General features: G+C 32.5%; 5 protein-coding genes across 8 annotated transcripts; 2 read left to right on the top strand and 3 right to left on the bottom strand.

Moving 5' to 3' along the window:
• Window positions 1-3,621: 3,621 nt before the first annotated feature.
• On the bottom strand, window positions 3,622-7,583 carry LOC108485956 (thioredoxin H-type-like). 2 transcript variants are annotated; one of them, XM_053029749.1, is made up of 6 exons: window positions 7,431-7,583; window positions 7,091-7,149; window positions 6,949-7,009; window positions 6,041-6,187; window positions 5,395-5,517; window positions 3,622-4,050 (listed from the first exon to the last, which is right to left on the bottom strand). In XM_053029749.1, exons 3-6 carry the CDS (start codon window positions 6,967-6,969, stop codon window positions 3,907-3,909), a joined length of 435 nt encoding a protein of 144 aa, XP_052885709.1. In that variant the 5' UTR covers window positions 6,970-7,009; window positions 7,091-7,149; window positions 7,431-7,583; the 3' UTR covers window positions 3,622-3,906. The 2 variants fall into 2 exon arrangements, with proteins under 2 accessions (XP_052885709.1, XP_017645282.1); XM_017789793.2 differs by lacking the exon at window positions 7,091-7,149.
• A 1,175-nt stretch (window positions 7,584-8,758) lies between these two features.
• Window positions 8,759-11,614, bottom strand: LOC108486578 (probable inactive receptor kinase At5g58300). The gene is made up of 3 exons (XM_017790701.2): window positions 11,284-11,614; window positions 9,579-10,835; window positions 8,759-9,482 (listed from the first exon to the last, which is right to left on the bottom strand). Exons 2-3 carry the CDS (start codon window positions 10,789-10,791, stop codon window positions 8,866-8,868), a joined length of 1,830 nt encoding a protein of 609 aa, XP_017646190.1. The 5' UTR covers window positions 10,792-10,835; window positions 11,284-11,614; the 3' UTR covers window positions 8,759-8,865.
• Window positions 11,615-19,155: 7,541 nt separating this feature from the next.
• LOC108486788 (chaperone protein dnaJ 10-like) lies at window positions 19,156-27,607 on the top strand. Of its 3 annotated transcripts, none has more exons than XM_017791024.2 (10): window positions 19,156-19,543; window positions 19,781-19,840; window positions 21,444-21,526; window positions 21,652-21,811; window positions 24,304-24,433; window positions 24,625-24,783; window positions 25,360-25,538; window positions 25,953-26,033; window positions 26,142-26,303; window positions 27,131-27,607. In XM_017791024.2, exons 1-10 carry the CDS (start codon window positions 19,457-19,459, stop codon window positions 27,212-27,214), a joined length of 1,185 nt encoding a protein of 394 aa, XP_017646513.1. In that variant the 5' UTR covers window positions 19,156-19,456; the 3' UTR covers window positions 27,215-27,607. The 3 variants fall into 3 exon arrangements, with proteins under 3 accessions (XP_017646513.1, XP_052885802.1, XP_052885803.1); XM_053029842.1 differs by having other exon boundaries at window positions 21,434-21,526; XM_053029843.1 differs by having other exon boundaries at window positions 19,187-19,203; window positions 21,434-21,526.
• Window positions 27,608-35,185: 7,578 nt separating this feature from the next.
• Window positions 35,186-41,808, bottom strand: LOC108486620 (acetyl-coenzyme A synthetase, chloroplastic/glyoxysomal-like). The gene is made up of 18 exons (XM_017790762.2): window positions 41,349-41,808; window positions 41,044-41,190; window positions 40,763-40,918; window positions 40,554-40,676; window positions 40,264-40,432; window positions 39,702-39,784; window positions 39,505-39,606; window positions 39,335-39,423; window positions 39,137-39,227; window positions 38,634-38,747; window positions 38,165-38,241; window positions 37,987-38,065; window positions 37,765-37,833; window positions 37,511-37,686; window positions 37,329-37,385; window positions 36,739-36,829; window positions 36,536-36,634; window positions 35,186-35,706 (listed from the first exon to the last, which is right to left on the bottom strand). The coding sequence occupies exons 1-18, from the start codon at window positions 41,691-41,693 to the stop codon at window positions 35,521-35,523; spliced, it is 2,253 nt and encodes a 750-aa protein (XP_017646251.1). The 5' UTR covers window positions 41,694-41,808; the 3' UTR covers window positions 35,186-35,520.
• An 11,026-nt stretch (window positions 41,809-52,834) lies between these two features.
• On the top strand, window positions 52,835-56,601 carry LOC108484420 (protein TRIGALACTOSYLDIACYLGLYCEROL 4, chloroplastic). Its single transcript, XM_017788194.2, has 4 exons — window positions 52,835-53,615; window positions 54,541-54,898; window positions 55,120-55,451; window positions 56,258-56,601. The coding sequence occupies exons 1-4, from the start codon at window positions 53,103-53,105 to the stop codon at window positions 56,453-56,455; spliced, it is 1,401 nt and encodes a 466-aa protein (XP_017643683.1). The 5' UTR covers window positions 52,835-53,102; the 3' UTR covers window positions 56,456-56,601.
• The last annotated feature ends 4,347 nt before the right edge of the window (window positions 56,602-60,948 follow it).

Genomic DNA, 60,948 nt, shown 5'->3' with positions numbered 1-60,948 from the left:
CTTGACAGACATTTGATAAGCATTGACGGTAATTTCTCATACTAATCTTTATGAGTCTCGATTATTTTTCCCACAATCTTTTTTTAGTTGCTTTTAATGTACTATTCGTTTTAAGGTGATATGGCGTTGAATCTTCAACAGACTGCAGACTTTTGATATCGTGCTATTGTCCAAATTTAGTGCATCGTCAAATATGATTCTTTGTGGCATTCCATACTGACATATGATTTCATCTTTTCAAGAACTTGCTGATTGTCGACTTTGTGACATTAGCATATGAAGCAGCTACCACCCGCTTGGTGAAGTAATCGACGACCACAAAGATGAATCAATACATGTTAGAAACTTTTAGCGAAATCGGCCCAGTGGCATCCATGCCCCACATAGAGAAAAGCCACGAATTCCACCGATTCCCTGTAAGGTAAGATCTATTTCTCAACTTGTTCTACCATCCTTAATAAATCAGGAGATAAACTACAGTCTTGATCATCTTTAAAGTCCTAAGGTTCCTCTGGCCACATAACTTGCTCAAAAGGAGGTTCTGAGTTAATAACAGTGTCGTTCATAACATTGATATCTGGAGACCTGTTGCAGAGATGAAGGAAAGATCCAAAGAATAAAAGAATCTAAGAATAATTATTTGTATGGTATGATCACGAATGAAATGAAAGAGTAAAAGAACATTTGTTCAGAATGAGGTAAAAAAATGCACTTTATTTGAGATAAAGACGTTGGACATAAGTTTATTTCACAAAAGGCTTCTTATCGCTCCTAGGCTTAGAGCAATAAACGCGTTTTGAACATTACTCCGAATTAGCTCTAAAAATATAGGGATCTCTTCCACGGTCCCATTGTTCAAAACACTCTCAAGTATGCAAGGGTTTGGAAATTTTTATTCCCCGGTTCCCTCTTCGGATATGTCATTCAGATTCCTCGATATTCCTTCCAGGCTTTTGACTTGTTCGAGGCATCGCAACTCTTTTTCTCCCACTTTCAAATATCGCATTTACTGTATTGTCAAAGCTATTAGGTTATGAGGAATCGTCGAACTTCACAATTCTTATTTCAATGAACCTTTCAACCAACTTTTTAAATGTAGTGCAGTTTTCGATTGAGTGTCTCATTATTCTTGCATGGTACTCGCATTGAGCATTCGCATCATACCATTTCGGGAATGGAGGTTGCACGGGTTCTGAATAGAACGGGGATACCACATGTGCGTTAAACAGATTCTGATACAACTCTCTATATGTTATTGGGATGAGTGTGAACTGGAGCCTTTCTGTATTTGGCCTCGAGTTGGATTCTTGCCTTGAAAGGCCTTGATGGTTACAGCCCTCGGCTGGCCTACGTTTACCAATTTGGAGGGCATGCTCACAATGTTCACTTCATTTTCCTTATTTTCAAGGTTGACCTTTTAGCGCTTTCTCCTGCATCTATCTTCTCACTTCTTACCGCATTTTCAATTATCTCACCGGACATTACCATATCTGAAAAGCTCAGGGTTGTACTTCCCAACATATGGTTAATGAATGGGGCTTCCAGAGTATTGATGAAAAGCATCATGGTTTCCTTTTCCAGAAGAGGCCTTGATGGGTGTGATCGGCCTAACCAGAAGGCCCGCCCTAAATGTGAGAGGGTTTGGGCAAAAATATAGGCCCAAAAAATGGGCTTGGACAAAAAAAATGCCCGTTTAAAAAAAAGGGCTGGGCCTCGGGTAAGACATTTTTGGCCCGGCCCAAATTCATTAAATGACAAAAAAACTATTGTTTTAATATTATTTTCTTATTATTTTTTCCCTATTTTGCTACTATTTTACTATTATGTTGCTACTATTTTGTTGTTATTGTTTGGATATTGTATAAAACTTATTTTATTGTTAATTTTTTATTACTTTAAAGACATTTTCTAATTTTGTTATTATTTTAGAGGCATTTGCTTGTTAAGTTACATCTATTTTAGTGTTATTTAAGTGTACATTTTTTAAAATTTATTTTTAATTTGTTGAGAAATATATATTTTGATGTTTTTTAGTATTTTTGATGGTTTATACATATTTTAAAATAATATAAAAATTAATATGGACGGGTCGGGTTAGGCTCGGGTTTTAACATTTTTATTCGGGTCGGGCTTGGGCAAAATTTTAAGCCCATTTTTTAGGTCAGGCAGGGCCTGGGCCTAGCAAATAGGCCTAAATTTTTAGTTGGGCCCTGCCCGAACCCGACCCATGCACACCTCCAATGGTTAGTGGTTTTCAAAAATTCATGGAAGCATTTTCCTAAAAAGTAATAGACATGGTTTTTCTTTTTTCGTGTTTTTAAGAAAAGCTCGTGTTAGTATTTTAATCGCTGTTAATTATTTGAGTTAATTAATAATACAATAAAATTAAATTATGCTAAATTGAAATATTTGTTAACATCAAATTTCCGATTTAAATTTGGATAATCTCTTCCATTGATAAAAAAAATAAAGATCAAATTTCAATTTGAGCATAGAGGGACCAAAACCATAAATTTCCTATATATACATCGTTAAAATATGTCATAAATTCTTGTGTTCTTCATAAATTTGAGATTTAATCTTTATGCTTTTATTTTAGAAATTTAATCCTCTACTTTCAAATTTTAAAATTCAGTCCAAATATTAACAAGTTAAATTTATTTTGTTAAATAGGTTTAGTATTTTTTTGTAAATTACATGGCCACTAAATAAATATTTCTTTTATTTCAAAACATTACGCTAGCAAATTTAATAAAAGAATTTAACAGCGTTAACAATTGAATCTAAATTATAAAATCTAAAATGTTTTAATTAAATCCTTAAAACTAAAAATATGAAATTTAAATTCCAAATTTATATAATAATAAAAAATACATGGAGCTATGTCATGTTTTAACTATGCATACATATTTGCATGTGATTTATGTCCATGTTTTGAAGTTGAAATTGTAACAAAAAGACCCCACTTCAAAACATAAACATATATCCCTTTATTTAAAAAAGCTCAAAACAGTAAATATTATAGTAAAATTATCATAAAGGATTTTATATTAAGAGTTAGATTACATTTTATTTTTATTTAAAAATAGATAAATTAATTCTTGTACGTTAGATCAAAGAGTAAATTGGTTATTTGATTAAAAATTTCATACTACAAAAAAATGATCCCTATATGGCACTATGAGTTATACGTGGCATTTCACGTGTCATTGTTTACTTATTTTGTTAGCCTTACCAGTTTTTTAATAGTAGAAATGATGAAAATTTTAATAGAAAGAACCACTTTATTTTTTTATCTAAGTAAAGATTAAATTATTCGTTTGTTTAGTACAAGCAGGGAGCTGGCATAGGCCCTAGCCCCCCTAAAATGTAAAATTACATTTTAGGCCCTTAAATTTTTTAAAAAATTTAAATTAGTAAAGGTAAAATTTCACTTTGCCCCCTTAAAATTATAAAAATTCGATTTAATCCTTTACAAATTATAAAGATATAAACTATAAAAAAATTAAAATTTCATCCGGCCCCTCCTAAAAAATTTTCCTGACTTCACCCCCGAGTACAAGAAGTAAAATACAATCAGACAATTAATACAAAGACTTTCATGGTATTTATACCTAAGCATTATCTAAAAATTCAAACAAAATTTATAATATGAAAGTTCTTACTACTCTTGAACACACATATATAAAAGAACAAAGAAGTAATATAAATATTCAAGAGATATAGTTTCGTTTCATTTCCTTTTTCCTTTTTCCTTTTCTTTTCTACTAACAGAGCTATCCAAAGGGTTAAGAACTAGGGAAGAAAGGATTAGGCTGAGAGCTGGTCAAAAAATTAAAAAATAAAAAATAGAATAAAATAAAAAGAACTCCATGATTGTGGTTTACGGGAAAATGATGCCAACAGTCAAACCCTGGTGGCATTAACCACTGCTGCTATCTTCTTTGGGAGTTGTACCTTGTCAGCACCCACAAATTTGTCCACTTGCCTTCCCTCTTTTATGAAAAAGAATGTTGGTGTAGCACTTATCTCCCATGATGTACTGAACTCCTGCATTATGGCAACAAATAGCTAATCATAGTTATCAAGATTTGAGGAATAAAAATGGGGTTTCATCGTACAAAATTATGAAAGATTTTGAAAAGTTCTAATCATGTTTTAGCAGTGTTGAAATTTGAGATTTAATCTCATTATAAAATTTGGTGTAAATTGATAACACGGTTGATTGTTGTCATTAACATAATTTGGCATAATTCGATATGTTTACTTAATTATGTTATTAGTAGATCCAAGAAAGCTCTATGTCATTACTATCAGCAAGTCGTAGTTAACACCGTTAACAATTTGAATTTACTATATAAAAGCAGGGTCAATAAAAGCCAATAAAGTATATTATAGAGACCTTTATATTAAGAGTTGAATTATATTTTGCTTCCTCTACTCAAAAAATAAGTAAATTAGTCCTTATACGTTAGATTAAAAAGTAAATTAATTATTCTGTTAAAAAATTTATCCATTTCTACTCTTAAAAACTAATCTCTATATGTCAGCGTGAGGTACACATGACACATTAATGTCATTGTTTGGTTATTTTGTCAGCATACCAATTTTTAATAGTAAAAATGAATGAACTTTTTAACAAAAAAGATCATTTTGCTCTTTAATCTAATATACAAAATTAATTTACTCATTTTTTAAGAAGGAGGCAAAATGCAATTTGAGACTTATTGCAGGGACCTCCATGGTATTTTTTCCGAATAAAGCCTTAATTGTGCTAATAAGGTCGAAGTCTAAGGACATTGACTGTCTAAATTCAAGTTTCACCTTATAAAAAACAGTGTGTGAGTTTGTTATACTTAAACCTCATAGCCTATTTCACATGCCTATGACTCAAGATCTTGTGAGCCCAAACTATCGAGACCACACATTTGAAATGGATAGGACATTTGTCATTCACATTTATTCCCCAATCATGATAGGCCAAACATTAAGACCTACCTAAAACAATCTACGACGACAAAATATTAGTAGACCAATTAACTTACAAGGGGGTTTGGAATCAATACGTGAGCGACACATGGTACCTTGGGAACTATTAGAGAGAACCCAATAAAGGATTTCAAGCACCAAGAAAAGGGGTCAAGACTCCCTCTCACCTAACTAGACTCCAACTCTCTCCTTTCCTCTCGAATCTTCTCTTAACGTCCACATTCAGAGAATTAATCAATTTAATGCTTATAATGATTGATTCTAATTGTATAAATGTAGAGGATCAAATTATGTTAAATTAAAGTAAAATAATTATCTTATAAAATTAAACAGGATTAATAGTAGTGGGACTAAAACCATAATTAGACCTCTAAAGAAAGGGAAAAAAAAGTGATTTTCACTTACTGCAAGTGTATCGACATCCACAGTAAGGAACATGAGAGAAGGATATTTATCTGCAAGTTCACCGTAGGTTGGTGCTATCGATCTACAAGGACCTGACCATGGTGTACTGAAATTTGCAACTAGCTGTTGGAAAATTCAAGAGAAAAATTAGACCATGATAAAAGTGAGTAGAAATTCAAGTGGCTCTAAATGGTAAATCATTGCATTATCAATAGTACTTTCCAAGTTCACCATTAGCATGCACATATCAATGGATCCATCAATTCAAGTATGTATGCATTGCATAATTTTAGATATGGTGGATCAAATGACGTAAATGAAGGTAAAAGTATCATTGAGGCCCTTGTACTAAGAGATGGATTGCATTTTGCTTTCTCTACTCAAAAAATGGACAAATTAGATTCAAAGAGCAAGCTGATCATTCTGTTGAAAATTCCATCCATTTCTATTGTTAATAACGTATAAGGACCAATTTTTAACAGTAGAAATGAATGAAATTCTCAATAGAATGGTCAGTTTGCCCTTTGATCTAACGTACAGGGATTAAATTATCAATTTTTTTAGTAAAAGGGGCAAAATGTAATATGACTCTTAGTATAAAGGCCTCCATGATACTTTTGCTTGTAAATGGCATTATGGAACTTACTATCTTTCCATCTCTGGTTGCCTCTGTTAGTTTTTCCTCCCAGCTCTGTATGGTAGTTATAATGTGAACGTTTTTGCTGGTAAGCTCCGAATACAATTCCTCTTCGTCCTTCGAGTCTCCGTACAGACACTTGAAGATCCGCAAGAACTGCGTGCCACAATCAATTCAACAAGGATCATGGACCATATATATATATGCATATGTATGTATATACACACCATATTTACCATCAACAAGAACACCTAACAAATGAATAACATATAGGAGAAGAAACATATATAGGTTGGTACACTATTTGAAACAATGCCTATAAGAAATCAAAGGCATATGCTATCAACTGCAGGCCTATTTAGCCATGACTTTTCTTCTAACATATTTACCACCAGCATGTATATATATATATATATGTAGGTATGCATGTATGTATGTATACACACCATATTTTCCATCAGCAAGAACACCTAACAATGAGAGTACCGTATGGGAGAAGAAACATGTATAGGTTGGTACACTAATTAAAACAATGCCTCTAAGAAATCAAAGGCATTACTATGAACTGCAGGCCTATTTAGCAATGACTTTTGTCTTAACATCTTCATCGATATACCATTGCAGGGTGCACTCGATGGGATCGTTGCTGTTTCGGAACTCGGGATTGTTCAACTTACATGCACTTAATGAAGGTTTATCTTTGCTACATTATCCAGGTAAAAATTGATTGATTAAAATGAATGAAACAAATAAGAGGAGAGAAAAGCAACACTCTTTTTCAAAGGACATTTCATGTTTAGAAGCTTTTCAGAAGTGGCTGAAGCCTGTAAAAATGTGGGGAAAAAAAGGCACCAGAATTTTACACCAGAAGCATTCTCTATTTATTTGATTGTAGACTGTTTTTTTAAAGGACTCACCTTGCTCCAACAATGTCCCATTTGCCCAACTGAACCTTATTTATGAAGTTACAGCAGGCCCCTGCAAATACGATAAAGATTACTCGATTTTTCTTGAAATGTGATTATGGTAATGTAAAAATATATGAGTAAAAACTCATACAAAGGATGAGACGAGGCGGATGATGGATTTAGTAATATCCGTCCTGTTCCATCACCATCCTATGAACAAAAAAAAGGAACTCTGCTATGAACCCTGCAAATCTCTTGATATAGCCTATCATTTTTTTTTACTAGAGAACATTTGATTTAGAGTTCCCTCTCTTCATAGAAAATTGTCCAAAAAAACCCATTCTCATTCAATATGCCACCTAATGAAAATGGGAGCTGTTTTTTCCATTCTCCAATGGAGAATTTAAGGATGAAAAATCAACATGAACATGATTGAAATTGATTACATTTATGAATCAAAAAAAAAAAGAAAAAAGAAAGCGAGCATTTACCTTGGGATCCTTTCGGATTTGATGTTCTTTGTAATCAAAGCATTTTGAATAAAATCATGTGATTACAACCGGGAAAAGTGAGAAAAAAAGAAAAGAAAAAAAAGAAAGAAAATTGGAGCAAATAACGAGAAATAGAAATAAAAACAATGGATGTGAAGCGAGAATATAGGATTTTGAATTCATTTTAAGGAAATAACTAACACCTAAATTTAGCATTGTGTTAAATAATTATGTCTAATTTTCATCACTTAGTCCATTGAAATAAAATCTTTAGTTATATATAGATAGAGTTGCTATAGGCATTATTGCCAATGTAGAAAGACGCAAGTTCAGGTGCGTTGGAGTGCATTATCCTCTTATTTATAAGTTCAGGTGTGTTGGAGTGCATTATCCTCTTATTTATGGGTTAAGAAAGGACCATGGGTAGTTCTAAGTATTATGTAAAAAAATCCAGATGTAATCAAAATCTATAAGTAGATTGTTCAAAAAAAAATTGTAGCTATATATATAAATTATGAATATATTTTGAATTGGGTTAAATAGGCCATATATGCCAAAAAAATTTGTTAATTGTTTAATAAGTCGATTCTTTTGAAAATTTAGGAAAATAAATCATTTTTGGAGATAATGTGTGACAGCTCGTCAAGCTCGCTTAGTTGAAAGCATTTTCTGAAAATTCCAAAGAAAACGCATCCAACTGAACGCGCTTTCCCTGACATGTAAAAATAATCAAAAGACCAGAATATTCATATGTAGAAATAAAGAAATAAACTAAAAGGATGATTTTAACTTTATTCAAAATAATTTTAGCCATTCAATCAAAAAATATTTTTAAACCTTAGATTTTGTATTTTTTACCTTATTAAAATAAAACTAATAACACCCAATTATTTTCACTGTATAATTGAAGTCTTAGGGTGAAAATATTTTGGATAATCTTTACTTTCAATTTTTTTTTTGAGAAAAAAATTAAAATGAAAAGCAAGAGATTAAAGTTATTAAGATTAATCAATTTGGGAATCAGGTATTTGTTTGTCTTAAATCTGAAACCCTAATACTTTATTACACAGTGAAAGGAAAAAAATGTGCATTATTGGTTTTATTTTTATAAGGTAAGATGAATACAAAATCAAAGGCTTATAGCTACAATCATTTTAGTTGTCATGATTCTCATTTTAAAAGTTTTTACTATAGTTGCCGAGTGTATATTGTTATGTACTTAATTGCAATGAATATGAACTTTTTATACTTGATTGATAGCATTGATGAACAGCTTGTAAGTCAAAAGTTCATGAAATTTTCCCAGAAAATGAAGGGAAAAAAAAAACTTATTCTCCCAAAGATTTTTTTTTTCTTTTTAGACAAACAACATTAAAGACTAGAGAATTTGAACAATTTAATCCAAAAGAGAACATGTTTTTTGCTTTGTTGCAAATCATGGTGTTTGGATGTTTGATTCAGCCTCCGAGGACGTACGGTTTTTGGATTCGGATTGTCGAACGTCTTCTATCATTCTAATGGCTTCGTCCATCGTCGGACGCATGTCCGGTGTTTTCGCCACGCATGTTAGTGCAATCTGTAGCATTTGCACCATTTCCTCTTGGAAAGTTTGGAACCGTAACAACTCCACGTCGAATACTTCGGCGGTCCATTCTTCCCGCACGACGGAACGGACCCATCTCGGAAGATCAACCACGTCGTCTTGCCCCGAAGGTTGGAGGGGAGCTTTTGCAGTCAGCATTTCTAAAAGGAGGACACCGAAGCTGTACACGTCAGACTTTTGAGTTATTTTGCGTGTTTCAATCACCTCTGGAGCTCTGTATCCAACTATACGAGACGTGCTTAAAGGAGCATTCATTAGAGGGGTCAAGCCAACATCAGAAACACAAGCCTCGAGTTCATCGCTGAGGAGGACATTTGAGGACTTAATGTTACCATGGGTGAATTTACCGCCACCTTCCGTATGAATGTTCGCAATCCCTCTAGCAGTTCCGAGAGCAATCTTCATTCTCGTATCCCAATCCAATGGAGTTCTCTCCGAAGTCCTATTCCCTGCCATAGTTGGAAACACATAAATAAGCCTAAAAACATAAACAAATTCACAAACAACCAGTTTACTTGTACATAAAGGTAAATAAATTCACATACCATGCAAGAGTGCGAACAAGCTACCGGCCGGCATGTAATTGTAGACCAACAGCTTCTCGTCCTTTGAATAGTAATAAGCACGAAGCGGTACCACATTTGGGTGTCGACCGACCCTATTGACGACTTCCATTTGTTGTTCAAACTCCTTTTTACCGACAGCAACTTCCTTCAATCTTTTCACCACTACTTGTGTCCCTTCCTCTAAAGCAGCTTTATACGTTGTTCCATAACTTCCTTTACCGAGAACTTCGGCCGAAGCCTTCAACAAATCCTCGAGATCAAAGTTATACGAACACCCTTCGAAGAAGAACAGTTTATTCTTTTCGGCTTCTTGAACCCCACTTCCAAAATCATTTGGCTTGTCATTTTGAGAGATTTTACTCTTCAACATACCATTACTCCCACTATGTTTCCTCTTCAAACAACTTATAAAGATCACTGCTAACAATAAGAACACAAATGCTAACCCCCCTACTACAATAGCAATGATAGACCCAACACCTAGTTTGTTCTTTGATGTAGCATGTTGGTTTTGAGAACCCGTTTTCGGGCTCGGAAAATCAGTTAAAGGGGAAGGTGAAGGGGAGATCACGGACTCGGAACAAGGCTTTAAATGTTCCGAACCACATAACAACGGATTCCCAATGAATGAAGAAGGAAACCTTTTGAAAGAACTTGGAATAGAACCACTCAAGTTATTGAAACTAAAGTTCAAAACTTTAACACTAGGAAGATCAACATTTGGTATAGTACCAGATATGGAGTTGTAAGAAAAATCCACAATTCTCAACCTTGGAGAAAAAGTAACAGGGAACTTACTAGACAAGTTGTTATGTTGAAGGAACAAGCATTGTAAAGAAGGAATAGAAGGTATATCAGAAGGAAGACTACCGTTAATGTTATTAGACCTAAGGCTAAGTACCTTCAAAGCTTTAAGTTTACCAATGGTGTTGCTTGGAATTGTACCGTAAAGTCCGACACCGGGAAGCCGAACAGCGATCACATCGGTTCCATTAGTATTACAAGTTATCCCCACCCAAGATGTACAAACTGGTGTTGCTAAATTCCAATTCAGTTTCTTCACATGTGGGACTCCATTAGCAAACTCAAGTAAAGCTTGCTTATCAGAGTCCAAATCTGCCACAACTTGAACAAATTTTTGTTGAGGCAATAACACAAACACAAAGAAGGCAATGAAAGGATTGAACTTCATTGGAAGACTCGTCTAGTTTTTTTTTTTCTTCTTCAGCTTTTTTCCTGGTTTCAGAGAAAAAGATACAACATAATGTAGGCTAGCTCATAAACTACAACACATTAACATAAAAGATACAAAATTTAAAGCATTTTACAAGTTTTAAAAATAGGGTCTTTCATATTTTTAAAAAAAAAAGCAAAAAAAAAAAAGAATCCAATGGCCAAAAAAGAAAAAAAAAAGCATCATCATAAAGAAAAAGCAAAAGTTTTTCAAAGCATTATATTCTTTTGTTCACTAAAGAGAGAGGCTTTGTTACACTGTACTCAAAAAGTAAATCTCTTTAGCTCTTTGGCAATATAGGTGTCACCAACTTATGGTATACATATAATTAATTTCCTTGACTTTTGTATGTAAGCTGAGGGCTAGAACATTAAAGAGACAAACCATTGCTTTAGCTGTTAATACCCTTCTCTTGCAAAAGTAAATAGCTTGATCTGAATGTATATTTACCTGAGGAAATATAATGACCACCACTTGTGGAGGAGATCAGTTACCCCTAATAGTAATTTATATGTAAATATATGTGTATATATATTGTGAATGTATTTTTGGAGATGGATACTAATTTTGGTTCCAAAAAAAAGGTATTAATGGAAGAAAGATTAGGTGTTTAGCTAAGAGCTCAAGATCTAAGTTAGCTGTTGTGTCCATTACTAGCTTTTGAGATGATATCCAGGTTGGTACATGGAGTGGACTGCATAGCGAATTCATTAAAAAGAATTTTGAACAATAATAGGTTTTTGCCTTGAAAAATATGGTGGTCAAATATGAAATAACCTCTCTACATGCAATATATACATATATATATATATATCCCTTTCACTAAGCTAGTTTTGTTTTTTTTGTTGATACTGATAGGCAGAGTCCAAAGAAAAGGGATGGCAATGTTAACTCCAAAGTTGATTCATCCGAAATATTATATTAAAGGGATAATATGTATGGAGACACTTAAACTTGACAATTTGTACTTATTTGATAAGAATTTTTTTTTTTTTGGATGTAACCAATACTAAAACTTGGAAAGCAACTTATGTATCTTACTAACACTGATAAAAATGCTGATGTGGCACTAACAACTAATAGTATAGTGACATGTGGTAGTCTAATATTTTGACACAAAAATTTAAAAAAAAAATATTTTTAAAATTTTTTTTGTCACATATCAAAATATAAAGCTACCACATGTTATCATGCTATTGGTCGTCAATACAACACCAGTGTATTTTAACAGTGTTAGTTAGGTACCTAAAAAAGATACCAAGTTAACTTACCATTTTCAAGTTTAGACTTACGATTTTCAAGTTTAGGTACTAGTTAAGCCCAAAAAAAATATAAGTACTAAATAAGTACAAGTTGCCAAGTTCAAACACTTTTGTATATATTAAGCCAAAAATAATTTAATCAACTTTATAAATTTTTAATTTTTTAATTTATATAAATTTTAATAATTTATTTAATTAAAATAAAATAAAATTAAATTAAAATAATATTTTAATTGATTCAACTATCGATTCAATTTTAAAAATATTTTTCATACTCTAAGGAAAAGGGATGAAGAGTTTTAAGGGCATTACAAATGGACCACTATCCATAAAAATAAAAGTTATGCTTGCTTTCCTTATCACTACATCTTTTTTTTGCTTTTAAATGTATGAAAGCTAAAGTGATTTTCTTTTTCTTTTCTTTTCTTTTGATGGATTTAAAGTTAACCAATCATTCATGACATTTTGAATTATTATTATTAGGTACTATGACATTTGAATTTGAAATATAAATGTGTGGGGGGTATGCCCCATTTTCACTGTCTCTATGGGTAAACCATGTTTTCATTAATGTCCTTGAATTTAAATGTCATTTAAAAACATAATGATGGAATTAAAAATTTTACTATAATTAAAGCTTTAGACCTTGATTTAACTATATAACCGATCACAAATAGAATGAAATATTTATAATCTAAATTTGTTTGATTCAAACTTAAAATGATCCGAATTTGACTATCAAAACCTAGAATATCCCTATCCAAAAAAATATAAAATGATTCAAAAATTCCAAGACTTAAATTGAATTGGCTGAACCTGGAACAAACCCAACCTGCTAAATTTATTCAAACCGATATACCAAATTATCTTCTTCAATCTATTGATCTAATTCAGTTCAAAAAAACACTTGGCAAAGCTTAGGTAGGTTGCTTGGTTAAGGGGGCAGTTGGATGTGGTTAAGAGTCATTTTCCAATACAAATATATTTTGCGTGCATGATCCATTTGAGTGAGAGGCAGAGAGGGGGTAGTTAAGGGTTAACACCCAGTTTTTAATGTGCCATGTCCATCTTACTGTTAACATCAAATGTAAATTATTGGCATCCATAGCCATAGGCTGTGCTGGTTGTTCCTCACTTTATCTGCCTTAATTTATGGTTGATTGATTGCTTAGGTGTATGTGATACCAAAATATGGATTCCATATGTTTTTGTTGTTCATGGTTAGGTCAAATCACAACTCATTCAAATTTATTTATTTTTAGAGTAAATTATATTTAAAGTTATTAAATTATTAGTAAATTTATATTTAATTTTAAAAAAATTATAAAACAATCACTGAACTATTCAAAAGTATTTATTTAAATCACTGCATTGTTGAGTGTTTTTTTTAAATCTAACTAGCAAGTTTCAAGTGACAATTTGACAATTTGTACAGTGAATCAGTATCTATCGACGAGTAAAAAGACATATTTTAGATCCAAAGCGATTTGACAGTTAATGTCAAAGATCGAAGAAAAAATTATTTAAATTTTGGTTCGTAAATTCTAACATTCAAAACTTTTTCATTAAAAAAAACTGAACTATAAAAGAAAAAGGGGAGGAGAGATTTCAATACAACTAAGATTTTAAACAGTCCAGTGACTTAAATGAAAACTTAAATAATTCAGTGATTATTTTGTAACTTTTTAAAGTTGAATGATTAAAACATAAATTTCCTAATAATTTAATAACCTTAAATATAATTTATTTTTATTTTTATGTTAAAGCTCTAATTTTTCGAACATTAATCTTACTTAATTAGTCCCATAAACACCTCTAAACGAGATATTGAAAATGAATATAGAGTAGCATATGTTAAGTTATCCTTATGAACTAAGTAATGTATCTACTTGAGTTGACATTTGTTGAAACAAACTTATCCAATGACTGACTACGATAGCTCTATTTGATATTGTCGGTTAAATGTCTTTGCAAATGTTGTAATTGGCCAATCATGTAAAAGACTTGGCCCATGGACAATCGGCCCACGCTTCACAAATTAATTTTCTTGGCTATTATGTATCTATTCTAAAATTGTTCGTAAATTGTCAATTGAGTCTTAACTTGATTAGTATTAGTATTATTGTCAGTGCAAGAGGACGTGGATTTGAGTGCGCTGAAGCGCATTATTCTCCTATTTAAGAGTTGAGAAGTTGCTATGGGTAGTTCTAGGCATTTATCAAAAAGAACAGATATGATAATAACTTATAATATATGTTTCAATGAACATTCAATTCAATTTTTATAAAACCATAATCATTGTTTAATGTGCGTTTGAAATATATTTAAGATTAATAATAAAACATATACAATATATACAAAATTAAAATAAAATAATAGTTTAAATTATAAATAAAAAGAAATTTAAATAGGTAAATATATTATATTAAGATTATTAAATACATTCCAATTATTTCTAGCATTGTCAATAAAATTATGGCATACACACAATGTGGGTAAAAATAATTATATAATTAGGAATTGATATGAAAACCAAATGTTACTAAATAAAACGGTTAAGACAAAAATACCTTTAAATTAATATTTATTACTTTGTTAAAATAAGGGCTTTTTGGTAATTTAAAAATTGAGTTGGGACCCAGTTATGACCTAAAGGAAGAAAACAGTGGTTCTCTTTATTGTGGTGTGTTAAGAGACCCTTGACGTAGAGGTTGAATACAATGAATACATCAAGGGCAGAAGACAAGGAAAGGTTCTTCCGAGACAGATCCATTATTTTTTTCAGTTTAATTTATATGATTGAACCACCAAATCAATTGATCTTGGTTCAACCAATTGAATTGACTAGTTAGATCAGAGTTTTTACAACTATTATTTACAATTAGATTGAACAATAAACTAATTATACTGATATCTTACACTTAAACCCGAGTTTGAGTAACATAACTATATTAAATCTCTTCAACACTTAAACCCGAATTTGAGTAACATAACTGTATTAAATCTGTTCATGACTTTCTATAAACTTTGTCAAGATTTATACTTAATTTTGAAAGAATATATAATCTTTGAAGGAAATTAAACTAAGATGACATCATTTTTTTTTCTAAAACACCGAAATAGCTCAATTAACACAACAAAACACCCATATTCATGAATTAATCCAGCACTAAACATTTTAACTCATGCTATTATTGTTAAGTTGTGTTCCAACATCATGTTCATAATATGACAATATTATCCTACCAATAACTTAAGGCGACATTCGAAGCAATGAAAAGGGCAAGAAACCCATCAGAGAAGCCAAGAAAAGTGTTGGGAATGCCGAACATAAACCTCCACAGCAGAAACGATGCAAAACCAACAGCCTCGTTGTACCTCGACAAAGTGGACTTTGGGCTCTGAAAAATACTTTTGAAGGAAAACCCAATTGAGGAAAAGGGTTTGGGTTTAAGTTTAATAATGATTGATTTGATTAATACTCAAATCTAATAACAGTTAATTAAGTCAATTAAATCTTAGTTCAATTGACATTGGCAATAATACATGGGTTCGAGTATATTGAGGTATATTATTCTCTTATTTAAGTGTTGGGAGGGGTTATGAATAGTTTTAGATATTGTATAAAAAAAACAAAAATTAAGAATTGTAATGCTACACTCATATGAAAGGAAGTAAATAAAAAAAATTAATTGAATTAATTGAAATTAGGTTAATATATAAATTGGCCTCTAAATTTATCCAGTTTTACTTAATTGGTTTTTTATTTTTATTTACTTAGTTAATTCTTGAACTTGTATTCCATCAACCAAGATGGTACCTAGCATTACTAGCTAATCCGGTAGTGTCACATGGTAAACATAAATGAAAATAACATAAATATAAACTATGTTTACCACTAGATGTTTTGAGAGGCTGCCATATGACACCACTAAATTGGCTAAAAATGTCATGTTAACACCAACTAATAATGTTTGTGTGTAAAAACTAACTTGATTGACGGAATACAAGTTCAAGGACTAATTAAGTCCAAAAAAAAAATTTAGATACCAACTAGGTACAATGGATAAGTTCAATGACCAAATTATATATTATTCCTAATATATATTAGACTTATCTATAATATATTGTGATTATAGTCATAGTCTCGTAGATACATAATATATTATTATTAATTTCAGTTAACTATCCAATTTCGAACTAAATTAATCGATGATTGAAACTTAAAAAAAAAAACTCTAGTCAATTTCCGACCGAATTAAATTCGATGATCAATCAATTAACTAAACTAATTCAATTCGATCGGGTAATTCGATTTTAAGCGAAGTTTGCATACTCCTAAGTTTAACAAAGTAAAAGTTTCTCAAATGGGTAAGTAATGATGATAATTCATATTATGTTTTAAGAAATTAGATATCTCTTGAAGAATAGAGATTTCCTCGTGATTAAAGAATCTATATGTTTTTAAGATTCCATCTCCAAACTTTAGAAAGATCATAAAACCATTGAAAAGCGAAAATCATAACCACATGTGCTCCTCAGCTGTGCACTCTCGCTCATCGGCGGCCATGGTTTTGCTCCATAGTAGTTTTAACAGGCATCCTTAGAGTTGGAAGATAAAATCATAAAAATGTTTCGGTTCTTTAACCGCGTCCAAAGAGGACAATACCAATTTGTTATTGGTATTATACACCACCAAGTAGCGGCTCTAAATGCAGTGTGTATCTTATCAGCAGTTGTAAAACTCATTCTTTAAGTCATTTATTCAAACAGTTCGTGGATGCAAAATATATACAATGTGATCAGTACCAGTTCTTTCATGGTAAAGCATTTAAAAGCCAATGCAAAAAGGATACTTACAGTGAAAAGGACAAAGAAACCATACTTTGCCATTCCTTCAGAGAAGCCAAGCAATATGTTGGGAATGAAAATGTAAAACAGAATACAATTGCACCATGAAAAAGGACTTGGTTTAATTATGCTCTTGGTCCCTGTACGCTTCAGACTTCTAAAATTTAATCTTTTTATTTTTAGTTTAAAATGATTAATATATCATTTGATATCTGAGTTTAACACTTTTTTTTTGTAACATGGTACCTCTATTTTTTGTCCAATAAAGAATTTGTATTTGACAAAAGTTATACAAAAAAATAACAGTGTTAACTTTTAATGTTATCTTCAATACTAAAAATCCTATTATCTTTAATACATATATCATATTGGACAAAAAAAACAAATGCAGCCCGTTCTTAACATTTTTGGAGTCCTAGAAGAAATAATAAATTAGGGTACCTTTTGAAAAAAATTATAAAATATAATACAATAAAATAAAACATATACTAGTAATAAAAAAATTGGAGCTCCTTTTATTTTTTCTACCTACAATGAAGTATCGATCGGAAAACTTAAAAGATTGAAGAGTTTTTTTCCACATTAAAAATTGAAAAAAAAATTGGAACCCTATGCGGTAGCACTCCCAAACTACCCTCAGGGCCGGGCCAGCACAAGTATCACATTAAAAAAAATATATATCAAATTCAAGTATCAAATTATATATTAAACCTTTTAAAATTCTAACTCTTATTTGTTTTATTTAAAAATTTAATCGTTTTTCAAAAAAATAAAGATTTAATCATTGTTAATGAGCACTTGGTACTCTTGTGTTGGATAGGCAATTAAATGCGATGTGTTTAACTTATTTATTATCTCCCGTTATAGTATTTAATTTCATCGTCACCGTTATTTTTATACTAATCGCAGGTAAATGTATTGCTCATCCAAATCCACCTTAATTAAGGTGGATGTCCTAGAAGGCTCGAGATAAAGTGAATTAAATATATATATTTTTTTTACTTTTCTATCCTTTGATCTCTCCGATGAAAACACAACAAACACATTTCCGTATTGGTCTATTTGTCTTTATCTTTGTTGAATCAATGCCTGCACGCTGCGATTAAATTCCATTATTGTACTTTATTTTTTATTTCCTTGCAATAATTTCAACATTATTCTACTTTTTTTATTTAATCGAATTTTTTTATTATATTAATTCTATTATTATTATTTTTTTAAAAGAACTTGGACCAGTTTAAACTTAAATTTCTATTTTCTCATTGAAGATATCCCCAAGGCAGAGTCATGGCTGAGTCGGACCAGGCCTGTGGATCTAAGAAGGTCACCTGAATTTTATTTATTTTTATATTTTAATAGCAAAGGGTGATTTCAATAAATACCCTCAAACTATGGACTACTTTTAGATTAGCCCTAATTTTAAAATGCCAAAATTATACATGAACTATAGTTTAATGTGCAATTATATGCATGAAATTTTGATTTGATCCAATTCTCGTAAATTATTAATATCATTTTATGTTTATATATTACATACGTCAATAATTATATTTTTCAATATAAAAAATTGATGCATTTATCCCTTTAAATGTGTATGATTAAATTAAAATTAAAGTTTCAAGTATTCATTTGAACTATAATTAGAGTTCCAAGTGTATAATTACACATTAAATCAAAGTTAATGTATAATTTTGAGATTTATCCCTATTTTTGCCAATCTAGCCATCAACTTTGATGTTAAATACCAAATTGAATTTGACGTGTCAAGCACATATCGATTAATTTGTCAAAATATAAAAAAATTAAAAATTAATCTAGTTGGATAACATTGTTAAATCAATGACTTGAGAATAAACAATTCAACAACTTATATGCATTAAATTAGAAAAAAATCATGAGCGCAACACATTATATGAAATAAATTAACAATATCAAGAGCTGAAGTTCATGTGTCTGTAAACTACAAAGACTAAATTAAGACAAAATAAAATTAAATAAAAAGCTAATTTCTCAATTTTTTTTAAAAAAATCTGAAAATTAAACTGACTGAAGTGGTTAAATGAAAATAATCCTTTAGTTTGAGGGTTCAATTGTAACATTTAAAGTTCAGATACCAATTTGAAATTCAATTCGTAATTGGAGGGGCTCTGATGGAATTAAACCAAGAATAAAAGAAAAGGAAATAAAAATAAAATATAATAAAAATGAAAGTGACTAGGCTGCCGCGGGCAGAATCGGCAATAGTCAACGATGAGAGGTGTGAGCCTGCGCGTGGAGTTACGCCAAATACGCGATTTCATTTTATTTTGGAATATTTCTTCTCCAATTTTTCCCCTTTTCTTTTTCCAACGATTTCGCATTGTTTTTTCATTTTCATTTTTTATTTTTCTTTCTCCCATTTCAAATTTTTATTCCGATCGAACACCAAAATCCTTTTTTATTTCCTTTTCACTCTTTTGAAAATTTTAATTGATTGATTAACTGTTGCGAAGTTGAGTTCTTGATCGGCAATGGTGAAAGAAACTGATTTCTACGACATTTTAGGGGTCAGCCCTTCTGCGACAGAGTCTGAAATCAAGAAAGCTTATTATATGAAGGTTTTTTTTTTGTTTTTTGTATTTTATTAGATTGGATCATCTTTTTCAGGCTTTTTTTAAATGATTTTATGTTGGTAGATCCGTTTCGGGTTCTATCTGGTTGTAAATTCAGAGGTTCCCAAGTTTCCCTGTTCATGCTACATTTTTTATTCAGTTCTAGTATTTTCCCCTTTTTTTGGGATGAGACAGTATGACGCTCTTCAGATGATTACTCTTCACTTTCTTTTTTGTATGTAGGCACGGCAGGTCCATCCAGATAAAAATCCTAATGATCCTCAAGCAGCTCAGAATTTTCAGGCAAGTCCTTACATTTTTAAATGTTCAACACCTAAACAGGAAAGAAATGGAGAAAGAAAATGATAGTTTAAATAATGCTTTATTGTTTTCTTTGTTGTTTAACCTTGGCAAAGTTTAGTTTAAATAATGCTTTATTGTTTTCTTTGTTGTTTAACCTTGGCAAAGTTTACATCACTTGTTTAATACCTTTTCTTTTAGAGCATAACTAGTCAGGCCTCTGCTTGGAGAGTGAAATTGAATACTATACTCTTGTGTAAACTGTGGTTCCTTTTATCTGCTTTCTGCTTAAGTTGTGTGCTTGTGGCCTTCAAGATAGAAAATTCTGCTTTAAACATCAAAACGAAGTTCAATTTCTGCACAACTTCTTTTTTCGACTTTGACCTGTTACAGATTTTATTATCTTGATTGAACCTGAATTAACCATTTTCATCATCCTGCCGTGAAATTCTTAGTTGTGTGCGATTGTTATTAAATCACTTAGGTGGTGTTTGGTATGGGGTGATTACTCCAAAAACCATGGTGATCTACGCATAGGGATAGATCATCATGTTTGGTAAGTGCTCAATTATCTTACGTGGCAATGGTCTTAGATCACTGAGAGTGATCTGATTATTGTCTTGGAGGGTAATCTATTTCCCATCTAATAGGGTGGGAAAATTTTATCACCGAAGTGAAGTGTTATGTTAAATTTACTATAGCCAAAATTAACCATTTAATATTTAAATTGAAATTTTACTTTCTCTCAAAATTATATATATATTTAAATAATTATTGTATTTTCAAACCAATATCCATTTTACCTATTTCCAAACTGAATGTAGTGTTTTCTTTTAACTTTATTATTATTATATATAACATATTTTTTTGTTTTCTTTTGTATGATTTTAATAGATATAGTTTTATTTTCTAATGTTTTCTTACATTATATAATTATAAATATTAATTTACTTATCAATAAATATATTTGTTAACTTAATAATTTAATGGTACTTCATTATAATTTATAAAATAAATAAATTATTACTAATTTTATTTGAATAATATTAAAACCATTAACATGTGTAATTATTACGATATTCATTACTGGTTTGGTGCTTTCAACAATATAATATTTAATTATTATAAAACCAACCACAATGATCTTTAACTCCTAGTTGTTTAATTAATGATTGTTATCCAAACATGGTGATTTAAATCTCTAGGGACGAGATCACTCTTGTAATAGTGATTAGGTTACCATGGTAATATTGCAAATCATACCGGACACTACCTTAAAGCTGCTTGGCTAAAGAATAGTGATCATGTATCTTAATCCTAGTGTTCTTGTAGAAGAAGAACAACAGCAAGCATAAGCCATTTCTGATTATTTCTGATTATTTGAGGTTAACTTTAATTAAAACCATATCATCATATCCTAAAAAGGACCCAAAGAGGGAAGATGGAAACTGTTTAAATGTACAATTATATGGGCAGCCTTTTGAACATTATAAGTCTTAGGTGCTAACTGCTCTACTCTGTCTGTACTATTTTCATTGAGTCTAATAATGGCCTTGATATTTTTTATTTTTTTTTGAGAATTTTTATTTTCTTAAGTTCTATTCAGGTGTTGGGAGAGGCTTACCAAGTATTAAGTGATCTGGCACAACGACAAGCATATGATGCTCATGGGAAAGCAGGAATCTCAACGTCAGTTCCCTATTCTTATTCTATGAATATATGAATTTCAAGGCTCATACACATTTTTATCAGAAAATTGAAAGAAATATAATATTCTTCCATTCTATTTGTTTGATGGTTTTGTTTGCTTGCAGTGAAGCAATTATTGATCCTGCAGCAATATTTGCAATGCTCTTTGGTAGTGAGCTTTTTGAGGAATATATAGGACAACTTGCTATGGCATCAATGGCCTCACTAGACATTTTCACAGAGGGGGAGCAGTTTGATGCTAAAAAGGTGCAGGAGAAAATGAAGGTAAAAATACTAATCTAAGCATGTAGATTATAGACTTTTACTAAGAATTTCAATTGTGACAGGGTGAGTGATTGAAGGAAGTAATAGGCAAAGAGAGGTTTATGTCAATAAACAGTGAATTGTCTTTTGCATTAGTTGTAATTCCCCAATTGTTGAATATAGAATTGGAATAGGTTTTTCTAATGCAAGATAGTTTTCAGAATTGACTCATAGTACTTTCACCTAGGCTAGGCATGAAAATCTCGGGGGATCAAGTATTTTATCAAAGAGAAACTGGTTCAAACCTGATGCAGGACTACACTTGGCTGTGTCTGTGGAGGACAAATAAGTTGTTAGAAATAAGGTACAAGGTATATGAAATTTTAGGAGAGAAATTAAACTACAAACAGAAGCATTTACTGCAGTGAACTAAGCAGGACACTCATAGAGAGAGCACCGTAATAAATGCAAAGATGAAGCATCTTTTACCCAGTAGTGAAGGGCTTGAACTAAGATTTCTAGATGGATGGGATGATGTATTAGTGCCTCTAACACATAACTTAAATGTGAGAATTTGTCCTCTGAAAAGGAAATATTGAATGAATTGATCGTACATGATGAGATTTTGCGACTTCTGCCCCTTGTGAGTAAGATATTAATCATAAGGAAAATGGAATTTCCAGGATGACTGCAAATCCTACTGTTGAGAATACAAATTATTGTTGTGCCCAAAAACCGGATTTTGGTTGGAATCATTAGCAGAACTAATCAAACGATTCTGTTGATCCATTCGAAGAATTAAACGTTTCACAATTAGTGAGCTGAATTTATTACCATAACCCTGATTTTCAAAAAAAATCTTTGATTTATTTAAGCCATGCTTATGAGCAAGTGCATAAATATACTCCAGAAAAATTAGTGGGTATAGGGAATCGTGTCGGCGGGATCTATTTAGTTCTAAATATACTTGAAATTTCTCCATTCAAATTTGATTTGAACCAAAGATAGGGGATCTATTCGGTTATTAAATGATACATAGTGCGATACAGTCAAAACAAGGTATTATAGTAAGAAAAGAATAGATACCTCAGAGACAGGCGGATTCATCAATGGATTCTCTATCCCATCTTTTGCCATCTAATTGATTTATGTTCGTTATAGGATAAGAAGATGGTTAGATTGCCACTATTATTTTTAAGGGTGATAAATGGTTGAAATTCCTCCATTTCAAATTCGATTTGAACCAAAGATAGGAGATCTATTCGGTTATTAAATGATACATAGTGTGATACAGTCAAAACAAGGTGTTATAGTAAGAAAAGAATAGATACGTCAGAGACAGGCGGATTCATCAATGGATTCTCTATCCCATCTTTTGCCATCTAATTGATTTATGTTCGTTATAGGATAAGAAGATGGTTAGATTGCCACTATTATTTTTAAGGGTGATAAATGGTTCAAATTCCTCCATTTCAAATTCGATTTGAACCAAATATAGGGGATTTATTCGGTTATTAAATGATACATAGTGCGATACAGTCAAAACAAGGTATTATAGTAAGAAAAGAAAAGATACCTCGGAGACGGGCGGATTCATCAACGGATTCTCTATCCCATCATTTGCCATCTAATTGATTTATGTTCGTTATAGGATAAGAAGATGGTTAGATTGCCACTATTATTTTTAAGGGTGATAAATTGTTGTCTGCCTTGTATCTCACCTCTGTCAACTTATTTGTTGTAATTCATAGATACGGTAGAGTTGTAGATAGGGGAAAACTAATTTTGACTTGACAAGTTTTCCAAAACCACCTGATATTTTCTAGGTGACACATACATCCATTTCATGTTTTCTGTTTTATATATACATTGGATTGGGGTTGTGGTCCTACTTATTTTATGAAAAGGCTCAAGGGATCTAGGTCTTGGTCTGTTAGTGTTTTTCCCCCTTTACCAATTTTGGAAGAGAAAGGAAGCGGTAATTGTTACTTGTTCTTTATTCTTTATCAATTTTAAATGAAAAAGAAGTATTTTATTAAATAACTAGGCTAAATCATATGACCCTTCTAGACCTCGCATTGCAGGTGACTTCTTGTACATGGGCCTCCAACTTAGTACAATTGTCTAATAGTCAATGGTAAACAAAACCTTGTTCAATCCTAATTGGAGAGGTTTGAGTACATTTTTGTCTCACGTTTTTGTTCAATCCTAAACTGTGGGAGTAAGCATGATATATTTGTCTCTATTCTTTCTTTTTCAATGTGAAATTGATCAACTTAATGTAGATGATTATTCTCAGTGCAATGATGAAATTTTTTTTTGATGGCATTTTGTAAAGATAATTATTATTATCCCTTGGCCTCACCACTTCCTATTAAATTTATTCTGACTCTTCAGTATTGTAGCACCAGTGTGAAGTAAAACAAAATCTTTTAAGGGGTGGTACAAGTATTTACTGTTGCTTGCTCTCTTTCAATGTACCAATCACTTTCTATGCAAATGCTTGTCTACAGGTTGTTCAGAAGGAAAGAGAAGATAAGCTTGCACAATTATTGAAAGATCGACTAAATCAATATGTGCAAGGAAACAAAGCGGACTTTGTTAATCGTGCAGAAGCTGAAGTATCAAGACTCTCTAGTGCAGGTACTATGCCTTGTTCTCTTGGTGTGTATGTTGGTGTGTGTATTTTTTCTTGTATATCTATTTTCCAGCAATTCAGCAATTCTTAATTTAGGATAGACACATTTGCTTTGTATTTTTTGTTTTCTCAGTATCTTTTTCTTTTGTATAATTTATTCCGAGTTGTGATAGATTTTTCCATACATGTTTTACAGCATATGGTGTTGATATGTTGAATACAATTGGTTACATCTATGCAAGACAAGCAGCAAAGGAACTTGGAAAGAAAGCTATATACTTGGGTGTACCCTTCGTTGCTGAATGGTTTAGAAACAAAGGTCATTTTATTAAATCCCAAGTAACAGCAGCAACAGGTTAGTAAATGCTGCAAACTTCAATGGTTTGTGCACAATAATTTTGATTTATTAGTAGGTTAAAGTACTTGAAAGGCCCCTGTATTATAGGGACTGGATCAAATCAGTCCCTCTACAATTAAATGGATCAATTTAATCCCTATATTATGAAAAACAATCAACTAAGTCTAAATTGTAACATAGTTAACATTTACTGTATAAAAAATGTCCTGAAAATTATTCTTTTTAATTGCAGTTCAATTCCAAACAAAAGATTTCATTTATAGAAAGATAAAAATTTATAAATATCAACTTTGTTAAACAGTATATAATTTTTTTAAACAATAAATGTTAATTCTATTCCAATTTGGACTTATTTGATTCTTTTTAATAGTAAAAAGACTAAATTGATCCATTTAATAATATAGGAACTAATTTGATCAAACTAAAATACAGGGATCTCCCAGGTACATTCACCTCTATTAGTAATTCGATTGATTTTCTACTGCTAACTTCAATGGTGGGTCATCTTTTCAATCCATTTCAAGAATAAATCAGTTGTGCTGTTTAATTATTTTTCTTCCCTTGTGAGTGTAGGTGCAATTGCTTTGCTTCAGCTGCAGGAAGACATGAAGAAGCAGCTTAGTGCAGAAGGAAATTACAGTGAGGAAGAGCTTGAGGAGTACATGCAATCTCACAAGAAACTGATGATTGATTCATTATGGAAGCTTAATGTAGCTGACATAGAAGCTACTCTTTCTCGTGTTTGTCAAATGGTTGGTTCATCAGTCTCTTATGGCTCTTAATAACACTGGTTTGGATATTTGTTGGTAAAAGTACCATGGAGGCCCCTGTACTAGGAGTCAGATTGCATTTTGCCCCTTCTACTGAAAATATGGGCAAATTGGTTCTTGTACATTGGATTAAATAGCAAATTGGTTCTTTCTATTAAAAATTCACCCATTTGTGCTGTTAAAAACTGGTGCAGCTCATGGAATAAACAGATAATAACACATTACGGCATGCTGATATATAGGGATCAGTTTTTAATGGATAAAATTTTAACAGAAATTTGCTTTTTGATCTAACATACATGGACTAATATGCCTGTTTTTAGAATAGGGGCCTCCATGATACTTTTATCGATATTTGTTGTATTTTTGTTGTAATCTATCAAACCTTTGTTTTAGGTTCTCCAAGATCAAAAATGCAAAAAGGAAGAGCTTCGAGCACGAGCAAAAGGGTTGAAAACTCTTGGTAAAATCTTCCAGGTGTGCCTATGCATGTTGTTTTTCATGTTTTTTGACTTTTTCCCTCTTATCTTACCATTTTCTTCAATTATTCTGAGCTTTCTTGGAAATGCTATGCTATGAATATAGAGTGTCAAGTCAACAAATGGAAATGAGAGTGATCCTGTGCTAGGCAATAATGCAAGACATAAATTGGACGGAGTTGAGCCAAGTTATAACAGTGGTTCTCCAAATGTATCAACAAAGTCCTCAACCCGGGATGAATTATCTCCTTCTCCATTGGCACCACAGGTATGGTTATTATGCTGATTGATAAATTCTTTCCATATGATGGCCATAGCTCTTGCTTTGGGTTTGATATATTAGTTGTATTGTTGTTCAAGACTAGCTGTTACCTAACTGAGTTATAGTCATGCATTGAAAAATATTTTTCTTTCTATAATTTGGACAACTGGGGTTGCATTTAAAGGATCTGAGATAGATTTTAGGTTTTCACAAGGCTGTAACTAGTTCTACCATGTCATGTATAATGGTAAAAGTACCATGGATGCTTCTATACTAGGGGTCAGATTATATTTTGCCCCATTTACTAAAAAATTAGGTAAATTAGTCCTTGTACATTAAATCAAAAAGCAAATTGATTCTTTCTGTTAAAAAAATCATCATTTTCTACTGTCAAGAACTGATGTGGTTGATAGAATAACCAGACTACTACACGTGATGTGTCATGTGTACCTCATTCTAACATACAGGGAACAGTTTTTAACAGAAGAAATGAATAGTTTTTTTAACAAAAGGATCAATTTGCTCTTTGATCTAAAGTTCAAGGATTACTTGCCCTTTTTTTTAGTAGAGGGGGCAAAATACAATCCGACTCGTAGTATAAGGACCTCCATAGGACTTTTACCCCATCAATTGGAGAGGACTCTAAAATCTAATCTTAAAAGCATGCACAATGTAGAATTTGGGTTCTAATGTTGGAAGCAGGCAAATATTGATCTTAAGTTTTAATACTTTTCTTACTCATCCGTATTGCCGCTGCTCTTGCATGGTTTAGCTATATATGTATATGTATATGTATATGTATATTCTGAGTTTGAAACCATTTGACATTGTAGAGCCCATACGTGGAGGCCCCTCACTTTGTTAATGCTCAATTGCCGAGGCCAACAGCACCGCCTGGTGCACAAAGACATCCATGAATTACCTGAAGAGATGGAGAGGCTTTGATTTGTAAAGGTATACGCTTGTATTATACAGCTATATCATCTTGTATCAATATTGTGGGTGCAGCTACAACTGGCAAAAGGTTTTTTGTTTTTTTTTCAAATGTTACATCATTTAATCATGCATACTTTTTTTGTGTTTTGAGAGATTTCAAGAGCATATCCCACCCCCATAGTGAAGCATGCCTTTTATGATCTTTGTGACAGATTAGATCTCTATAATATCATATGGTAATATATATATAGTTTTTTCCATTGTCATACTGGTCTTTAATTGTAGTTTGTTTTTTTCATTTATGTTTTGGTTTAACATGTTAATGATTTGTATATATACCTAGTTTTGATATGGATATATTCAATTTTTTAAAAGGATTCTTTTTGTGTATTTTAAATGATATATCTTGGCATTCATGTCTAAATACGCATATAAGTTGAGTCACTACTTTTAAGTTGTTGATTAAGTTGGTGTTTTATTTGAGAAATATAGAAACTCTTAAAATATTTTAGCCGAGTAATAATTTATATTAGTGATATATATGTATATATATTGGATGAATCTTTTTTATCATAATAAACCCACCACTTATAATACCCTTAATCATGAAGTTAAAATAGAAAATGTTATTATTGTGGTGTTGATACTCTAAAAATACTACATAGCAATATTAGTGTAGTTGAAACTTGATGTCTTCATGAAAATGGAAACCATGGGTATTATTTAGATGTGTTCAAGTAAGAAATGAGAATGTTAATGAACAACGTTGCATATGAGCCTCTTTTTTACCATATTGACTACATGATCTATCAGCAAACTCCATCTGCAATTAAAAAAAAATCTATACTAATTGTCATAAGTTTGACTGATTTTAGTGCTTCGAGTTTAGAGATGTTAACTCAGTTCATGAAATTACAAATGAGGACAATGTAATTATAATCTAAAAATTAAACAATATATTTATGTCTTCAAATTTCATTTCATGTTAAAAAAAAAAAAAAAAAAAAGGAACATTATTTAGAAATTCACTATTTTTCTTGTCTTTCAAAACCTGAAAAAACTATTTCTACTTTCTTTTGAAAAATAACAAAGAGAACTACCTTTTCTTTTAAAGAAAGGCATCATTTTACTTCAAATATAACCTTCAATAATAATTTTTGGTTAAATGCAACTATTAATTTTTGTAATGTAACCAAGTCATACATTTTTTAAAATTTGAAAATTTAGTCCAACTTAAATGGTAGTAGTTAAATTATGCTATTAGTCTTGTACTATGTGTAAAGTTGTAAATTCAATCCATATTTTCAATCAAATCATTTTTTTTTTGGTGAATTAAGCTAAAGATTACATATTCATAAGTAAATTGTTTCTAGTATTTTCCTCTTTTAGGACCTCTTGAATCTCCATATGGGGAACTTCAAACATGTGCAAACCTTATCTTGCTAGTTTTCCTGGGCACATATGTCAAGCACCACTTTTCTTCAATTGCTAGAATTCGACGGATTCACTTAACCAGAGCAGAATTTGACCCTTCAGGCAACATTAGCCTTGAGGTTGTCAGATTGGATGATGACTTCATTGTATCCTTACTTTTGGAACAGGTTTAAACCATTTAATATGCCCCAAAACTCAACAACAAAGATTGAACACTTCCTCAAGTAATGATTATACCCCAAGATCCAATTTTCTTTTCCATCATGTATTACTCCACCTACAGCAGAAAGACCAAAACAAGAGTGAACAACACTATCAGTATTGAGTATTGAGGGAAAAACACATAACTGATCTCGGTTGAATAGGAGTCTATTGCGGTTCCATCACCAAATCTTTCTTGTGGACTGAATAAAATTGTTTCGCCCAGCTATAAGAGACATAAATAATTTCCTCTGGATTCATAGATTTTCCTTGGAAGGTGAACAAGTTTCGATTCTTCCATATGCAATAGAGAATTAGTCCGAAGAAGCAAGCCCATGTTGACTCTCTCATGCTGTTCTTCGACTGGACTTGCAGATTTGAAAGTAACCATTCCAAAAGATCGCCATTAAAAAACTATTTTTTTATTAGATGGAAAAACTTGATTCTAAATATCTTTCGCAAACAGACAATCTCTAGGAACATGTAAAGTATCCTCAGTACTATGACCGCAAAGGTGACATGAATCATCTTGTCCAATCCCTCTCTAGACTCTTTTAGACTTCATTAAGAGTTTTTTTTTTTAAGACCAACCAGATAAACTGTCTAGCTCTTTAAGGCCCTGGTATTTTCCAGACAATGTATCAATTGTCATCCCTTAAACTCCAACACACCTCCTTAAGCATCCCATAGGCACTTTTGACTGAAAAGACTTCATTTGTTCGAGTCTAAGATAAATAATCCAGCTCGGATGACTCTATGAGGGGAGGGACACTAATGATACGTTGCTATTTCTTCTAATAACCATACTTGGAACAAATCAAGGTTCCACATGTCATTTTCCATTCTTATATTGGACACTTTACAATCAGGAATAATATTCACATGTCCAAGGACATGATTCATTAAAGGACCCATGTTAGGAACCCAAGCATATTCCCAATAGTGAATAGTGTGTCCATCGCCCACTAACCAAATCATGTTATTACGTAACAAAGGCCAAACCTTAGCAACAGATTTCTACATGATGGAACATCTACTCCTCATGATGCAAGCAAGTATACTTTCAGTTAATCCATATTTTGCTCTGAAGGCCCGAACCTATAAGGCTTCAGTCTTAGTAACAATACTATACCCAATTTTCACCATAAAAGCTTTATTTTGATCGCATAGGCGACGAATCCTGAGACCTCCCTTTGATCTAGGTTGACAAATATTGTCCCATCCAACTAAAGCTATTTTCCTTTTTCCATAAGAAGTACCCCAAATAAATTTCCTTGCCATTTCTTCAATTGAATCATAAATACCTTTAAGGATAGATTGCATGATAGCTCGGAATAGAAAGCAAAACAGTTTGTGCTAAAGTGACCCTCCCCGTAAATGAGAGCTTTTTAGCATCCCAACTTAAAAGACAATTACGAACTCTTTCCACCAAAAAATCTAAAATACTCTTTGTAACTCTTTGGTGAAAAAAAGGAGTCCCCAGATAATGTCTTTGATTATTAACCTCTTAAAAACCAAGGGTATTATTAATCTTTCTCCTTAACTCCTCCTTAACACTAGCAGAATAAAAGACGTTGGTCTTCCTGGCATTAACCTTATGACCCGAGAGTTCACAGAAATTACCCAAGAAGCTTTTGAAAAGACCACTATGCTTCAACTCAACTTTACTGAAGATCACTAAGTCATCTGCAAAGAACAAATAAGAAAGATTTGGCCCTGTGCGTGATAATTGGATAGGACTCCATTCTTCAAACGAAATGGCCGATTGAAAATGATGTCTCAACCATTCCATACATAGAACGAAGAGATAAGACGATAAAGGACATCCTAGATGAATTCCCCTTACCGGCTTGAATTTAAAAGTTAGAACTTCATTTCATAGGGCCTACATGATAGAGGTCGAAATAGCATTCATAATAACATGTATTAAAGAAGAAGGGATACCTGCTGCTCTATGAAGTCCCAACGCACCTTATCATAAGCTTTCTCCAAATCAATCTTGACAACCATCCATTAGAGATTCTTTTTGGACCTCATGGAATGTAGGGCTTCCTGAACAATGACGATGTGATTGATAATACTTATGTAACAACTTAAATTTCAGTGGTGTCGGAACAGTGATTCGAGATCTCTAAATCAGACGAGTGAGATTAGGAAATTAAAAATAAAATAATACTTAGAAGTCAAGTGAGGTATTAGAAATATTTTTAAACAGGTGGAATTAAAATTTAAAGAGAAATTATTAAATAAATTGAGTTGAAAACGAGGTATCGAGACCTTGATTTTGTAAAACCGAGCCAAAATATTTTTATAAATATTTATGGAGTGTTAGTAATGTCGTATTAAAATATCGTTAGAAAATTTTAACGTTTGGGTAGTCAATTAAATAAAAAGAACTAAATTGAAAATTGTGTAAAAGTTGCTAGAAGGATTAAATAACTCAATTGTCAAACGAGGAAGGACTTAAAGAGCAAAATAGCCCAAGAGAGATATTTTGGGCGGCATAAGCAGCGAAAAATCATAAAAATTGATGAAATAAGGGCAAAATTGAAATATTGTAAAATTAACTAAATAAAGATAGGACTAAATAGGAAATATCTAGATTTCTCTTTATTTTTCTTCATTTTCATCAGCCAAAAAAGCCATAAGAGGGATTTCTAAGCTGGTTTTTCATAATTTTTGCATCAAATGAGTTAATTCTTGCATTTTTTAGTTGTAACAGCCTAAATTTCAGTGGTGTCGAAACAGTGATTCGAGATCACCAAACAGGTATTAGAAATATTTTTAAATAGGCGAAATTAAAATTTAAAGAGAAATTATTAAATAAATTGAGTTGAAAATGAGGTATCGAGACCTAGATTTTATAAAACTAAGCCAATTCTCACTCGTCGGATTTAATGATCTCGAATCACTGTTTCGACACTACTGAAATTTAGGCTGTTACAACTTATCCCCACTATGAACCCCACTTGCTCTTGGATTATAAGCTTTGAAAATGTACTCTTAAACCTGTTCGCAATGAGCTTCATAACCAATTTATATAACACTGAACAAAAGCTAATGGGTTTAAATTGCGTAAGGTTTTCAGGATTAGAAACTTTTGGAACTAAGATAATAAGGGTATTATTAAATTCTGAGTTTTCCTGACCCATTCACAAATAACTCCTCTTAAATTATCCCATTGATTCTGAAAGAACAAAGTGTAAAAACCATCACTGCCAGATGCATTCAGTAGAGCCATATTGAACAAGGTAGTCTTTATTTCTTCATTTGTGACAAATTTCGCAAGAAAGACGGTGTCTTTGTGATCAACTCCTGGAAATGTACTTGGAGGCATATTTCCCAATGGTCCTGGAACCTCTTTATAGAGGCTTTGAAAGAAACTAACTGCTTCAGTTTTGAGGGCCTCAAACCCACTCCCCATTTGAGTTATACAAAGCAACTAATTTATTGAAATTTCTTCTTTGTATTGTACGTCTGTGGAAATACTTGGTGTTGCGATCCCCTAACTTTAACCACTCACATCTCGATTTTTGTTTCCAAAGCATCTCCTAATAATGCAAGTTATTATCAATCTTCTCCCAAACCTCCAATTCCTGTTGAGCTAGAAAATTGGACCTAGTAGAGTCCATGACCCGTTGTATGTTGGAGAGCTTGTGAATTAGCTGCCTTTTACAATGATTAATGTGACCATAAACGCACTTATTCCAATTCCTGAGCTTATCGGTGAAATCAGCTAACGTTCTAGTCATGTCTCCATCAAATCTCCAATTGTCCCTTACACATTCTAAAAAATCCGGTGCTTCAACCATCTAGCTAAAAATCGAAAGGGATGACCTTTAGAAAAATTAGAGGTTGACTGTAAATTAAGTAAAAGCGGCGTATGATCCAATTTAATTCTTGGGAGGTGAGTAGAGGTGTTCATGGGACAGGCAGGGCTCAACTAAAAAATCATGCCCATTTATTAGACCCGAGCCTAGCTGGGCCTAAAATTTTGGAAGGTGAGTAGAGGTGTTCATGGGCCGGGCCGGGCTCAACTAAAAAATCATGTCAATTTATTGGATCCAAGCCTAGCCGGGCCTAAAATTTTGCCTAAACCCGAACTGAATAAAAATACTTAAACTCGGGCCCAGCCCGGCTTGCATTAATTTCTTATATTATTTTTATATTATTTTTAAATATATATAATACATCAAATACTACTAAAAACATTAAAATAAATATTTCCAAACAAATTAAAAATAAATTTTAAAAATATGTAGACTTAAATAACATTAAGATAAATACAACTTAACAAGTAAATGTCTCTAAAATAATAATAATAATTAACAAATGCCTTTTAAATAATAACAAAATTAACAATAAAATAAGTTTTATACAATATCTAAACAATAACAAAATAGTAGCAACATAATAGTAAAAGCGGTAGCAAAATAGGGAGAAAACAACAAGAAAATAACATTCAAAAATAATAAAAAAATGCAGATTTTTTTGTCCTTTAGTGAATTTAGGTCAGGCCAGGCCTGAGCTAAAAATACCTTACCCGAGAGCCGGCCCATTTTTTAAACGGGTCTTTTTTTTTATCCAAGCCCATTTTTCAGGCCTATATTTTTGCCCAAACCCTCTCACATTTCAAGCGAGCCTTCGGGCCGGTCCGGGTAGCCCGGCCCATGAACACCTCTAGAGGTTAGTTACCAAGCAATTTGAAAAGGACTCCATCCAAAGCCTAATCAAGTATCTCAAAAAGATTACATCAAGTAAAGGGAAGACCTTGAAATCCCAGATCATGTAGTTGAGCCTTATCCATAAATTCACCAAAAAAGGGGCAACTTCGACCTTTTTTATCTTCCGAAGAAAGAATGGCATTAAAATCACCAATGGCCAACCATGGACATTGCCCCACCGGAATAGAAAGGCTCAGATCCCTCCACAAAACTTTCCTTTTCTGCTTATCAAGACTACCATATACAAAGGCAAAAAAAATCAATTGAGAGTGGAGAAGCAAATGCGAACCAGAATGAATTGAGGATGATTACCCAACACCTTATCATCAATAGATTTTTTCTAGTCTAACTAAATACCACCAGAGAAGCCAATCGCTTCCACTCGATGTGATTTCTCCAGACCCAACTTAGCAATAATAATATCGACTTTAGACCCACTAACTCCAGGCTCAAGAAGACTGACTATATCCGACTTATATTGGTTGCTATACTCTTGAAATACTCTTGGAAGATTAACATTTGCGCACCATGCATATTCCAAGATAGAATAGAAAAATTCATAATAAAAATTAAAAAAGAAGGAAAGGAGAAACTCATCTTACTATCGATCATGGATAGAATTATCCAGTCGCTCTCCTTCTGCCATCGACAAATCATTATCAACATATCCATCCAATTCTGACGAAAGAAGATCCACTGCCATCTTCACAGATTCAACGAAAGAAACTCGCGAGTTTCCGGAAGTCCTGAATTTATTACCTGGACCCTTTAAAGGTTTTATTTATTTTCCACCCTCCTTTCTGGCCGGGCGCTTTAACTACACTCCCCCCATTGCTCTTCATATTTATACAATTTTCGAAAATATTTGGATTGCCTCCAACCTCTTCGCCTAAAGGTTTCGGTTGGGTGTTCTTTTTTAATACAACTGCTGTGTGATTTGTTGCATCCAGTACACCTTTTACCGCCACATCAATTACAATTGCTTCCTCAAAGGTGGGGATAAAATGAAATAAATGCTCCTCTTGAAACCCAGTAGAATTTGAAGGAATCATATTCAATCAAATCATTTTTAATCCTTAATATTTTTCGAATTTTGAAATTTGTCTTGACGCATATAACTAGTTAAACCTATTAACTAGCCTTTTAAGGAGTAATATATGAAAATAACAAGTTGACATAACATTATACATGATAATATATTTGCTGTTTTTAGAAAATAATAAAACTTAGTGAATTTAATTTTACCATTTGATTAAGACAGAAATTTTAAAATCCAAAAATGTAAAAATTTAAAATCATCAAATTAACACTTACCCATAGTAAATTTCTCCTACTTTTGTGGGTACCTTAAATCTTTAATTGTTGCTAAAGCTAAGATGAAGGCATTTTTGGCAACTAGAATAGAAGATTTTATATTAAGATTGTCTGGTAGATTCGTCATGTCAGTTAAATTTATGACAAAAACATGAAAAACTTATTGATTCAACTTCATGAATTAAGATGTAATATTAATGATCCACAACTGTTCACAAAGCTAGTTACATATAGGCCATAGGGACGAATAGCTGAAAAGGGCAGGAAATTTCAGCCTCATTTATTAATTTATTATTATCATATCACCATATTATTTTTGAAAGAGTACAAATGTACATTAGTTTACATACATACAAAGATTTGGTTGGCCGGGGCCCGGAGGGGGGGGTTAGAAAATAAAAATATCAATATGGATGAAGCAACCTCCAAAGATGAGTAAAAAAAAAAGAGACAAATTAAGTACTTAAAAATCAAACTAGATGAAGCTATATAAGCCATCAAGATAAAAAAGAAAGAGCCAGAAAGATACTGAACTCACTGTCGAAATGGGAATGATATCCAGCAACAAGTTGGTTCTTTGACCAGGTACTTTAGTGTGTTTTTCTGTTTCAGTTTCAGGTATCAGCAAGTTTAATAAGCTGGTCTACTACGCCTGGATCGGCTAGTGTGCTTGTGTCTCCGAGTTCATCCAACTGTCTGGCCGCGATTTTCCTCAGAATCCTCCGCATTATCTTCCCACTCCTTGTTTTTGGAAGGGCAGGTGCCCAATGTATTTTGTCAGGTGCCGCGAATGCTCCTATCTGCAAACCACCCACATACACCTTTTAACTAACCAATGTTTAACTATTCGGGATGTAAGGAAACCGGTAGCTATGGCTACAGTTTAAATTTTTGGTTCAACTGAATGGTAATGGTCAAAGCAACAAAATTTGAAAACTATTTGAGATCATAGCAAATATCTTTTCAAGGACCACACTTCCAAAAGTGCAAGGCTGACTAGGAACTAATATGGGTTTAAAGTACTTGGGAGGTCCATGTACTATAGGGACTGGATCAATTTAATCTTTATACTATTAAAAAGAATTAAATAAGTCCAAATAGTAACAAAGTTAACATTTAATATATAAAAATTATTTTTTTTGCAATTGTAGTTCAATTCTAAAAAAAAAGAATTCATTTACAGAACTATAAAAACTTTCAAAATATTAACTCTGTTAAACAGGAAATGATATTTTTTAAACAATAAATTTGACCTTATGCGATTCTTTTCAATAGTACAGTGGCTAAATTGATTTATTTAATAGTAAAGGGACTAATTTGATCAAGTCCATATAATAGAGGGACTTCTCATATACATTCACCAACTAATATGTCTATGGTGACGGTGTAGATCATCTCTTAAAAAGAAATAAGGATTAATCTATTACATGTTTCATATTTATATTCTACATATCATGTAGGTTAAATACGAGAGCTCCTAAGCATAAGCAAGCAACAATTTTTTTTTTCTTTTCCTTTTTTGCTAGTTTGTCAGCAGACAAAGATTATGCTAGTATCAACAATTTCATCAAGAAGGTGCGTTAGGTTAAGTTTGTCTTTTTGCAGCAACCCATAGGAATAAATTCAAACCTGAGTTCGCACGGTGAGTATAAGGCTCTTTCTGAGTTCTTCACTGTAAGAAATGCCTTCCACTGGAGTTACAAAGGCATATATGCCCTGCCCTTTAACCTAAGGGCAACGGAAAATGAAAGCTTAGGATTATGGACCACAAGCATGTCTCTTGGCTACTTGATATATAATTCTAAAATAAATGCATCAAGACCTTAGCATACCTGGTGCTCAACACCAACCACAGCAGCTTCTGCACACTGAGGATGAGAAACTAGAGCAGATTCCACCTCAGCTGTGCCAATACGATGCCCGCTGCAAACATTGAGATAATATCACTGACAGGCAATAGAAAAGAAGCAGATACGGAACATTCAACAGGCTGGCTAGTTTCCAGATAACTGAGGAACTTTATTAAAATGGAGGTGAAAGTACCATAGAGGCCCCTATGCTTAGAGTTGGATTGCATTTTAGCCCCTCTACTCAAAAAATGGGCAAATTAATCTTTGTATGTTAGATCAAAGAGCAAACTGGTCCTTCTGTTAAAAATTTAATCCATTGTTATTGTTAAAAACTGATCTCTGTACATCAATATAAGCTACATATGGAACACCATATGGCATCAGATCATTCTGTCAGCCACACTAGTTTTTAACAGTACAAAGGGATGAATTTTTTAACAGAAGGGACCAATTTGCTCTTTAATCTAACATACAGAGACTCATTATGACCATTTTTTGAGTAGAATGGGCAAAATGCAATCTAACTCCTAGTATAGGGGCCTCCATAGTACTTTTACCTTAGAATAGAATACCTGACATTGATAACATCATCAACTCTTCCAGTAAGCCAGTGGTACCCATCCTTGTCCCTGAAAGGAAAACCGCAACAAAGAATAAATGGATATAAGTATAGGTGTAGCTTAGAGTCAAATTCTCTATGCTAGTAAAAAATGCAAACCAATGAAACAGCAAATTCAGGGTTATACCAACATACCTGCTGCATCCATCACCAGTAAAATAATATCCAGGGAATGGCTTAAAGTATGTTGTCTCATATCTCTCATGGTCACCATACAGAGTTCGAAATGCCCCAGGCCATGAGCTTTTCACACACAGGTAACCACTGCACTCACCATCAAGCTCAACTCCTTTCTCATCCACTATGACAGGCTGCCGTTATACAATAAGAAGAGATTAACGAAAAGGAAAAGAAAAATACTAATTTTATATAACAGCAGGGTGTTAAACCTGAACTCCAAAGAAAGGAAAGGTTGCAGAACCAGGCTTCTGTGGCCAGGCCCCTGGTAGAGGAGTAATCTGCCAGTTAAGATAAGAAAAACATATCAAAAGTTGAAATATCATGTAAAGCAGAGAAAAATTAACTAAATTTCCAGGTGAAAAATACTTATGAGAATATTTCCAGAGGAGATGCTCCCAAAATATGTAACATGAAAAAAGAAAAGTACTTACCATAAAGCCACCTGTTTCTGTTTGCCACCAAGTGTCAGAAATTGGGCACCTTGACCCTCCAACTACATTAAAAAACCACCTATAGTAACCGGGACCCTTTTAGGTGAGAAACAGTTTGTTTATATATAAAAAGAGAAAAGAGGCAAAAAATACAAAGAAAACTTATAAAGTTGAGAACCTCCAAGCACTTGGATTAATAGGCTCGCCAACACTTCCAAGGACACGAAGGGACTTCCTTGAGTAGCGTGTAACATACTGCATAGTCAGCAATAGTGATTATCAATTTGGAAATACATCAAGAAGAACTCCAGCGATGGTTTTCTCCAAACACAACAAATGATCTTTGCAGGCCAAAGGATATTCTCGTAGATCATTCAAGTAAACTTTCATTCCAGAATCAAAGAAAATGACTGAATGCTTGCAAAACTCAAACAAGTTCCTTTCTTTATTACTCCTACTTAATTTTAGACAGCAATATTGAATGAAAATTGAAGACAAAAGTAGATTGGAGCTGTGGAAATTATGAAGGTGAGTATCAAATATAAAAAATAAATGAAGCAAAATAGAAACAAAGAGCTCTCTTTATTCAAAAAATCTCTGATAAACATCCCGAACCCAAGATAAACAAGATTAGAGAAATAGCTTGCCTCATCACCATCACGCATGAGAGAGCGCACCAAGGTAGGGGCAGTGTAGAAAATGGTCACCTTGTATTTGTCAACAATGTCCCAACATCGTCCAGGATCAGGGTAATTTGGGGCCTGCAAATTCCAATAGGACATGTTGCTATCTACTGACACATCTATAATATATTCTAACAAAAATATTTGGTTTAAATGCTATAACAATCTGGCAGTTAGTGCTTATTAATGGCTTGTCAAACCTAGTTGCTCTCTAGATAAACTTTCAGAAACACCATGACTTAGTCAAACCTTCCATACACCATTATGTTTCTTCCAACATGTTTTAACTAATCCAAATTAGTTGCCACTTCTTTTGCCTCCTTAGTCCTCAATGACAATCTCAGGGAACCAAAAATTACAACATAGACACTATCCGTGTGCCAGATGTATATAAAACTAGACTAGTTGCCAATACTGGAAGCTTATAATTTCTTTATCGGTGTCAAATAGGAATTGTGAACCCTTACCCCCTCATACAGAAGAATTGTAGCTCCATTAAGCATGGGTCCATAAGTAACATAACTGTGCCCTGTAATCCAACCACAGTCAGCTGTGCACCTAAAATCAAGCAAAAGATGTTAACAAAGACTTGGCAACAATAGAATTATAAACAGCAAGAATTTATAAAATTTTAAGAGCACCAGGGTGCAGAGTGTCCAAAGTACCAGTAAACATCAGAATCTTTGTAGTCAAATGCATATTTGAATGTTGTAGCTGTGTACACCATATATCCTCCAGTTGTATGAAGTACACCCTTTTGAAAGTTCATATTAGAGCATAAGAAAGGAAAATGAGAAACTATGTAAAATATTTCAACCAATCAAAATAATTATACCTTTGGCTTCCCGGTACTCCCACTAGTATACAGCAGAAAAAGGGGATCTTCTGCATCCACCCATTCAACGTCACAAGAAGTTGGATATTTTGGGACAACATCCTAGAAAAGGTATGAAAACGTCACTCCATTGTAAAACTACGGTTACTGAAACCAGGAACCATCAAACTTTAATAATTTTCTGTTTTTACACTAACCTCCCACCATATATCTCTTCCTTCCTTCCATTTAGTCTTTTCCCTCTTCAGTGCCAATTGGTTTTCATAGGTTAAGCACACATCTGCACAAAAGAAGATATCAATATAGATAGAGAGCATACGAGTCATAAAAATAATCACATTAGTGTCACTGGTGATAGTAATCAGCAGAGCAACATAGCTAAAAGTTAAAGACTCAGCGACCTGTTAAGCATAAATCATGCTCTACATGATGCTAAAGATCTGGATATGTTAATTTAGATCTGACAAACACATGGAACTCTCCATCAGTTATGTGAGGGCAGTTGGCAACCACCTCCCCTTTGGATATTAAAACATACTGAATGAATGCGAAGGAACAGTAGAGCAAAGAAATACTGTTGTACTAAAAGTTTCATTATATAGAAAATAAAACTTAGGTTAAAGATAAGTGGTCCATTGTATAGCACTAAGCAAAAGTTGATGAGATTAAATGAGTTCCATTTGCCCAGTCTAAATATGCATGAATTGCTATGGAGGAACCCATGCTCAAAAAATTAATGATTTCTTAAATTTTACCAACCTACAGAGATCCCCTTGTTGGCAGAGTCAATAAGGGCAGCATCAACAATGTCCTTGAGGAAGATGGTCTTAGGACCTCTTTTAACAGCATTACAAGTAATAACAACTTTGGGTTTGCAGTCCACAATTCGTTGGGCAAGAGATTCTGAAGAGAACCCAGCAAAGACAACCTGAAAGTGCAATGGGGGTGGGAATTCGTCTAATGATAAAGAAGAAATTAGCAAAGTAATCTCTTATTGTTTGTTTGACATTGTTCATCCTTTTTCATGTGCAAAAAAGGGAGTCATGTACCGAGTGAACTGCACCAATGCGCGTGCATGCAAGCATAGTAATAGGGAGTTCCATTAACATAGGCAAATAAACAACAACAGCATCGCCCTTTCTAACACCAACACTTTTCAAGTAGTTAGCAAGCTGCAAACAAGATGCAACAAATCAAAAGTGATTCCAATTAACAAAACCGAAAACATGCAGCGAATAGTACAAAAGCTGAAAGAGACCTGGCAAACTCGTTGGAGTAGTTGGGAATAAGTTAAAGTAGCATCAAAGCCAGGTTCATTGGATTCCCAATAAAGAGCAATTTTGTCTGCAAGTCCAGCATCAATGTTTCTATCTAAGCAATTGTAACACACATTGGTAATGCCGCCTTTGAACCACTGGTAAAGACCAGAAACAAAAGGAACAGATTACAGTTACATAGACCCAAACGTTAAACTAAACAAGAATACAAGACCAAAAAAAGAAGACATGCTAAAAGAGAATGAATGAATGAATGAAAGACCTCGATCTTGATATTCCCCCTCCTCACATCGAGATTCTCAGAGTAAACCTGATCTCCCCATCCTTGTTTCCAGTAAAACTCCGATGATGCAATGCCTGACCAAAACCCAGCCGGATTTTCTATCGATGCTTTATACATTTCCAGGTACTGATCTCATATCACCCACCAGAATTGCCAATTATACAACAATCACGTAACCAAATCATAAGCTAATTTACTCAGATCAAAGCTAAACCGTAAAAGCCATGATCATATAACAATTCAGTATTAAGCAATATTCAATTCAAGGAACAATGAGAAGAAACCTTTTGCTGAGAAGGAACAAGAGCCTGACGAGAAAATTCATGGCTAGGGAGAACGACGTCGTCCTCTTCAGAAGCAGGAGCGTCACCCAAAACAACGGCCTTCAAATGAGAGATCTTGGCTACGGCAGAGGAAGGCAGAGAAGCAGTGGAATCAGCGTGGCGGAAATGGTGGTTGTGGTTGTGGTTGTGGTTGTTGAGAGAGGCCATCAACAAGAGTGACCCGCCGGCACTGTCAAGGTGAAGAAGAGGCAAGCGATGGTTGAGGCGGGATATTTTATAGCGATGTTCAAGCTGTGGAAGTAAAAGAGGAATGATGGGGCGGGGGGAAATGCTGATGCTCTTCATTTTATCTTATAGTTCAAGCTTAAAGCTTTGCTATAAAGTTATAACTTTTCCATTATGTGTATGTATTTGTTTACTAGGAGACTTTTGCTCTACTTTCTATTCATATATATAAATGCCCATAGCATTGGAAATATCATTTATCAGATACATAAAATATATATAAAAGAATCACGAGAGTTTAGAAAAATAGTAATGATTTTTTCTTCCTTAATTAGATCGAGAGTTAAATTTTTGCTTCTAAATTTTTGCTTCAAGTATGGAGAAAATTCGTAACTAGTGATTAGTCTTTAATGAACTTACAGAAGATGGATGTACAATATAAAATTGATTTCTAATTTTAATATTTAAATGTTCAAAAAGTTTTTTAATATTTTCAAATGTTGTAGAATGTACTCGTGACTTGGTTTAAATTTGTTAATATTATTTTGTGAGTATTTAAAGAAAAATTTTGATTTTTGTATCATGTAAAAAAAAGGTGATACTTTTTAGAGAGTGAACTCTTTTACGTATTAAAATTTGAGTTTGAAGCTATTGAAATGCATGTATGGGTGATACAAATTTTGAGAAATTGCAGTGGCAGAATTAGGAGGCTAGTAGGGCCTTGGTTACCCTAAAATAGAAAATTTTTTATTTAGATCTCGTTATAATTTATAAAATTTTAAATTAGTAATAGTAAAATTATACTAACATCAAAAAGATAAAAATTTAATTTAATTTTAAAAAATATAAAACTATAAAATATTAAAAAATAAAATTACATTTGTAATATCATAAAATATATAATTTAATCCCGATGTTTAAAAATTTTATATCATATCAATACACTAAAATAATTGAAGTGGTAAATGAAAGAATCCTAATTGTCTTTGCTATAATGTTGACAAGTGGCATTTTCTTATTGGTGGTTAACACATTTAATATAAAAGAGTACTTTTAACATTAAATAGTAATAATTTCATAATAGCAATTAATGTTATATGATAATAAAAGGACTATTTTACAAAAAAAAAGCTCATTTCTAATTTTATTTATGGAAATGGGTCATTTAAAATTTTATTTATCAAAATGGGCCAAAAAACTCAAAACATGTCTACGTGGAAGCATTTTAAGGGGAAATTTCAGAAAAGCACATTGACAGGGACTCGCTTTAATCGGTGTCAGTAAAAATAGGCCTATGTGGGCACGCTTTTGTCTGTGCTCAAACTAAATTTTCAGAAAATATCATTTTTTTTAAATATTATAAAAATAGACTAATTTTTTGAAAATTTACGAGAATAAACTTTTATAAAAACTCAAAGTGGCAACACTATTTTTTTTTGTGCCACCAATTAATGTGTAAATAAAACTTATAAAACATATCTTTATATAGACCCAAAGTCTCATTATGTGAGATATGTTTATATATAAACTTATAAATAGGTTTTGATGTAAGCACGCCCCGAAGTTCTACAAGCTCGAGCAAGAAGCTCATTAAGCTGCCGAATGCCCAATCACCCAAGCTCGAGTTAAGCTCTTCCAAGAAGTTGTTTCAGCTTTATTCACCCGAATTTGGGATGGATTAAAGCTCCATGATAATGGCGAAGCTCGGACTAGCTCCCTAAAGAATCCTTGCACCTTTGTGCAAGTCGAACTCAGCTCCTCTTCAGCTGTCCGAGCTCCATTCAGCTCAAATCAGCTCACTTGAGCTCATTCCAGCTCATTTAAGCTTAATTCTGTTTATTCCCAGCTCGTTTCTTCTATCCTTCTAATAAATTCAACATTAGTTTTAATTTACTTAACTTGGTTCAGGTCAAATAATTATTGTCTACTTTGCGTTTAAAATCTGGACATCTTTAATTTGTTCTCATTTTGTTTAAATGTGTTTTACTTAGTGCAGGATTTTAATGTGTTAGGAATTTTAACAAATTTAATGGCTGCTGTTATTTAATTTGTCCAGACCAATTACATGTTTTAATTATGTCTTAGTTTGAGTTTGTTTTTAATGCGTCTTGAGCAGCCGATTTTTATGATGTCCTAAGGTGAATTAATGTTGCTATTTAATTGGTGCAAGTACACACCACATGGACGGCATTAAAGGAGTTTTAAAGCTGGAATTAAAATCAGCAGCTCATTTCTCTTCTCCAAAGTGGTTGTTCGTGTAATGCAAGAGACAAAGGAGTGTTTACACAAGCTGGACATTCCTTTCACATTAAAATGCCCATTCGGCCGTAGCATTCACACATACAGGCCATTTAAATTCGTCCTTTCACACTTGGGGGCTATTAGAGTTCAAGTGTTCACACCATTTGGGTTGTTCGTGCTCCAAAACTCCCATTAGGATGCTGTTGCACATTCAGTTTCTCAATGAAGGATTAAAGGAGCTCATTGAAGCATTATGAACGTTCCAAGAAGGCTAGTTAGCTTTCAAATCTTCCCAAATACGTTCAGCTTAATTTCTTTCATCTAGAAGTTGTTTAATGGCGTCCCAATGGCTGAATAAAGACATAGAATCCGTATGGTTTTATTCTAGAGTTTTCCAGCTCATTTAAAGTTGAATTACTTAGCCATTAAGCTATGAATGTGCCTATTCGGCTAACCTAGGTTTCTAGCTATAAATACTTGTTGCTTTTCATTTGAAAAGAACTTTTTGACATTTTTTATTAATGAAACATTGTTTCTGTGAGGTTTACTTCCTCTCATATCTCGTACAAGTTTCAAAGACTTATTTAGTTGCGCTAGTGGCGTCTATCGAGCTTGTTTTAGAACTTATCACCGTATTGGTGTGGCGTTCTCCTATCTAGCTATTCCATCCATCACCTTTAACAATATAGGAACCAGGGTGACACTCCATAGTGTTGAATCGCTCCTGAAGTTTAAGTTCGTTTTTCCATCTCTGTTAGAATTAAGTGACTCAAATTCTTATTTAAATAAAATACGATGGAAAATAAAATAAAAGTAAAATCCATATAGAACTAGACTTCTTTTATTTTATTTTAGAATAAGGTTTTTAAACCTTATTAAACTCCATCTATTTTATATTGATTAGGATAAAGTGTTTCAATTCTACTAGAATATGGCTTTGCAAGCCTATAAATAGACATAGTCTATTCCTCTTGTATTTGATTAAAATTTTTCGACATAGTGAATTTTCTTCTCCTCTGCTCATGGTTTTTTTCCCGAAAAGGTTTCCACGTAAAATTTGTGTGTTCTTTATTTTATTTTATTTTATTTTATTTTTCACAAATTGGTATCAGAGCTTTTGGGATATTCATCTTGATCAAGGTAATGGCGTCTTTGAAGTATGAAATTCCGCTGTTGGATCGCAACACCAGATTTGCGTTGTGGCAAATTAAGATGCAAGCAGTTCTTGCACAGATGGATCTAGAGGATGCCCTGCTAGGGATAAATAAAATGCCTTCGACATTAACAGATGAAGAGAAGAAGCGTAAGGATCGAAAGGCATTAACACAATTACATCTGCATTTGTCCAACGAAATTTTGCAATATGTGATGAAAGAGAAAACTGCCTCTGCATTATGGAAGAGGCTAGAATAAATATGTATGTCGAAAACTCTAACAAGCAAGTTGCATATAAGCGGCGTCTTTATGCTCATCGTTTGGAGGAAGGTGCGTCGTACACGAACACTTAACGGTGTTTAAAGAAATTCTCTCAAACTTGGAGGCCATGGAGGTTCAAGATGATAAAGAAGATCTAGGTTGATTCTACTTTGTTCGTTGCCCCGTCTTATTCAACCTTTAGAGACACGATTTTATATAGCCGCGAGTCTCTCACAGTTGATGAGGTTTATGATTCTTTAACCTCGTATGATAAGATGAAGCATCTTGTGGTTAAACCCGACTCTCAGGGAGAGGGTCTCATTGTTCATGAGAGACAAAATCGGAATGCTGATGATAATCGTGGTAAAACACAGGAACGGAATCCTCGTGGTAAATCTAAGGGTAGATCGAAGTCTTCAAATAGAGGTAAAACTTGCAACTTCTGCAAGAAGAAAGGGCACATTAAATCGAAAGTGCTATAAGCTACAAAATAAGATTAAAAGGGAGGCTGCGAATCAAAAGGAAAACAACCGGAAAATTTCGGTGAAGCTGATGTTGTAGAAGACTACAGCGATGGTGAACTTCTAGTCGCTTCTGTCAATGATTCTAAAGTAAGCGAGGAGTGGATTCTTGATTCAGGCTGTACTTTCCACATGAGTCCCAATCAGGATTGGTTTACAACTTACTAAACAAGATGTCTGAAGGTGTTGTTTTGATGGGAAATAATGCTTCATGTAAAATTACAGGTGTTGGAACAATTAAAGTTAAGATGTTTGATGGAGTTGTCGAACACTTAGTGACGTGCGGCATGTTCCGAATTGAAAAGAAATTTAATTTCGTTGAGTACTCTTGATTCAAAAGGGCAGATACACAATGAAAGTGGGGTTTAAAGATTTCCAAAAGGTCCTTGTTGTGATGAAAGGGCGAGAAAGATTGCCAAGTTATATATTTTCTGAGGTTCTACTATTATTGGTGATGCAATTGTCGCTTCCTCTTCCTTGTCAGATGATGATATTACTAAACTTTGGCATATGCGCTTAGGGCATATGAGTGAGAATGGCATGGCAGAATTAAGCAAAAGAGGACTTCTTAATGGGCAAGGGATTTGCAAACTGAATTTCTGTGAGCACTGTGTTTTTGGGAAGCAAAAGAGAGTTCGATTCACTAGAAGAATCCATAACATGAAGGGAACGTTGGAATATATTCATTCTAATCTGTGGGGGCCATCCAGAGTGCCTTCGAGAGGTGGAGCTAATTATATACTAACCTTTATTGATACTTTTTCCAGAAAAGTTTGGGCTTTTTTCCTGAAGCAGAAAAGCGATGTGTTTTCCGCACTTAAGTCTTGGAAAATTATGATTGAAAAACAGAAAGGAAAACAGATAAAATACCTCTGCACAGACAATGGCTTAGAGTTTTGTTCTGATGAGTTTAATAGATTGTGCAAGTCAGAAGGGATCATGAGACACTTGATAGTTCGTCATACTCCACAGCAAAACGGCGTTGCAGAACGAATGAACAGAATGATCATGGAGAAGGTTCGATGTATGTTGTCAAATGCCAACTTACCAAAGGCATTTTGGGCAGAAGCGGCCTCTACTGCATGTTTTTTGATCAACCGATCTCCATCCATTGCCATTGAGAAAAAGACTCCACAAGAGGTATGGTCTGGTAATCCTGCTAATTATTCTAATTTAAAGATTTTTGGGTGTCTTGTGTATGCTCATGTTGACAATGGAAAATTGGAATCGAGATATATTAAATGCATTTTTCTTGGTTATAAAGCTGGTGTAAAAGGGTATAAGTTATGGTGTCCTGAAAATAGAAAAGTTGTGATTAGCAGAGATGTTGTTTTTGATGAAACTGTTATGCTACCTAACTTATCTCTTAAAGGCTCTTCCAATAAAAAAAATCAAAAGCAGGTGGAGCATCAGATTAATACAGAGTCAATTCCTCAAGCCAGAACAAAAATTGAGAATAGAGTTGCTTTTTCACCACAATACTCTATCGCCAAAAACAGAACTAGAAGAGAAATTAAACCTCCAAAGAAGTATGCCGAGGTTAATCTAGTTGCTTATGCTTTAAATGTGGCTGAAGATATAGATGCGAATCAAGAGCCATCTAATTATTCTGAGGCGGTTAGCTGTGAAGACTCAGAAAAGTGGATGTTTGCTATGCAAGAAGAGATGGAATCACTCCACAAAAACAAAACATGGGACCTTGTGAAACTTCCTAAAGGTAAAAAGGTTATTCGTTGTAAATCAGTGTTTGAAAAGAAAGAAGGGACTCTAGGAGTTGAAGAACCCAGATATAAAGCAAGACTTGTTGCAAAGGGTTACAGTCAAATTCTAGGAGTGGACTTCACAGATGTGTTCTCTCCAGTTGTTAAGCATAGTTCGATTCGAGCTTTGCTTGGTATTGTGGTCATGCATGATTTAGAGCTTGAGCAGTTAGATGTAAAAACTGCATTTCTGCATGGAGAACTTGAGGAAGATATTTACATGCAACAACCAGAGGGTTTTATAGTCTCAGAAAAAGAGGATTATGTTTGTTTGCTGAGAAAGTCCCTTTACGGTTTGAAACAGTCACCAAGACAGTGGTACAAGAGGTTTGATTCCTTTATGACTTCTCATGATTTCAAAAGAAGTAGTTTAGACAGTTGTGTTTACTTTAAGAAAAACAGTGATGGTTCTTTTGTGTATCTACTTATTTATGTTGATGACATGTTGATAGCAGCAAAAGATAAAGGAGAGATAAGAAAGGTTAAAGCCCAACTAAGTGAAGAATTTGAGATGAAAGATTTAGGACCAGCAAAGAAGATACTTGGTATGGATATTCTCAGAGATAGAAAAGCAAGTAAATTGTACCTAAGTCAGAAGGGGTACATTGAGAAAGTTCTTTGCAGATTCAATATGCAGAATGCTAAGCCTGTTAGTACTCCTTTAGCAGCCCATTTCAGACTTTTATCGGCCTTGTCTCCTCAATCAGATGATGAGATTGAGTACATGTCACATGTTCTATACTCTAGTGCAATGGGATCTCTCATGTATGCTATGGTTTGTTCACGTCTAGATTTATCATATGCAGTCAGTGCAGTTAGCAGATATATGGCAAATCCCGGTAAAGAACATTGGAAAGTAGTTCAGTGGATTTTAAGATACTTATGAGGCACTCCTGATGTTTGCTTACAGTTTGGAAGAACTAAAGATAGAGTTATAGGGTATGTTGATGCTGATTTTGCTGGAGACCTTGATAGAAGAAGATCTCTCACAGGTTACGTCTTTACAATCGAAGGTTGTGCAATTAGTTGGAAAGCCACTTTGCAAACTACAGATCGCTTTGTCTACCAACGAAGCCGAGTACATGGCGATTCATGAGGCTTGTAAAGAAGCTATTTGGTTGAAGGGACTATTTAGTGAACTCAATGAAGACCTTCAAATCAAACACAGATTTTGTGACGATCAGTGCCATCTTTCTTACAAAAGATCAAATATTTCATGAAAGAACAAAACACATTGATATTCGGTATCATTTTGTTCGTGATATTATTGCTCGTGGTGATATTGTTGTGAGCAAAATTAGTACTCATGAAAATCCTGCAGATATGATGACTAAGTCACTTCCTATAACCAAGTTTGAGCATTGCTTAGACTTGGTTGGTGTTCATTGTTGAAGTTAAACCCTTAAGGGGTTTTATGGAAGAGGTAGAGAACTTGTTTATTGAAAGTTCGCGATGAAGAACTTGTTCATTGAGAATTTGTGTCAATGTGGAGATTGTTAGAATTAAGTGACCCAAATTCTTATTTAAATAAAATACGATGAAAAATAAAATAAAAGTAAAATCCATATAGAACTAGACTTCTTTTATTTTATTTTAGAATAAGGTTTTTAAACCTTATTAAACTCCATCTATTTTATATTGATTAGGATAAGGTGTTTCAATCCTACTAGAATATGGCTTTGCAAGCCTATAAATAGACATAGTCAATTCCTCTTGTATTTGATTAAAATTTTTCGACATAGTGAATTTTCTTCTCCTCTGCCCGTGGTTTTTTTCCCGAAAGAGTTTCCACGTAAAATTTGTGTGTTCTTTATTTTATTTATTTTATTTTATTTTATTTTATTTTTCACAATCTCATTTACTTGTTATCCCAAACTGAGCTATCCACATATCACCTATCTTTGTTTCTCCCTAGCCGAACCTACCATCATAAAATTAGCCCATTTTGAACCCCATTTTGTTATCATTAAGCCTACTAAGCCAATTCCAACAATTAGTCCATTCTTGAGAACGACTCTTCTCGAAGACGATCGGGCAATCTTTGTGAACTCAACTCGAACACCCGAGCCGGATCACATCAGGTTTGCAACTTGTTCCTAAACAATGTAGGATTCATTCCTCTTTAACTAACAACATAAAATTAAAGGCTACACTATATTTTATATTTTTTACTTAGAGTTTAAATTTTTTACAAAAGTTAACATGTGTTACATTATAAATAAAATTTTAAACTCTATAAGTAAAAAATATAAAATATAAAATGAGTATGGTAAAATATTAAAATAAATAAATATTTAAAAATTACTAATAATTGAGTGATCATTTTGCAAGTTTTATAATTCGATAGCCAAAAATCATAGTTAAGTGACTACTAATGTGATTTAATCTAGATATAAAAATATGAAAAATAATTATTATATTTTATGTATATTATATATTTCTATAAAAAAACTTATTTAACATAATTATATACTATGTTTAAATAGATTATCTATCTAGTCAAAATGCATCTGAAATAAATTTATTAGCATTCATTAGATGATTAAAATTAAATTAAAATTAGGATTAAAAATTAATGAGTATAGTAAAATATTTTAAAAATATATTTTAAAAATAGATATCAAATTTTACAATTACAAAAATATATATTATTTAAGTACCAAATACTCACCATTTGTTTATTAATCAAACATTCATAACATAAAATAAAATAAATAATAAAAAATTAAAAGTATAACTTCTAAATTGAAATAATGGAAAATTATTTTAAAAATTGGAAAGTTATTTTAAAATTAGAATTGCATGAATATTAGCTTCAAACATTTAAAATTGAATAGAATATTTTGCATGTACAAGTTTTATATGTGTAATTTGTTTTTTTAATAGTCCTTTTGTATATACTAACAATTCTAAAATGCAACAAGATTAAAGATCTCAAAAGATAATTTTATAATATGAAAAATGTTATAACTTTTCCATTATGTGTATGTATTTGTTACCTATAGTTTTCTTTTCATATATATATATATATATATATATATATATATATATATATATATATGGAATGATAGGAGTTTAGTGAAATGGTAATGATTTTTCTTACTTAATTAAATTGAGAGTTGAATTTTTGCTTCAAATACGAAGAAAATTTGTGATTAGTGACTAGTCTTTAATGAGCTTACAATAGATGGATGTACAATACAAATTGATTTCTAATTTTAATATTTAAATGTTTAAAGCTTTTCAATACTTTCAAATGTTGTAGAATGCACTCGTGACTTGATTTAAATTTGTTGGGATTATTTTGTGAGTGTTTAAAGAAAAATTTTGATTTTTGTATCGTGAATTTAATAAGTTTAAATCATGATATAAAAATTTAAATTATGTTCCCTTCTGCAATTACCACAAGTGTATTCAAAAATTTGAATCATAACGTAAAAAATAAAAAAAAAGAAGAAAAAAAGGTGATACTTTTTAGAGAGTGAACTCTTTTGCGCATCAAAATTTGAGTTTGAAGCTATTGAAATTCATGTATGGGCGATAAAAATTTTGAGAAATTGCAATGAGTTTGGGCATAGACTTATGTTTTAGGCCAGATCAGGTTTAGACAAGTATAAAGTGGGTTAATATTATACTTAAGCCCCATGTCTTGTCGTATTTATATACATCAAATTAAACTCTTTAAACACTTAAAAAGAGCTTATTATTGAGTATTTTGTATCATCTTTTAGTACTTTTCTTTAATTATTAGATTTCAAATTTTATTGTATTTTTATGCTTTTTGAAATAAAATGACAAGTTTAGGCCTGAAACTTAATCTTAAAGTTAAGTTTATTTCAGGCACTTGGTTAATGAGAAAAATGAGGAGAAGAGCCTAAGTTGGAGCCAATGTCGCAACATCAAGGTGTTGATGTCCCGACATTGATGCCTTTATTATCAATTGAGGAGTTGGACTTCATCACATCACACATCTGAGTGGACTATTTTTGAAGTCACGACACCTAGAGTGTGATGCTGCGACACCTGCCTATGTGATCACAACATTGAGCTATTGAGATTGCAAAACCGGCCACAGTCTCCAAAGTTGTAGAAGTCGAGTCACCTAAGGACGAGGCCGCGACAGTAAAAAGTTGTTATCGTGACACTAAATCCTAAAAGCACCCATTGAAGTAGTTTGTTGTTGATGTCGCGACACTGGCCCTAACGAGGCTAAATTTCTAAAGGGTATTTTTGAATCCACCAAACCTTAAGTCAAAAGTTAAAGTGAGGATAAAATTATTAATTGTAGGTCAATTTGTGCTAGACTATAAAAGATATCTTATGGCACATTTTTGAGGGACTTTTGGATAGCTTCTTAATACTAGCTATTTTAGGTTAGATTTTAGAGAACTATCTTTTTAGAATTTTTCGTATTTTGTCTTTCTTAGCAAAAAAAAAATACATGAATTTTCTTGTACCTTTTTGCAATTGTTTTATTATTTCAATAGATTTCTCATATTTTACTATTCTGATTTTGCGTTTTATCAATTGGGTTACAATATTCATGGATTCAACACTTCAAACCTTTCATCGATTCAAAGATTTTTCTCGGTTCTATTGAGCATTTCTAGACCTGATTTTGTTTTTGTCATTATTTTTTGTGTGATTTAGCATGAAAATGATTGGGTTTCTTGGATTGATTATGGGTATGAAATGATTTTATTTGTGGTTGATTAATTGAAGTGTTAATTAATTAATTTAAGATTTAGGCACTAGATCATAAAATTTACACTAAATCGAATGAAATTGAAAACTTAAATTGATAATTCTAGAGGACTATATAAATAGGTGAAACTGAGAAGAGATCCTTTTGAGTATTAATTCGATTAGCTCAATTTAATCTAATGAGGTCTTGAGATAAATTGGGTTATAATTTATACATATATGGTCTTATAGTTGTAATTGTACGGGTCTTTATACTAGTGAAACTTCCTAAACAAATTAAAAGATTAATCATTATTCGAGCCTAAACTTGGCAACTACTCTCACATTATGGCTTAAATTTTTTTCTAGGTTAATCCCTAAACTTCAGGGTTTTCAAGGAAATATTAAGATTAACTTGGATCAAAAAAAGTTTAGGCTAAATGTGGGAACAATTACCAAATTTCCAGGTTCCAATGTGTGAACAATTGACAAGTTTATAGATTAACTTTCACAAAAAAAAAAGGTTTAAATCCTAATTTGAGAACAACTTTTTCAGACCCCAAAAATCGTATTAACCCAAAATTAATATTGAATTTGTGAATAATACAGGGACTAAAACCAAATTAGACCTTTCTATAAGATTATGCTGTAAACCTGTAACCATTTCCTGAAGAGGGTTTAAACTTTAAACCGTAAAGGGCAGCTTCTGCACCGTTATTTTCAGAGCATTTGCCTCTGTTTTTTAGCCAATTAGGAAGAAGAACAAGAAGGGGAATTCAAAATTGAAAGGGCCAGGCAAAGTAGTTTACCATGAATTATTACTAGCATTAGCAGCCACCAAGCATTGACATTAGTATATCGATTCGATTCTGTTTTTCTGGGGTTGTGTGAGTGTGACTGAGGCGACAATGAAGAAGCTCCGATGGGCAATAGACGGTGAATTATGGGAATTGGACGCTTCCACCCCTCGTACCCTTGAAGGAGCGGCGCGTGCTGTTCCAGGGAAGGCATTACCTTTGGGTTTATCAAGAGGGACTAAACTTTTCAGGCCTAACCAAATCGATTTCATGCAACGGTTCATGGCTGCCCCTTTTCTTCCCTCTTATACCCATCACCTTGGGGTTACAATTCAGCGAGTATTGAGCATCCCTGTTAGTGAGAATTGGTCTGCTCTTTTGCTTGGTCAGTTCAACCTGCGTAAGTTTTTGTCGTCTTTAAAGGAAAATGGAGGTGGAGATGGTGTGCATAAGCGTGACCTTAAATCAATTGGGAAGCTTTTTCTTGATAAGTCATTGTATGCCCTTGGGTTCTCTTCCGAAGTGTTGTTAACCCCTGATGACACTCTGCTTCTAAGCTCTGATTCATATTATGATCATAATTCCTCTTCCATTCCTAGAAAGAAAGCTGTTTTCCATCATAAGGTTAGTGCTTTTCTCATTAATTATATCATATAGGGCGCAAGGCACACTCTAGGCACTAGAACCCTTATATTGCTTCAGGCACAAGGTGCGAAAAAAGGCTAGCATAAGTGAACTAAATGTGTGAGGTGTATATGTAATTATATACAAAACAGGCAATTGTTTCAATGTGCATGATTTACCTATGGTTCATGTCTGTTGAGGGGTCGATTCTTTGGGAGAAGTATTTGAAATGTCGTCCCCTAGGCAGCCGACGAGCCCCCAACCATTTTAGGTATTATCCTGGGTCATGCCAGATTTTGTCTCCCACCTTTGTTAAGAGCCGTGTCCAGTTCATGGAGGGGGAGTGTCTTGAGGCAATGAGCCATACATAGGCGCACGGTCACCCACAATGACCTATGTGCCATAGTTCAGGGATTCAAACCCCACCAAGAGTGAAGACACTCTCGTCCCCTTGGTGGGTGTTTTATCGTGTGCCCACAAATGGCCCATTGCCTTGAGGCTCTCTCCTTTCGTGAACCATACACAACACTTTGTGGAGGTGGGAGACAAAACCCCAGCACAACACAGGGACAATATCTTCTATTGTTGGGGGTCCAGCTGCCCGATGGACGACACTTCGAAGATTTTTCCTGAAGGAGTTGGCCCCCTCAACAATGTCTATAGTTGAATGCTCAAACAATGTCTAGTGAAAAATTAAAGCTAAATTTGATCGGTTGAGCTTCTTTTATGACTAAAGCTTTAAAAAAAGTGCACATTGGCACACTAGGCCTGAGTCTGATCAAATGGGCCTTGCTCGAAAGGATCTGAGGTGCTTTTGTTGTCTAGTGCTAAAGTGCAAGGTGTAGGCATGCCTAGGCTTAGGCCTTGGCAATGACAACATTAAATATTCTGATTTTTTTTCCTCATATTTTATGGTCATTGGCAGTTTCCACATCATAATTTGACAGTGGATGCAGCTTGGCCTGCTCTCTTTGTGGACAAAGAGACTGGTACTTACTGGGATGTGCCTTTCTCCATGGCAATTGATTTGGCTTCTCTTCCATTGGATTCTGGTCTCAGTTATCATTTGTGCCTACACCATAACCATGGGTCACCAAAGCAATTTCAAGGTGATCCCATTGCTCAAGTCCCTGCTTCTCTATTTGCTGGCGTTTCTGCTAAATGCGCCTTTTCTTACGAGAAGAATGTTGATATTTGGAGAAGCAAAGCTCAGAAACTGAAGATGGTTCAACCATATGACATATTCCTTTCAGATCCCCATGTTTCAGCATCTGGAACCATTGGTAAGATATACCCTATTGACTCCCTGAATTGACTGTATGTTAGATGTTTATAGTGGAGGGGGATTTTTTTTTCTTTCCATGTGCTGTACTTATTACTTCTTCGGATTTTACCATATAGTCAATCCATTTATTTGCAGGAATTGTTCATTTCATGAATGATTCTATGTCGATAACTACAGCTATTGTGAAATACTAAAAGTTTCCTTGTTTTATATGCATAGGTGCTGCTTTGAGTGCGAATTTTGGGGAGAGTTCAGTCAGATTAGTTGAAGATGCTGAAGATATTAAGCACTTATCATATCATAATCCAACTCTAAAATCTACCCTTCTAGGGGATATATTTGCATCCGTGTCATTTACGGCCCAGCACGGGAACTTCCAACGGCTAGTTTCTGATCTTACAAGATTTCACGTTCGCATGGATTTCCCTTCTGGTTCTAAATTCCTTTCAGGTGCCACACGATTAGCTCAAGATCTTTTGAACTCACACCAGCCTAGTCCAGAAGCAGTTAAAATGATCTGCCCAACTACCTCCCTTTCACTTCAGCAGCAGGTATGTCTTTTGAAATAATCTTGACCCTTTCGATTTAGGATGTTAAAAAATGATTGACAGCAAATTTTTTCTGATATTTGGTTAATAACACTTTATCTACTTTGCTTTGCTGTGAATGCCATTGGTTGTCCCGGGCATTTCTGGCTATTTTACTTTTCAATGTTAACTGGGGCTTTCCAATAACCAATTTGAATTCTTAGGCATTTTCTGGGTAGGGATAGTAATGAATCGGGTTCGAAGCTGATATTGTTAAATCCACCACCACTTCATTGTTAGTGTGCTCTGCCCCAACCCTGTCCCACTCTGCGTGGATGTTAGAACTTGAATACTACCACTACAACCATGGATGTTTGATACGTCCATAACTGCTCCACCTCGTCCTCTCCTCTTTGACATTTATTAGTTACTTTCAGTACTTTCAATGTGCATTAGACATATAGATACTGAGACATTGAAGATTAATCTAAGAATATCTCATCTAAATATTTCAGGGCTTATAATATATTGTTATATTCTTATCCTTTTAAAAGTGAAATATATATGTAATGATAAAATAGTAATTTAAACATTGGGGGCGGGTTGACACAAGTAGATATCACAGCTGCTCCATACCCACCTTTCAAACAGGGAAAAAAAAACAAACGCCTGCCTCACCCACCCTGCATTTACTGTTCAATCAAAGAAAGAAATTAAAAACCCCATTCGAGACAGATTGGTTTGAAATGTATGCGATAGTTCAAGTTTTGCCATCCCTATCTCTGGTTTCTAATTCATGCTGTAAAATTCTTTATATGCATTTTGCACAGATTGCAGGGCCTTTCAGTTTTAGAGTTGATTCAGGGGTTGTGATTGATTTCAAGGACAAAGGTTGGCACATACAAGCAGACCAACCAGTGTTTGCAATTGAATATGCATTGCAGGTCCTTTTTTCCGCAAAGGCTATTGCTTGGTATTCCCCAAAGCATCAAGAGTTCATGGTAGAGCTTCGTTTTTTCGAGAGTTAAACCCCCCTTTTTTCTTTTTGCCCTTTGTGTATGTTTTTGAAGTTTCCATTATTGTATCTTCTACTGCCTTCAATTATTTCAAGGATGTCCCTCACCTTTTCACATATCGACTCAGTTGGTTGAGTACTCATTAATATTCCGTCAAATACGTCAAATATTAGAGTTCGAGTCTGAGTTCAAGTCTCACCAGTTATTCCATTTGACTTATAAAATAAAATAAAATAACAAAGTTATTCAAGCACTAAAAGAAAAGATTGAATTTGATTTGAAAAACTTTTTTTTTTCTTTTCCTTAGCTATTTAATATGATATATTAAAGATTTATTAAATAAGATGTTATCATTAGAATTTTTTTTCAAGGAGTAAACCGAGAGTTTGGTCAATTTGAGGGCGGACAATGGTGGCAAGAGGTATTTTTGGAAAAATTTATTTTCCTTCGAATTTTAATTTTTGAAAATTTTATTTTTAATTAGGTTTTCAAATTTTGAAAATTCTCATTAATTTTATAAAATTTTAATTAGACCCTCAATTTTTTAAAAAATTCATTAAACTTTTAAATTTTTAAAAATTTTAATTAGGTACTTCAAAACTTAAACCCACTAATCAATTCGAAAACATATTTGTTAAACTCAATTCAAATTATAATATTATTTATAAAAATATTTTTTTATTTTAATAAACTCACTCGGAGGTCTAGTAGGAAAACAAAATTGCAAAAAAGAAAAAAAGTTTACCAAATATAGATTTTTGTTTTAGATTTTAGGGTTAAAATTTTAAATTTTATAAAAAATTTAAAATTAAAATTTGTAAATATTAAGGGTTAAATTTGTTAAATTTTTTATATTTAAGATCATATTGATAGAATATGTAAATATTAAAGAGTTACATTGGTTATTAGGATAATAAAAAAGTCCATATTAGCTTTTCATCATTATCTAATGACAACTAACAAAGAGTGATCAAAATATTTAATTTTGAAAATTTTAGTAATTAAATCAGAAACATTAATAATTGAGTAATCAAAATATTGATTTGATGAATATATTGAATTAAATATGATTTTAATTAATTTTTAAATTAATGAGGTAATGTCCCTAAGTTAATTGGATTGATGAATCCTTCGTTGTTTTAGGATGGAGTTTATTGATGGTACTAACAATAGGATACCCTTTTTCGAGCCAAGTGAATTCACGAGTTTTCAACATTTTCATGGACACTAGAAAATATTGAAAATCATTTTATTTCAAAATTTAATTCACTCGAAAAATAAATTATTTTATTACATGTGAATGCTTCGAAGGATCATAATTAAATATTAGATTTCACATTTCTAAATTTGAATTTTTTGGCAACGTGTGGTTAGCAATGTATTGATTTTGGGTGTTGTAGGAGTGCTGTAACTGATTCCCGAACTTAATTTCTCTTTGGATTTTAACGTGGAACTTAAAATTGTCATTTTTTTAAGGAATTTTAAATTTTCTTTACAAAATATGATTTTATAAGTGACCGATCATACCTCGCCAAAAAGATTGGTGGCGACTTTGATTCTAATTTAAAACACTCATGTTTTTTAAATCGAAAATTTTAAAAATGGCCGCAACAAGTCTTTTCATTTTTGTCTTCTAATCACAACGGTTACTTAATTTAAGGCACATATTTGGTAGTAAAAAATGATAACATCTAAGGTGAGGTCTAATTATAATGGGATGTCATGAGATTCTTTCTTAAATCAACGGTTGTGGTTAAAAGATAAAAATGAGGAGATTGTAGTTGTTTAATTAAACCACGTCAGAAATTAAGAAATTGTGCTAGAGACCTGGAACCTATTAAATCAATTATCGGATACATTGCTTTTATTTGGAAATTAATTTTTCTCTTTCTTTAGTATTGAAATCTGTTGAATTAATTAAAAGGTAAACTCACGTTTCTTAATGCAAATCCTACGTAACATGATCAACAATAAATTGATGTTTTTTTCTCTTTTTTTATTTCAACATTGATTTAAGAAAAATTACATAGAATTTCACTTACTGAAATCTTTAAATAAAGGCTGCACTAGAAAAATAGTCATTGAAAAGTGACAAAATAACCAATGTATTATTGCCATGTGACAAATGATATGATTTTTTTTATAATTTATATGTTCAATTATTTTTAGTTTTACTTATTTAATTAATTATTTTATTAACTGAAAATAATTAATTTCTTTTAATTTGGGGTTTAAAATTTTTTTAACATGAATTTCTTTTAATACTGACAATAGTTTTGTAGCATAATAAAAAATTAACACTGTTAGTGTTTTGCTTAATTTGTATAATATTTTATGATCAATATAATTTAAAATATAAAAGTAATATCTAAAATAAAATTGAATTAATTAATAATATACAAGAAAATATCAATTTTTAATTAAAAAAGATTATGTTGTGAATGTTTCATATCCTCGATTTCTATCTTGAAAAGTTGTTTTAATTATGAAAATATACTAAATAATTTTATATAATTGGTTTATCTATCTATAATATTATTATAAGATATTCCTATACCATTGCATATTTTATAAGATGTTCTTGTATACGTGTTTAAATTTCATCCATGTAATTAGCATTTTTTCCTTCAAATAAAAAATATTAATAAATTACAAAATATTAGACTGTTCATGGGTCGAGCTATCCGTCTAGGCTCGAAATTTGAGGAATTTGGGCAAAAATTAGGCTTGTTTAAAATATGGGCTAAGCTCAAGCTTGAACATTCATGGCCCGACCTAACCCCGTTTTTAAGTTTATAATACTTTATATTACGTAATTTATAACACATTAAAAAAATAAACCTATACAAAATAAATAATACTACTCTAATGTAAACATTTCAATAAATAAATAAAATTACTAATGTTAAAATTAAATAATATAAACATTTTTAAAAATATTTAAAATATAATATAAATGGACCTAATATGAAATTGGGTTAATCTTTTACAAATATGAGCTAGTTTAAAAAATTTTAAACTTATTTTCAGATCAAACCGAATTTAAAAAATATAAAATATATTAATATTATGCTTAAATCTTATAAAATACTTTATATTAGTCAAATTTCATGCATTCCATGCATTCAATTCAAAGAAGGAGCAAGCATTCAAGTCAACGATTACACAACTTTCACATTTTATTGAAATTAAATATGGTTGAATGTATATTTTAAATAAATTTTTACTTGGAATATATTAGTTATACTATTTTAATATTCTGATTTATTTTTTCCAAAAATAATATAGTTTATTTTTCGTTTTATTATAACGTTGATTTCTCATTTTTCTAATTTTAATTGTATGTATTAATTTCTTTATGTGTGAATTTAATTATTACACCACATAAATAGTTATGTAATCATTATAAAAGGAGGGTAAAACCCTAATAACAACACGTCGAATGACTCGAACTCAAATCACATCTGAGGCGGTAAACACTCGAACCATCAGGCTAACATACGGAGTTCAATATATACTCTTTTCAATTTTATATATAATGCATTGTTTACATGACAAAATTTAGGGATAAAATTAGGGGATATGCAAGGGCGAAGCCAGAATAAATTTTTAGGAGGTCGAATGAAATTTTAATTTTTTATAGCTATATCTTTATAATTTTTAAAAGATTAAATCAAATTTTTATAATTTTAAGGGGACTAAAGTGTAATTTTATATTTACTAATTTAAATTTTTTAAAAAAAATTTAAAAGCCTAAATAATAATTTTACATTTTTAAGAGGTCGGAGCCCTCTCAGCTCCCCTAAATCCGCCTCTGGGGACGTGAATTATGAAAAATCACCATAAACATCAATTTGAAAATAAAATAATATTATGTTTGCTATTACTCAACAACTTCTTTGAAAAAAAAAAATAGGTAGAAGGATGGTGGAATAAAGATGTTTTGAGAAAAAAAAAAGTTGAAATGGATTTTTATGTAATATAAAAATTTACAAATTTCAAATTTATGGGTTTGTACGAAGTACCTACTTCCTTAATTACTGGTGTGACAATTTTTCATATTTAGGTGATTGGTAATTTATTGAATTAGATTTTTGAGTTATATCGAGATTATGGATTATATTTAACCCATTAATAAAAATCATATCGAGAAGCAAGTTTAGAGATGTGAATTGAATCTATCTAATCCATTGGATCGAGGAATTTGAATTGAAATGGAACGTTGAAAATCTGTCAACAGTCCTTGTTTGTTATTATTATATTGTATTCAGCTAATTTTGTTGTTGTTTAATAGGGATTGTGATAGATCTTCGTTATGTTATCAAGTATTGGAAACTCTATAGGTTTATGTGTTGATTATTGAGAGCACATAATTTGTTCAAGTGAGGAACATTATTTGTGTAAGTGCAGTTAGTTGTAAAACATTTGTGTTGTTGTTTTACAAGCTAAGTTCATATAGGTGAATTTAATGGTGATAGTACTAGTCCTCAAAGGTGCAAAAGTGA

The sequence above is a fragment of the Gossypium arboreum genome, chromosome 6 (genome assembly GCF_025698485.1).
Source record: "Gossypium arboreum isolate Shixiya-1 chromosome 6, ASM2569848v2, whole genome shotgun sequence".
NCBI lineage: Eukaryota > Viridiplantae > Streptophyta > Magnoliopsida > Malvales > Malvaceae > Gossypium > Gossypium arboreum.
Note: the sequence above shows the minus strand (reverse complement) of the source record. Positions and strands in the feature narration are given on the sequence as shown.

Excerpts from the sequence above, each read along its gene's own strand:
- LOC108484420 (XM_017788194.2), top strand. The coding sequence starts at position 53,103 with ATGAAGAAGCTCCGATGGGCAATAGACGGTGAATTATGGGAATTGGAC. Across the intron at positions 53,616-54,540 it reads AAGCTGTTTTCCATCATAAG|TTTCCACATCATAATTTGAC; the intron begins GTTAGTGCTTTT and ends GGTCATTGGCAG. Across the intron at positions 55,452-56,257 it reads CCCTTTCACTTCAGCAGCAG|ATTGCAGGGCCTTTCAGTTT; the intron begins GTATGTCTTTTG and ends CATTTTGCACAG.
- LOC108485956 (XM_053029749.1), bottom strand. The coding sequence starts at position 6,969 with ATGGGACATTGTTGGAGCAAG. Across the intron at positions 6,188-6,948 it reads TGGGACATTGTTGGAGCAAG|TTCTTGCGGATCTTCAAGTG; the intron begins GTGAGTCCTTTA and ends TGTGGCACGCAG. Across the intron at positions 5,518-6,040 it reads CAACCAGAGATGGAAAGATA|CTAGTTGCAAATTTCAGTAC; the intron begins GTAAGTTCCATA and ends ATTTTCCAACAG.
- LOC108486578 (XM_017790701.2), bottom strand. The coding sequence starts at position 10,791 with ATGAAGTTCAATCCTTTCATTGCCTTCTTTGTGTTTGTGTTATTGCCT. Across the intron at positions 9,483-9,578 it reads CTTGTTCGCACTCTTGCATG|GGAATAGGACTTCGGAGAGA; the intron begins GTATGTGAATTT and ends CAACTATGGCAG.
- LOC108486620 (XM_017790762.2), bottom strand. The coding sequence starts at position 41,693 with ATGAAGAGCATCAGCATTTCCCCCCGCCCCATCATTCCTCTTTTACTT. Across the intron at positions 37,687-37,764 it reads TTCCTTTCTTTGGAGTTCAG|CCTGTCATAGTGGATGAGAA; the intron begins GTTTAACACCCT and ends GTATAACGGCAG. Across the intron at positions 36,830-37,328 it reads GATGATGTTATCAATGTCAG|CGGGCATCGTATTGGCACAG; the intron begins GTATTCTATTCT and ends CAATGTTTGCAG.
- LOC108486788 (XM_017791024.2), top strand. The coding sequence starts at position 19,457 with ATGGTGAAAGAAACTGATTTCTACGACATTTTAGGGGTCAGCCCTTCT. Across the intron at positions 24,784-25,359 it reads CCAAGTAACAGCAGCAACAG|GTGCAATTGCTTTGCTTCAG; the intron begins GTTAGTAAATGC and ends TTGTGAGTGTAG. Across the intron at positions 26,034-26,141 it reads CTCTTGGTAAAATCTTCCAG|AGTGTCAAGTCAACAAATGG; the intron begins GTGTGCCTATGC and ends CTATGAATATAG.